Source organism: Montipora capricornis, chromosome 11, assembly GCF_036669925.1.
Source record: "Montipora capricornis isolate CH-2021 chromosome 11, ASM3666992v2, whole genome shotgun sequence".
Lineage (NCBI taxonomy): Eukaryota > Metazoa > Cnidaria > Anthozoa > Scleractinia > Acroporidae > Montipora > Montipora capricornis.
In genome coordinates, this window is record NC_090893.1 from 7,666,180 (window position 1) to 7,736,399 (window position 70,220).

The window sequence follows — 70,220 nt, forward strand, 5'->3', positions numbered from 1 at the left end:
GTTCAAAGATCAATTCTACAAAATGAACAGATTTATTTTCACGAATTGCTTTTCTCCCAGGACTTTGAGAACAGGCCCTGGAGTGGGCAGGTACAAAAGACAGGTCACAGGTCACAGGTCACAGGTCACAAGTCACCAGGGAGTTTAAGAAACAGGACGGCTACGGCAACGGCAATGTCAAAAGGCAGTAATATTATTGGTTAAAAGAAGAAAAGTGATCGTGCTTCACGTGCGGCACGCATTTTTGTACATTTCTCTCCCGTACTCGTTAAAACAACAACGTAAAATGACCAATTTTTCAGGTTTTGACGACAACGTGGACAAACAACAGTGAATCTTTCCTTCTCTCTCCGTACTTCAAATCCGTACGTACCAGTCTGGTTATAGGATACTTCTCCCATACTGTACCATGTAAAAAGGATGGAAACATCGCGAAACATTTAGGATGGCTCAAACTTATAGTTTGATGTGACGTTTTCGTCGCCGTAGCCGTCGTGGTTTCTTAAACTCCCTAGTGTTTTACCACTGACGGAAACAACCCTGTCCGATTACCAATGCTAAATGTACCTAATTAGGCCTAAAAGCTTCTGCTTACGAGCCAGAAGGCCCATCAGGCCGGCACTTACCTCCGGTTTCTGTAGCATGAAGCGATTAGGAGTATTTTTACTCCCCTCCTGGATGGGATGCTAGTCCATCGCGGGGTTACTCCCAGCATTAAATTCACCGGTACCCATACACCTGGGTGGAGATAGGCACTGTGAGAGTAAAGTGTCTTGCCCAAGAACACAACACAATGTCCCCGGCCAGGACCCGAACCCAGAACACTAGATCAGGAGTCGAGCACTGTCAATGACTTTTGTACCGTCTGCCGCCCCAGAGCCCAGACTTGAACACCCATGCCGGATCGATTCGCCACATACTTCCCTATCTCTAAGCTATCAAGCAATCTGGGAGCTGGTCATTTACAGAAATACAGTGACAAGGTCTTAATTTGATTGAAGGTAGAATTGTCATTCTTCGACCGCTTGCGTGACTCATACTGGAAGTTTCGTGACTCTGCTCGCCTCCGTCGACCTCAGTCCTGAAGTAACTGGTCAGCGGATGACTTATACAGCACGCCTTCAGCACGCCAATATGGCGGACAATTGTAATAATTCGAGCGTAGTCAAAGAAGTCAACAACAAGACCACTGCTATTCTCGAAAGCGATGCTAATTCAAACTTCCTAGTCGATATTATAGAGCTATCAGAAAGCCAGGAAGAAGAAGTGTTGCTCGCATTCATTCGATCAGTGTACAAAATCTTCTCAACGTTTTGTTCACGTGGCAAACTGTATCTCTCACTGCAACAAAGGAAAGCAGTGAAAGGAAGCGAAGATCCTGGAGATGTTTTCAATCTGTGGCTCCACGAGAAGTACTTGCTGACCTTAAGACGGCTCTTACATTTGTTAAGTGTTGGATCGCAGAACATAAAGGAATTTTCGTTGTGCACTTTGATGAAATTTGTTGCTGAAGAAGGAAAGCAGAAGTCATCGGATGGATTCCCAAATAAACTGTTTAAACAAATTTGCGATGTATTTTTTAATGGAAAGAACAGCTCGAAGGCTTGTATTGAAAGATTCTCAGAGTTTTTAGACTATGATGATGTCAGGTTTTTTGTACTGAAAAATCTAGCAGGCAGGCTGGGAAATGTACCAGTGTCCGAGGAAGAAAAAGAGCCTTATCTTGTCGAAAATGTGTTTACCATGTTAAGCCAGGTGAAAATGAAAGAAAATGATGAAGATCTCAATAACTTTCTTATTAATGATATGAAGAGCGCAAAGGGAAAGGATGGCAGTGTGAGTAAGCAACCCCGTTTTACATTGGTAAAATATCACAAGCGGTTCTTCAGCTCTGCGTGGATTGGCTTCCTTGCAATCCCACTGACGTCAGAGATTCTCAAGAAGATCCTTCTCAATCTTCACACTGATGTATTGCCTCACATGACAGATCCAAAGCTATTGATGGATTTTTTAACTGATTCCTACAATGCTGGGGGAGTAACAAGCCTTCTCGCTCTCAACAGTCTCTTTTTTCTCATCCACAAGCACAACCTGGACTACCCAGACTTTTTCAAGAAGCTTTATGCTTTGTTTGAGCCTAACATCTTTTATGTCAAGTACCAGGCAAGGTTTTTCCATTTGGCTGATCTGTTCTTGACATCAACCCACCTTCCTGCATACCTGATTGGTGCATTTGTCAAGAGGCTGTCACGTCTTGCTCTGACAGCTCCCCCGCATGGTGCCATGTTAGCTACTGCTTTTGTCTGTAATCTGATTAAACGACACCCAAGTGTGCAGGCCCTTATTCATCGAAAACAAGTAAGAAAATATTTCCAAATAAAAATAAATTCCAGTACTGTATGAAAGGTGTGTTAGAGATAAAATGAAGGAGTGATTCTTCTGATCGTAGAGAATGGCTTGCTTAAAATTTTGGGGGTCAAACCTGTGACCCGTGAGCTGTGCAGTACCACTGCAATGATCTAGCAGCTGAGCTATGAAGCTTCAATTATCAGTAGTACACATGTAGGTTTTGAGCTTCAGTGTTAGCAGTATGCAACATGAAAATGTGAATTCCTGGCAAGATACCTCAGAGTCCCAGATTTTGGTTGTTTACAAGTTCAAATTTTCTACTGGACCAATGCTCAACTGAGGAGAAAGCGCTGCCTTTGTAATGATCTTGACTAAAGTTTAGTTAGCTTGGATAAACTATCTCCCACCCCTTGCTAGTACGAAAATTGTGTGAGATGGTTAAGAACCCACTCAAAGTCCCCATCATTGTGATCAAGTCTTGTTCCAAACTGACAGGGACACAAAAGCACCAAATCAGCAAAGGGAACCTTGCATAACTTCACTAACACCATCATGTCAACTTCCTTGTTGCAAAAAGTAAAGTAATTTGGGCTCTGCATCAAATGCTATGCATTGGCCACACCTCCCATTGTAGGCTTGCTAACATTTGTATCAAATAAATTGTCACTGTTTGCAATTTTAGTCTGGAAAGCTGTTGCTTGATGGAGAGAGTAGTGAAGATTTTCAAGATAGCTGCATTGGTGATCCTTTCATTGTGGATGAACCCGATCCAGCCAAATGCAATGCACTGAAGAGCTCTCTGTGGGAGCTAAAGACCCTTCAGCATCATTACTATCCTGGTGTTTCGACTTTGGTGGAGATGCTGGAGAAACCACTTGATTCCAAGGAGACCGACATCTCAGATTATTTTGATGTCAGCTATGATCAGCTTTTCCAAAAGGAATGTAGAAAGGTCACACAGAAAAATGCTTTCTTGGAATTTCAAGTCCCTAAGGGGATTATCGGTAAAGGCATGGTGGAGAACTGGGTGCTGAGTTAGGATTTTGCTGTCTTAGCAGATCAATATTATACCAGTTTTGCACTTTGTAGGAGCAGGGTACATGTAATTCTTTGCATAAATGTTGCAAACCCCTGATAACACTTGGTAGAAATTTAACCCCGTAACCACATGTTAAGAAGAGAAAACTTGCACTCCCAGTCTTACCTGTTCCCCAATAAAAAGGTCCCCTTTCTAACTTTTGAGAGGGTTAAAATGGCCATGGTATTGATAGGCTTGTGACCTGAATGAAAGCAGGGCTGCCATTGACTTTGTTTGGAGACAAACTACTCTTTTTTAATCATATGAATGCAAACTTGTCAGAACACACTGACTACATGCACTTACTCAAAAAACTGGCTTGAAGTGTGCAAGGTCTTAGGTGTGCAGTAAGGTGAAAATTTTGTCAGTTGGAAAGGAGAGTCTCTGATGATTATTTCCTACAATCATTCCCTTTTCTGGTGTTTCTATCATTTAAAACATTGTTCCAGATTTTGCACTGTTTTCGCCAAAATATAATCTTCTTTGTTTTTTCAAGCAAAATCAAAAACATTTTTTTGATTATTCATTACAGACATTACAAACTTATTTTTGCTGTATCGAAAAAATATTCTAACGAGAGTGTTCATTTTACTTGATGACATAATGCTGTTTTTGTTAGCCCGACAGGAATATAGCCGTCTATTTTCTTGTCATTCCGTTCCGAGACGAAGTTTGGCACATTACAAGCAATCGCCTAAAACGAAATTGCAGCGTTGACAGTGATTAAAGATGTTTAAAAAAAAAAAAACGTTTCGATCACTTCGGTGATCTTCATCAGTAAAGTATGCAAATACTGCCGGTAATCGCGGTCATAACTGCGAGAATCATAGCTTCACTTGATTTCATATCTACAGTTTAATTTATGATTCATTTTATGTATCATTTTGTTCACTGATCTTTGATATAATTGAGTTCAAAATGACTTAGAGGGCCGTTTTGTTTTAGTCACTGCCCAAGTAATCACCCTATTGTGTTTTGGGTGACCATTGGGTGGAACAAAGCAACCTTATAATGAGGCAGCCCTTATTCGCTAATTTTGAGTTCTACTAGACTTTGGTTGACTTCCTGTTAAAACTGTTTCAAAGTTAATTTGAAAAAAAAATTGTACTGGTAAGAGTTTCCTTTACTTTAGTGATTTCTGCAAGGCACGAATATACGCAAACGTTTTTGTTATTTTCTATTATGAGCACAGGTTATTATTGTTCTGTACGACACCCCTGGTGTTTGAATAATCACTCAAACTGACACACTGACGACGAGTGTTGTTGAATTAAACCGCTCTTTCGGCTGGGTAGTAACCTCCTTTTTCTGTGGCTCTTTGTAACCTCACATCGGCAAATTCAAACAGAGCGACCGAAACCGAGGGCAACTTAATTTTTGAGGTAAACATCTATCGTTTTTGCGGCAACATTTCATGGTTTGCTTAACTCGAAAGTCTTGTTTCCTTGTGGGAAATGTTTAGACTTCCCTGCGAGCGAACCTGTTCAGGTTAAGGTTCGAGAGTGGAAAGCATTTGACAGAGAAATGATTGGAGCAGTGTCGATTTACGTATCAGGTTAAGCAGCTGACTCGTGCAATTGCGAAAACAAGGTGGAATGGCGAACAACATTATACCCGGTTCATTATGTTAAGGCCGTGCAGTCTCGTTCGTCATCCTTGGAGGACCTTGCGTAACTCAAAGTGATAAATACCGATTTTCTGGATTCTGTAAGTCAAGAAGCAAAACCGAGTGATGGGTTCTTCGTATAGCTCATGGAAAAAGCTAACCAAGCGGCCCCGAGCCAATAGCGATTTACCGCCGAAAAAGACATCAGTGGAAAGCTCGAGACGACCGAAAAGGTCAAAAACGCTCAATAATAGAATCGACAGGAATGCATTGGAGGAAATGGAGGGCCGACTGGTGCGTAGAAATCCTCTATATAGACAGGAAGAAATATTGGACAATGGCATACTTTTCGACGAGATTGTGGCTAAAATTGAACAGCAAGCCGCAGCTAAGCCGTCGAGCCCACGGCAAACGTACGAAGAAGCTCCAAAAGGATTCGATTCGTTTGTGATGTACTAGAGGGAGTATTATCAAAAAACCGTCTGGGACAAGAAACCACGACACTGGCGCTGCTTTAAAAGAGCTTTGCTTCGTTAATCAATGACCAGCTGAGCTCAATCGGTCAGCAACGAAGTACGAAAAAAAATAATTACTTTTCGAGGAGAGTTTTATCCTCCCTTGGTCAAATGCAGTTTTTGCGGTTGTAAACTCTTAATCGAAAGAAAGTTCTGGTGAACCAGAGAATCGTAAACAGAGATTTTCTTGCGTCAGAAGTTTAAAAGTGTGACGTTCAAAGTACCCAAAAATGCCGTTCGTAGTTAGCGTTCCTTGGGTAGTGTTTGTTCTTTAGAGGGGGCTAACCCCTCTATGGTCCACTGAAACTTGTTGAAGTTTGTGATTTGAAATTTCGGATGGAGTGAATATATATATGGCGACTGGAGCTCTCTTGTTACACCTTACGATGCTCGAAAAGTTAACAGTAAATTTAAAGTTCTAATCTTGTGAAGATTTTTCAGTCGAAATTGCGAAAGGTTTTGTGATAAGAAAAATATTTCTCACGGTACTTTAAATAAGATTTCTTTTCTGCGTGATTACGTTCTCTGCTTGATGTCTCCATTGTTGGTGTGTTGTCGCTATGCTTTGCCGACGAATAAGTTTTATTCTTGATTGAATTAAGTAGTGCAACGTATAATTGAAGGAACTTGCCATTGCACTACATTATAACAACCAAAGCGATTAATCCGTAGTATTTCTGGGTTGCCTTCTTGTTGTTAGCGTTATCGAGATGGAACGGCTGTCAAAAGACGCGGTGTGAAAGTCATTATATATATTTTAAATTAACAAAACGAAGCAATAAAGCGGGAAACACTAAATGACAAGAAAATGGTTTGAATGTCCCCGCTTAATCATTCGCAAGGTTTAGCATTGTTCGTAGTGCTGCGAACGCTTCCAATATATCCCGACCAAGCAAAAACATCAAAAACGATCGATGGCTTATCTTTCAATTCTAGTTCACCTGTTCTAGAAATTATGCAAACTTGGATTCTCTTTATGAACTTTAGTATATCCGAATTGTTGCATTTAAATAACAAAGAAAACTCTTTAATTTTTAGTTTGTTTGTCCTTTTGTTGATGTGTTTTTCGTCCAATACAATTGATTGAAGAATCTACTACACCATACAACACATTTTTTGTTCCCCTTCGATTACTAAGGTTAAGGTGATATTAAAGGTTGAACGGTAAGATGGCAACAAGATGATTTTTAAATCTCACTCTGACTTCTCAAACTGTCTCTAGGAAAAGTAGGTCTTTCTGGCGTTCATTATAGTGGTCGCTAGCCTGCGAACGAAGATGTACTCCCGGGCGGTCGTTTGTCTCCCCCGAAAAGGAACGTCGACCGCCGGAAATACAACTGCGTTCGCAGGCTAAGTGGTCACTCTCTTGAACTCCTTCTAAACTGTGTAAACGGTACAAGAAACAATACCAACCGTAAATACTGTCACTTTCGTTTGAATGGTTACATTTAATCATTTCATCCACGGACTAATTTAGGGCCTCTTCATATGAGCCCGGTCCCGAGATTTCGTCTTACCTCTAAATCTTTTGTAAAAATGTCCACGTGTTCATATGAGAGGGCGGGTTGGCTCAGTTGCCGAGATCTCGGTTTTTCCAACCGGGATCTCGGAAATCAAGCTAGAAGTTTTGCAATGACACTTCAGCACGGTTACCGGGAGGAAGATAAAACAATTCATTTTCGTGATAGAACGGACATTACCGAATTCTTACTTCTCTTTTCTTCGATATTGACGCTCGCCATAGTTTTATTTGATAGTTAAGGTAAAGTCAAAAGAAATTTGAAGTTGCTTAAACAAAGAAAATTCGAAAAATTCTCGCCAGGCTTGTTCGTTAGATTTCACGCCTGAATGGTGGCGTCACCACTTTTTCAAATTTTTCATCTCGGAAAGCGGGCTGAAACTCGCCATATGAACATAAACCAATTTCATCTCGGTAACCGAGTCAGCCCGGTCAACCGGGATCATGTGAAAAGCCCCTTAGAACCATCTTGTACAGCATAATAAACAGCACCACAGGAAAGAGCTGCTCAGTAGCTTTCAATTGAATGGTCACACTTTAGGATTTCACCCACAGACTAAAAGTTGAAACCACCTTGTACAGCATAACAAACAGCACCACATAGCCTGCGAGCAAGCTCTCTTTGCCCACCCACCCCGAAAGAGAGCTTGCTCGCTGGCTAAGCACCACAGGAAAGTACTGCTCGGTAGCTTTCACACGTTAGGATTTCACCCGCAGACTTAAAAAGTTGAAACCACCTTGTAGACCTTGTACAGCATAATAAACAGCACCACAGGAAAGTATTGTTCACTCATGCAGTAGCTTTTATTTGATTGGTCACACTTTATGCTTTCAGCAATATACTGAAAACCACCTTAAACAATATAATAAGGGGCAGGCAACAAAAAAGTACTGCTCTGTAGCTTTCATTTTAATGGTCACATGTTAGGATCTCACCGGAGGTGACTGAAAAGCCTAGAACCACCTTGTTGTAACTGATCTAAACAGCACCACAGGAGAGTATTGCCTAGGAGCTTCAGTTATCTCATAGTTAAACTATTGTTATCCCTATAGTCTCGCGCTTTTTAAACTGACTACACCCACAACCTGAAAAGCTCAAATACTTGTCAAGAAGTGAACTTTATTTCCAACCTGCACCTATAATATTATTTAATTGGCGAGTGAAAAGAAAAAAAAATATTCCGTGCGGTATTTGATGCGTTGATTTTGGTTATCCGGTCTTGTAAGGACAACCTAGTTTTACACTAAGGGAGCTTTCCTTTTGTCAGCACTAACCGGCCAGACTCGTCAGTTTGCGAAGAAAATGCAACAATTTGAAGAACACTTGAATGCAGAGGTGATAATTCCTCGCATTCTTCTGGAGCAGTATATATCATCCTCGAAGTGTGTTAATTTGAAGGCATTGTAGAGTTAATTTTTCCAAATGCCCGGTCTGGTCGGTCAGTTCTGTCAAATGGAAAGGGTCCTAAGCAGACATTAGGCGCTTATTCATAGTTTCCTAAATCTCTCATTGTATGCTCTGGTTTAATGAATCGCTGGAAAACATATATTTTGCAAAACATGCTCTGGTTTGTTGAATCGCTGCAAAACATGTTTCGAGAACATTTTACTCGCAATGTAAATAATAATAATAATAATAATGATAATGATAATGATAATAACAATAATAACAATAATAATAATAATAATAATAATAAACTAAATACATTAGCAGCGCGACATGTAATGACACGAGTGAAGTGATTCTCAAAATCTTTCATTTGATAGCTCATTTTCCAAAACTGTCAGATGGACATAAGATTTCCAATATGATAAACAAACGTACAGCGTTAATATGGACCAATAAAGTCAACTTTATCTCATGGAAGATGATTTGAACTATGGAGATATACATCCACCATTGGTTTACAATATGGCCCGGTATTTTCTGTTTATACAGCAAAAGGAATAAACACTGTACTTTCTCCGTCTTGAAGTTGTTTTAATTTCAGGCCGGTGCCAGAGTTTTTTCCTTAAGAGTTATTCGAGTTGTTAAGTATCACTGAAATCCGGAAGGAGCGATAACCCTCCACGGACGGTTTTAATTGGCTGTCTTTCTTGTGTTTGTACATTCCTGTTGAAGATGCCAGCTCTGATGAGTGGCTAATGGTGTGTGCTTGCCTTTTCCTGTCAACGCCTCTGGATTCCTCGACTTTGAATTAAAGAGTGTAAGTACGATATTCAGAAATGACAATTTTTGTTGTCAAATTACCTCGTCCTTTGATTCTCATTAAACGGCTCCACTTTATCTTCTGAAAGTTTGCTTCGAGAAGGAAGGGGTAATGATCTTATCTCTTCGCGTGACAAGGAGTGCGTCATCCACTCCTCTGCGTTTATTTTTCCCACTTTTGGGGGCGGAAATTGTTTATGCACTTGTATGGAAGAGCTATGTTGGTCAAAATCAAGGACAGCATGTTTACCAGTTACTGGATGAGTAGACATTTGCATCGTCCCTTCAATTTCGTGGGGAACAAACTGTAACTTGTCTGTGGATACAATGTGCGTTTGTTTCGGCTGGACTCTATTTTGTGAAAACCATTGCTGGGTTTCATGCTCTTTGTGGTCATCCATTGAAAAACTGTGAGAACGATACTCTGGTAATGTATATTCGTCTTGAGCAAACTGCAAATCCCCTGCTGTAAACCTGGTAATTGGACGAATTGGTCTGAATTCTTCATGTTGATCATCCCCAAAGACCAACCGAAGAGAGTCGCTTTTTTTCAGTATGGAAGGCCCAGGAGCACGTCTCTCTTGAACAGAGAAACCCGTCTGTGCATCTTGGTAAAATTGTTTTTTCTCTGCTGAAAGCCTGTTTATCACGGGGTTCTTTTCAGGTCTGACTTCTTGTTGATTGGATTCAAAAACCAGCTTAAGAGAATTGCGCTTTTCCATGTTGGAAGCCCGAGAAAAATGTATGTCGTCCACGGGAGCATTTAGAGATCTCTCTTGGGGAAACTGCAATCTCTCTGTTGAAAGTCTGTTAATTGGACGGGTCACTTGAGGTTTCTCTTCCCGCTCATCAGCCTCAAAAACAAGTTTCAGGGAATTGCGTTTCTTTACTTTAGAAGGCCGCGGAAGGTCTTTCTCTTCTCCAGGGCAACTTGAGTAAGAAGTCTGAGGAAACTGTAATCTCTCTGCTGAAAGCTTGTTTATTGAGCGAGTCACATCAGGTTTTATTTCTCGCCCATCGGCCTCAAAGACTAGCTTCAGTGAATTACGTTTCTCCAGCTTTGTTGGCTGAGGAACTTCTCTCTCTTCCACAGAAAAACGTGCTTGAGCATCCCCAGAAAACTTCAGTCTCTCTGCTGAGAGTTGTTTTATTGGGCGAGTCACCTCTGGTCTAACTTCTCGCCCATCGGCCTCAAAAACAAGTTTAAGTGAATTACGTTTGACCAGTTTTGTTGGCTGAGGAACTTCTCTCTCTTCCACATGGTTACTTGGAAGTACATTTTGAGAAGTCTCTCCTCTCTCTGATGACGGCTTGTTTATTGAACCAGTCGCCTCATGTGCCACTTCCTGACCATTATCCTCGAAAACCAGCTTCACGGAATCACGCTTCTTCATTTGTGAAAAGTTAGGGATGTCTCCACTTTGTGCAGAGAAACCTGTCTGTACATCTTGGCCTTGGCCAAATAATGGGCTAATCTCTTCACCTCTTAAATCTTGACCATTTGCTTCAAAAATTAATTTCAATGAATTGCCTTTGTTCAGTTTAGAAGGTCGCAAAGCTTCCTGCTCTTCCTTAGAGAAGTCTCTCTGACTGTTGTCTGAAAGTACAATTTTGCCAGGGAAAGAAACATCTACGTTATCACCTGTGTACACAGGCTTGTGTTGAAACAACTGCATTTTGTCTTCAGAGAGCTTGTTCCTCACGGGGAGTGGAATAGTTCTAAGCTCTTGGAGAGTCATAGAGTGTGTTAACCAATCCTCCGTCTGACGTATCTTCCCTTTTGGAGGAGATGAGTTTCCATGGACGTGAGTGTAGGAACTGTTCTGGTTGAAATCTGGGATTACAATTTTTCCTGGTCTTGAATCGTGGACTGCATCGACTGAATGAGCATCTTGTGTGTTAATAAAGTGCAACTTCAGTGCTGATAATTTATTTGTTGGAGAAGACGATGTTTCGGCACCATTTTCTGCCTTCCCTAGACTCTGTGCTGTCTGTTGTTCAACATAACGACTGTCCTCCTCAGAACGCGAGGTCAATTCAAGCCTATTAGTTTGACAGTCGTCCTGATCGAAATCTGGTACAAGAAATGTTCCAGGTTCTGACATTTGGGACATTGTAGCTGTCTCCGCGCCCTGGACAAAAATGAGCTTCATCTTTTCAACATTACTGTGTTCCCTTTCGCTGACATTTAAAGGTTCTAAAGATCTGCGTTTGTCATTTCCTACAACCTGAGTTATCCACTGCTCAGTATTGAGTTTGTTCACTGGTTTTTCAGGTACTTTAATAGAAGACTCCCCCTTATCAAAATTTGGGATGACAACCTTACCAGGTATGGAGGTAATGGTTTTCCTGGCTGTTTGTGCATCTTGTACCTGAAAACACTGAAATTTCTCCGCTGGTAACTTTCCCGTCTCGGGCACGTCTCCCGTTGTCCAATCTCCACAAGATGTTAAATTTGTTTCCCCCTGTTCAGGATGCCGTTCCCCTCCACTGTGAGGTGGTACAACGTTCTTAACTTCAACTGAAAAGCTATGAACACCAAAGTTAGGAATGACAAGCTTTCGGGGAGATGGATTTGTAGATTTTCTTAAAGTATGCGATTCTTGGAGCTCTACTTCTTTGATAGTATGTGGTATCTCTTGTACTTGTGTGAAAGAGCTACGTTGATTAACGTCTGGCATTCTTTGCGTACCAACAGGAGCATTTTCAACATTCTGTCCATTTTCGTTTTGTACAAATTGAATCTTTTCTGTCGATAACTCAGTCGCTAAGCGCACAGGTTCCAACTGTACACCTTCTTGTTTACTTATTGGAAATATTCTCTGATTCGTAATTCTGGAGATGCTTTCTGGAGGCGGTGATGAAGATTTAACCTCTACAACAGCGATTTCCTGAGTAAAATTGGAAATAACAAGCTTCCCAGGACTTGACACGCGAACGTTGTCATCACTCTGTACTTCCTGGCCTTTAAGAAATTGCATCTTTTCTATTGATAGCTTTTTTGTTGGTGATGGCAGGTCCGACCTTTGGTCAGCTTGTTTTATCGTTGTTGTTATCCATTGTTCTGCATTAAGCTTGGCTGGTATTTTAAGTGGTGGCTGTTCTTTTGTACATGAGCTGTCCTGATTGAAGTCTGGGATAACTATTTTTCCAGGAGGAGACCTATAAGGCCTGTCATTCTTGTCGTCTTCGTGCTTATCTGGAAACTGGATGTTCTCCACCGAGAACTTAGTACTTGGAACCGCTGGTTCCAGTTGCACCTCCTCTTGCTTTGTGACTAGCGTTATCCATTCTTCTGTATTGTTTGACTTAGGTTGTGAAGCAGGTAGAATCTCTTCATCCTTATCACAAGAGCCTTTCAGGTTGTAGTCCGGTATAAGAACCTTACCAGGGCTTGAAACATAAGCTGTTTCCATCTTCTCTGTTTCCTTATTTTGTAGAAATTGCATTTTCTCCACCGATAGCTTGTTCGTTAGCAGCAGCTGTTCTGTTTTGGGAACTTCATGTTGGATGGTCTGTGTTTTCCACTGTTCCGCGTTAATCTTGTTTACTTTTAGAGATTGCGGTTGTTCTTGTGTTGCTGTAGAATGGTTCTTTTCGCTAAAGTCTGGAATGACTAGCTTACCAGGAAATGCAATTTTCCCGTAGTCAACTTTGTCTGATTGTTGATCTTGAGTACTTTCTACTTTTTCGAAGGACACCTTTTCTACAGAAAACAGCAAATCCGATTCTACTTCTTGTTTGGTGGTTTGAGTTATGCATTCTTCGGCAATACGTTGTTTTGGAGGTGGTGATGCAGTTTTTACCTGTACAACAGAGCTTTCCTGAGTCAAATCGGGAATAACAAGCTTGCCTGGTCTTGACACGCCAACGTTGTCATCCCTCTGTACTTCCTGGCCTTGAAGAAATTGCATCTTTTCTATTGACAGCTTTTTTGTCGGTGATGGCAGGTCCGACCTTTGGTCAGCTTGTTTTATCGTTGTTGTTATCCACTGTTCTGCATTAAGCTTGGCTGGTATTTTAAGTGGTGGCTGTTCCTTTTTAGATGAGCTTTCCTGATTGAAGTCTGGGATAACTATTTTTCCAGGAGGAGATTTATGAGGCCTGTCATTCCCTTCTTCTTCGTGCTTGTCTGGAAACTGGATCTTCTCCACCGAGAACTTAGGACTTGCAAGCGCTGGTTCCTGTTGCACCTCTTCTTGCTTTGTGACTGGCGTTATCCATTCTTCTGTATTGTTTGACTTAGGCTGTGAAGGAGGCAGAATCTCTTCATCCTTATTACAAGAGCCTTTCAGGTTGAAGTCCGGTATAAGAACCTTACCAGGGCTTGAAACATAAGCTGTTTCCATCTTCTCTGTTTCCTTATTTTGTAGAAATTGCATTTTCTCCGCCGATAGCTTGTTGGTTTGCGGCAGCTCTTCTGTTTTGGGAACTTCATGTTGGATGGTCTGTGTTATCCATTGTTCCGCGTTAATCTTGTTTACTTTTAGAGATTGCGGTTGTTCTTGTGTTGCTGTAGAATGGTTTTTTTCGCTAAAGTCTGGAATGACTAGCTTACCAGGAAATGCAATTTTCCCGTAGTCAACTTTGTCTGATTCTTGATCTTGAGTACTTTCTACTTTTTCGAAGGACACCTTTTCTACAGAAAACGGCAAATCCGATTCTACTTCTTGTTTGGTGGTTTGAGTTATGCATTCTTCGGCAATACGTTGTTTTGGAGGTGGTGATGCAGTTTTTACCTGTACAACAGAGCTTTCCTGAGTCAAATCGGGAATAACAAGCTTGCCTGGTCTTGACACGCCAACGTTGTCATCCCTCTGTACTTCCTGGCCTTGAAGAAATTGCATCTTTTCTATTGACAGCTTTTTTGTCGGTGATGGCAGGTCCGACCTTTGGTCAGCTTGTTTTATCGTTGTTGTTATCCACTGTTCTGCATTAAGCTTGGCTGGTATTTTAAGTGGTGGCTGTTCCTTTTTAGATGAGCTTTCCTGATTGAAGTCTGGGATAACTATTTTTCCAGGAGGAGATTTAAGAGGCCTGTCATTCCCTTCTTCTTCGTGCTTGTCTGGAAACTGGATCTTCTCCACCGAGAACTTAGGACTTGCAAGCGCTGGTTCCTGTTGCACCTCTTCTTGCTTTGTGACTGGCGTTATCCATTCTTCTGTATTGTTTGACTTAGGCTGTGAAGGAGGCAGAATCTCTTCATCCTTATTACAAGAGCCTTTCAGGTTGAAGTCCGGTATACGAACTTAACCAGGGCTTGAAACATAAGCTGTTTCCATCTTCTCTGTTTCCTTATTTTGTAGAAATTGCATTTTCTCCACCGATAGTTTGTTGGTTTGCGGCAACTCCTCTGTTTTGGGAACTTCATGTTGGATGGTCTGTGTTATCCATTGTTCCGCGTTAATCTTGTTTACTTTTAGAGATTGCGGTTGTTCTTGTGTTGCTTTAGAGCGGTTGTTTTCGCTGAAGTCTGGAATGATTAGCTTACCAGGAAATGCAATTTTCCCGTAGTCAACTTTGTCTGATTGTTGATCTTGAGTACTTTCTATTTTTTCCAAGGACACCTTTTCTACAGAAAACGGCAAATCCGATTCTACTTCTTGTTTGGTGGTTTGAGTTATGCATTCTTCGGTAATACGTTGTTTTGGAGGTGGTGATGCAGATTTTACCTGGACAACAGAGCTTTCCTGAGTCAAATCGGGAATAACAAGCTTGCCTGGTCTTGACACGCCAACGTTGTCATCCCTCTGTACTTCCTGGCCTTGAAGAAATTGCATCTTTTCTATTGACAGCTTTTTTGTCGGTGATGGCAGGTCCGACCTTTGGTCAGCTTGTTTTATCGTTGTTGTTATCCACTGTTCTGCATTAAGCTTGGCTGGTATTTTAAGTGGTGGCTGTTCCTTTTTAGATGAGCTTTCCTGATTGAAGTCTGGGATAACTATTTTTCCAGGAGGAGATTTATGAGGCCTGTCATTCCCTTCTTCTTCGTGCTTGTCTGGAAACTGGATCTTCTCCACCGAGAACTTAGGACTTGCAAGCGCTGGTTCCTGTTGCACCTCTTCTTGCTTTGTGACTGGCGTTATCCATTCTTCTGTATTGTTTGACTTAGGCTGTGAAGGAGGCAGAATCTCTTCATCCTTATTACAAGAGCCTTTCAGGTTGAAGTCCGGTATAAGAACCTTACCAGGGCTTGAAACATAAGCTGTTTCCATCTTCTCTGTTTCCTTATTTTGTAGAAATTGCATTTTCTCCACCGATAGTTTGTTGGTTTGCGGCAACTCCTCTGTTTTGGGAACTTCATGTTGGATGGTCTGTGTTATCCATTGTTCCGCGTTAATCTTGTTTACTTTTAGAGATTGCGGTTGTTCTTGTGTTGCTGGAGAACGGTTCTTTTCGCTGAAGTCTGGAATGATTAGCTTACCAGGAAATGCAATTTTCCCGTAGTCAACTTTGTCTGATTGTTGATCTTGAGTACTTTCTATTTTTTCCAAGGACACCTTTTCTACAGAAAACGGCAAATCCGATTCTACTTCTTGTTTGGTGGTTTGAGTTATGCATTGTTCGGCAATACGTTGTTTTGGAGGTGGTGATGCAGATTTTACCTGGACAACAGAGCTTTCCTGAGTCAAATCGGGAATAACAAGCTTGCCTGGTCTTGACACGCCAACGTTGTCATCCCTCTGTACTTCCTGGCCTTGAAGAAATTGCATCTTTTCTATTGACAGCTTTTTTGTCGGTGATGGCAGGTCCGACCTTTGGTCAGCTTGTTTTATCGTTGTTGTTATCCACTGTTCTGCATTAAGCTTGGCTGGTATTTTAAGTGGTGGCTGTTCCTTTTTAGATGAGCTTTCCTGATTGAAGTCTGGGATAACTATTTTTCCAGGAGGAGATTTATGAGGCCTGTCATTCCCTTCTTCTTCGTGCTTGTCTGGAAACTGGATCTTCTCCACTGAGAACTTAGGACTTGCAAGCGCTGGTTCCTGTTGCACCTCTTCTTGCTTTGTGACTGGCGTTATCCATTCTTCTGTATTGTTTGACTTAGGCTGTGAAGGAGGCAGAATCTCTTCATCCTTATTACAAGAGCCTTTCAGGTTGAAGTCCGGTATACGAACTTTACCAGGGCTTGAAACATAAGCTGTTTCCATCTTCTCTGCTTCCTTATTTTGTAGAAATTGCATTTTCTCCACCGATAGCTTGTTGGTTTGCGGCAGCTCTTCTGTTTTGGGAACTTCATGTTGGATGGTCTGTGTTATCCATTGTTCCGCGTTAATCTTGTTTACTTTTAGAGATTGCGGTTGTTCTTGTGTTGCTGGAGAACGGTTCTTTTCGCTGAAGTCTGGAATGATTAGCTTACCAGGAAATGCAATTTTCCCGTAGTCAACTTTGTCTGATTGTTGATCTTGAGTACTTTCTATTTTTTCCAAGGACACCTTTTCTACAGAAAACGGCAAATCCGATTCTACTTCTTGTTTGGTGGTTTGAGTTATGCATTCTTCGGTAATACGTTGTTTTGGAGGTGGTGATGCAGTTTTTACCTGTACAACAGAGCTTTCCTGAGTCAAATCGGGAATAACAAGCTTGCCTGGTCTTGACACGCCAACGTTGTCATCCCTCTGTACTTCCTGGCCTTGAAGAAATTGCATCTTTTCTATTGACAGCTTTTTTGTCGGTGATGGCAGGTCCGACCTTTGGTCAGCTTGTTTTATCGTTGTTGTTATCCACTGTTCTGCATTAAGCTTGGCTGGTATTTTAAGTGGTGGCTGTTCCTTTTTAGATGAGCTTTCCTGATTGAAGTCTGGGATAACTATTTTTCCAGCAGGAGATTTATGAGGCCTGTCATTCCCTTCTTCGTGCTTGTCTGGAAACTGGATCTTCTCCACCGAGAACTTAGGACTTGCAAGCGCTGGTTCCTGTTGCACCTCTTCTTGCTTTGTGACTGGCGTTATCCATTCTTCTGTATTGTTTGACTTAGGCTGTGAAGGAGGCAGAATCTCTTCATCCTTATTACAAGAGCCTTTCAGGTTGAAGTCCGGTATAAGAACCTTACCAGGGCTTGAAACATAAGCTGTTTCCATCTTCTCTGTTTCCTTATTTTGTAGAAATTGCATTTTCTCCACCGATAGCTTGTTGGTTTGCGGCAGCTCTTCTGTTTTGGGAACTTCATGTTGGATGGTCTGTGTTATCCATTGTTCCGCGTTAATCTTGTTTACTTTTAGAGATTGCGGTTGTTCTTGTGTTGCTGTAGAGCGGTTCTTTTCGCTGAAGTCTGGAATGACTAGCTTACCAGGAAATGCAATTTTCCCGTAGTCAACTTTGTCTGATTGTTGATCTTGAGTACTTTCTATTTTTTCCAAGGACACCTTTTCTACAGAAAACGGCAAATCCGATTCTACTTCTTGTTTGGTGGTTTGAGTTATGCATTCTTCGGTAATACGTTGTTTTGGAGGTGGTGATGCAGTTTTTACCTGTACAACAGAGCTTTCCTGAGTCAAATCGGGAATAACAAGCTTGCCTGGTCTTGACACGCCAACGTTGTCATCCCTCTGTACTTCCTGGCCTTGAAGAAATTGCATCTTTTCTATTGACAGCTTTTTTGTCGGTGATGGCAGGTCCGACCTTTGGTCAGCTTGTTTTATCGTTGTTGTTATCCACTGTTCTGCATTAAGCTTGGCTGGTATTTTAAGTGGTGGCTGTTCCTTTTTAGATGAGCTTTCCTGATTGAAGTCTGGGATAACTATTTTTCCAGCAGGAGATTTATGAGGCCTGTCATTCCCTTCTTCGTGCTTGTCTGGAAACTGGATCTTCTCCACCGAGAACTTAGGACTTGCAAGCGCTGGTTCCTGTTGCACCTCTTCTTGCTTTGTGACTGGCGTTATCCATTCTTCTGTATTGTTTGACTTAGGCTGTGAAGGAGGCAGAATCTCTTCATCCTTATTACAAGAGCCTTTCAGGTTGAAGTCCGGTATAAGAACCTTACCAGGGCTTGAAACATAAGCTGTTTCCATCTTCTCTGCTTCCTTATTTTGTAGAAATTGCATTTTCTCCACCGATAGCTTGTTGGTTTGCGGCAGCTCTTCTGTTTTGGGAACTTCATGTTGGATGGTCTGTGTTATCCATTGTTCCGCGTTAATCTTGTTTACTTTTAGAGATTGCGGTTGTTCTTGTGTTGCTTTAGAGCGGTTGTTTTCGCTGAAGTCTGGAATGATTAGCTTACCAGGAAATGCAATTTTCCCGTAGTCAACTTTGTCTGATTGTTGATCTTGAGTACTTTCTATTTTTTCCAAGGACACCTTTTCTACAGAAAACGGCAAATCCGATTCTACTTCTTGTTTGGTGGTTTGAGTTATGCATTCTTCGGTAATACGTTGTTTTGGAGGTGGTGATGTAGTTTTTACCTGTACAACAGAGCTTTCCTGAGGCAAATCGGGAATAACAAGCTTGCCTGGTCTTGACACGCCAACGTTGTCATCCCTCTGTACTTCCTGGCCTTGAAGAAATTGCATCTTTTCTATTGACAGCTTTTTTGTCGGTGATGGCAGGTCCGACCTTTGGTCAGCTTGTTTTATCGTTGTTGTTATCCACTGTTCTGCATTAAGCTTGGCTGGTATTTTAAGTGGTGGCTGTTCCTTTTTAGATGAGCTTTCCTGATTGAAGTCTGGGATAACTATTTTTCCAGGAGGAGACCTATGAGGTCTGTCATTCTCTTCTTCGTCGTGCTTGTCTGGAAACTGGATCTTCTCCACTGAGAACTTAGGACTTGCAAGCGCTGGTTCCTGTTGCACCTCTTCTTGCTTTGTGACTGGCGTTATCCATTCTTCTGTATTGTTTGACTTAGGCTGTGAAGGAGGCAGAATCTCTTCATCCTTATTACAAGAGCCTTTCAGGTTGAAGTCCGGTATAAGAACCTTACCAGGGCTTGAAACATAAGCTGTTTCCATCTTCTCTGTTTCCTTATTTTGTAGAAATTGCATTTTCTCCGCCGATAGCTTGTTGGTTTGCGGCAGCTCTTCTGTTTTGGGAACTTCATGTTGGATGGTCTGTGTTATCCATTGTTCCGCGTTAATCTTGTTAACTTTTAGAGATTGCGGTTGTTCTTGTGTTGCTGTAGAGCGGTTCTTTTCGCTGAAGTCTGGAATTACTCGCTTACCAGTTAATGCAATTTGGTCGTTGTCAACTTTGTCTGATTGTTGATCTTGAGTACTTTTGAAGGTTGGAATAAGAAGCTTGCGAGGTTTTTGTGCCGTTTCCATTACGTTTAGAGTTGGTTTTTTACCGTGTGCGTCCTCTCCCTCTGAAGTCCAGTTTTGGGTTTTAGGGTGTTCAGAATCTTCTTTTGCTGACACTACTCCATAGTCTGCGGAGGAGGTATCTGATGAGTTTCCAGGAACGGTTGTTCTTCTACTCTTGGAGTGGATATGAAGTGTAATATTTGGCAGAGAATCGTGTTTTTGATAGTACCGAATTTTCTCGATTGACAGTTTACTTGATGGACCTTCCTCTTTCCATGATTTGATAGCCTCTTCTTTGGATGTGGTGTATGTAATCCATTCACTGGAGTTTCTTATCTTAGCCCTCGGAGGCAGAATAAATGGTACAGTAGAATCCGTTTTAGCTATGCTGGCGGATAAATGCTTGCCATTGGGCGATGCCTCGAACGTTTTTATTTTTTGATTTGAAAGCTTCCTGAATGAAAGCTCTGGTTTGAGAGCTGCCTCAGGTGAGGAGTATGTTGTAGTAGCTTTGGTGTGCCCTTCCCTCTGAATTCTTTTCGTTTGTTCTTGAAAATGAGCACCATCTGGCCCATTTATAGGATTTTTGTCCAATGTTGTCGATTCTACTCCAGTAGACGAGCCTGGAATGTCATCCTTAACAATGTCTTCTACTTTATTTATTGTTCTTTTTCTTTCGTATTTGTGTTCACTTTCACTTGTTTCTGAAATAGGTTTATCGTCGACTTTAGGTTTTTTTTCAACATGTTGCAGGATGGCCACACCTTCCTGGATTTTGTAGGTGTAGCTTGTTTTGTGCCCACTCTTAGCAGCGTTTTCTGGTGCATGGATCGAACTATTACCATCCTCTTGGTTTTTACCTTGTTTCTTTGGTTTATACGCCGGATTTTCAAACTGAATAGCAGAATATTTTGCTTTCTTCATTTCACCAAGCGTTGGTGTTTGTGAGATGTTTTCTCTCTGGTAAACCATAAAGCTTCTTTTGCTACGAGAGGTTTCTCCAACATCTCCATCTATTTTCTTATTGTGTCGTCTTCTACTGTTTTCCTCAATTTCAGTCTCTGCTGTGTCAAGTGGTTTTGATGTAACTGCTACCTCTGTGGAAGCTCCTGACAATGTGTGGTATGTCCAGATAACTTGAGTGGACTCTCTTGGTGAACTCCCTCCTGAATCGTCTAAACTCTCATTGCATGAAACTTTGAAAGAAATTTCGGTCCTTGGAGTGTCGCTCCCTGAATCAAGTGCTGACTGTAGCACGTTTCTGTTTTCAATAGAATAGCTCTGTGTGATTTCTCCATCGGCCTTTTCAACCATTTTGTGAGGTGAAGAAAACAGCACAACTCTTTGGGTTCCTAGCTCAGCCATTTTGCTTGTTTGCGAATTGCTGCGCTGGAGAGGCTGCCGTCAAGGGCTTGTGACCAGTTGAGCTTGTATGGCTGCAAAATATAATGCATTTATATGAGAATGCGTTCAAAGACATTCTGATAAAGCAAACTGAATCTCCTGAAATGGTTCTAGGGAATTCGTTTTCTTACAGTGTGATCCAAAGTACATGATTTAAGGCGGCCTTTCGTTTTTCTGAACTCAAAAAATTATGTGCTGATAGATGGCGTCCACCAACAAAATATTTGGTACTTAGAGACCTTCGACAAAATTTTGTCAAAATACTAGTTAAGTACCCTTTTGGAGTATCTTAAAAGCTTTCAGTGGTATACAATCCATATGAAAACCAGAAACAACTTTATTCTTTTCTGTGCAGATGATGTAAAACTTCACGATGTGATTGCGTGGGGTTTGATTGGTTTAAATTAAGAAAATAATACTTGACAAACATTTATCAGCTTATGAGAAGTGTGAACTCAAGTGTTGTTAAAAACGTCGCCGAAAGTAGAGATTAATTGAAAACTTGCCAACAGTTGAAGATTTGTTTTGAAGAAAATTATCGCTTGAAATTATAGCTCTAATTAGAGCTCATCGACCCCCTCCAGCCGATGATCTTGTCACGTTAGAAGATAGAAACGTTTGGTGTGTTACTCCGCAAAACGATGCACCTCAATTTTCTTGCGGACCTACTTCGTGGTAACATGTTTGTTTCAAGATCCTTCACTGCACAATATCAGAAAACCAAGAAATCTTGAGAATGAAATATGTCGAGTTGTCTCAATATCCGCATGAAATATTTGGCATGTTCGTTCCCACCTTTTGGCATCGAATCTGACTCAAAAATGGAAAGCTATTTGAAAGTGAACTAGCCCACTGTATCTTGAAGCAGAGGCCGGGATTTGAGAAAATACTCTCAAACTTTGTAACGCAGATATCACGAATTACTTCATCTTGGGGTTGATCCGATAGTGCTCTTAGTTCAGTGCAGAGCATTTGACAAAATTCTTGGGAATTATTTGAGGAACTACAAACTTAATTTCATTTCTTTCCTACTCATCAACAGCAAACTGAAATATTCTGAATTCGAGGGATATTGTATCACTATTTATTGAAATACGGCATCGATACAGTTTTTTGTGATATTGCCTCTATCAGTTCTTCATCGTGATATGCCGGAACCACTAAGACATTTTACTCTTCACAATATTAATGGCTTTATTGTTTAACACTGTTGAAAATCTTCAATGCATGTGGTTTTGCAAAGAATAAAAACCAGTGACCAAGATTATTTAAAGACAAAACGATCAAAATCGCGTTTCAGCTGACGGCGGTTTGCTCCTTTCCGTCATGAGAGTTCCTTCACATTGAAATACTTCTCGGTTCGCAGGCTACACAAACACTTGAAAGTTCTTAGTATTTTCGGGCTTCCACACACACATCTCTATCGGCAAGGGTCGACCTGAGCTGTCATCTACTTTGTTCTGAATATCCGCTATAATGGAAAGTAGCATTCAATACTTTCCAATTGAATGACCACACTTTAGGATTTCACTCACAGTCTCAAAAGTCAAAATCACCTTGTGCAGCAGAATAAACAGCACCACATCAACGTACTGCTCAGTAGCTTTCATTTGAATGGTCACACTACGCACTTCATTTTTACACTCGTAGCTCAATAGATATAGTTATGTCTTCTCTCCTGTACCTCGCATTTCATGGAAACAGCATTATTCGATTCAAAAAGTAGCACGTAAGTCATAGTAAGTCATGACAAAATTGAGTTGTCTTCTTGAAAGGAAGGAATTTTAAAAGGTTGTTAAACGTGCGATAAATTGACAGACGGCAGATAAACAAATACATGTAAGCTGTTAGTCGTGCTTCTTTCCAGGTTGATCAACGATCGAACCCGAGTTATGCACCATGCTAAGTGCACGTACATCGTGGGGGGTGTTAAATTTTATAAATAGTTTTAATTCAGAAATGACCAACCTGGATTGAGATAAATCTTTTGAACGCATTCCAAACTAAAATGGGTTTTTTTTTCAGTTACCTGCCACAGTCCCTCTTAGAACTGCGCTTCTTTGGACCAACTGTCTTTCAAAAAAAGTAGAATAAGAAAATATTGTAAAATACGATTGGTAATTAATATTTAATTGAAGGCAAGATGATGCAAGGCTTTTCTTCTGAAAGTTGGTTAAAAGTAGTTTCTTGAGGTTCTTTAGTTTTGTTGCGGTCTGCGAGATATGGCCCAAACGTTCGAGTTTGTGAATGAACTCCTAATGTGAAGGCTACTGAGCAGTACTTTCCCGTAGAGCGTTAATTCCGACGTACCAGACTAAGTCTGTATTATAATCCCTTGGAACATTTGACTCTTAAAAGTCAAGCAATACCATCATTGCATTAATTTTCCGTAGGTATTTTATTTATACCTGATTGTTTCTTGATTTGTTTCTAGACTTTCACGGTTCCTTTGTTTTCAATAATGCTTAGCTGCACAAAAAATATGGGAGTGATTTATCACGCACCATGCTACAGATAAGTATATTTAAATCACAACTAAGACACCCTGTTGGATTATTTCTGATGCAGTTATTTTTCTCACAAGAAAAGTCGAAATTGCTTCTTGATTAAAGAGGCACTCGTTGAATTTTATTCCAGGCAAGGTTCGTCAAGTGAGAATCTACGTTAGGTGAACCGAATGCAAGAAAAAGCGAATCGCTGATCGGAAATTACATAATGACTTACCTTTCTCTAGAAACTGAGAGGCATAACTTGGAAACTTACGCCTGTTTCGCTATATCAGTGGTTCATCGAACGGACGAAGCAAAGTTTAACACAGTTCTCACCAACTCAGACAATCAAGTTTGAAGGGACCTAGAACTGTCGACGAACTTATGTAATTGAAATGAACAATGAATGTTCTAATCGATTCAGTCTGGAAGAAAACAACTCCGTGAGGCTTACTCATGAGTAACTTCTCCTAAAGATATTTAACGCTGCTAGAATCTTCTGCATGAAGCTCAAGTACCGCTAGCTAGAACATTTCCGATTTGTGATCGTCAATATTGGCCGTATCATATCATCTCATACTACAAAGTCCCGCGGGAGATAAATACTTATAATCGAGCATAACATATAACGAAAACATTCTTTTCAACTATGCATTTTTCTTGATGAAACAATACATTCTCCTTAACCCTTTTATTCCCAAGATCGAAACTTCAACAACAACAAATAGTTTATTCGCTCATTTGCACTTTGTTTCGTTAATAATTATTATAAATTAAAAAAGAAAAGTTAAAAGGGTGTATATTTGTGCAGGAATAAGAGAGCTTGGAGACTAAAATAACCGAAAGGTTTTCGAGTTAGTCTCCAGGTTTTTTGATGTTTGAGAAATATGCAAGAAATCAAAAGTTAAAACTTAAAAAGAGAGGAGTATTACCGTACTATAGAGAAGTAAATGTTTAAGTGGTATACCATAGATTTCTTTGTTGGGTAGTCATGAGAATTTGGTGTTATATCAAGATCACACCTCTTAAGCTGATGATAGTCTTCATTTTCAATACCTATCTGACTGACATTTCATTGAAATTGTGAGGAGAATTTACATGATGATTACTCCTGGGAGTCAGAGAGTTAATTAAAGAGATTGCTTAAACAATTGAGACGCGTTTACGTCTTTGGTTTTCCCACGCCGTTTTGGGGGTTGTGAATTACTGTGGAATGTCTTTAATGCAAAGCCTATAGTAAAAAAAATACACATTGAGACGTCAAGTCACTCGACTATCTGTTCATCTAGTCAGTACGTAACAGTATGTAAACAACAAGACGTATAATTCTCGTGATCTCACTGGATGGTGACAAGGAAAAGAGACAAACCAAATGGGAGGACGTTCGCCCACTGATTAGCAGTCGAATATGTGACCATCCCAACTGTCCTTCCACAATAAATAGGACAGTGAAGACTATTTTAAAATGTGTGCTGGGATATCGGGACAGGAGGATCACAGTCTTCATTTGAAAGAGAGAGAGAAAGAGGGAGGGAGGGAGGGAGGCGTGTGGAGTAACGGAATCAGAGTGGGTTCTTAACCTCTTTCCACTTTCTCTTTACACTTGATCTGCGTTTATCTCTATATACCCACTAATAGTATACTTGTGTAAACAACAAGACGTGTTGTGGTCTAACCTAAAGCTGGACGGGGGCATCTTTCACTTCCATAAAAATTAATTGTAACTGTGACTGCGTAACAAGCAGTCTGGCTAAAGTCCCCCCACAAAAGTATTGTAAAATTAGTCCTGAAAAGCCCCGTGGGGAGAGACTAATAGCAAATCATTGTATGGTCATTGTGTCCATGGTAATTTTGAGTCATTTTCCTAAGGGAGTAACTAGTTTCAATTGAACCAAATTCATGAGCAACTTTCAATACAAAGAGCTGGAAAAAGGGGTGGAGGAAAAAGAACCAGAATGGGCTCTTAGTTTCTCCACCTTTCTCTTATTAAACTTGTTCTGCGTTTATCCATACCAATATTTTTAACCACAGTAGTTTCAAGCCATTAGCATAGGAGAGTAGTGTAAATTGAACCAAATTTATCAGTAACATTCAATACACAAAAAAAGCCAAACTTAAGTTGGGGACTATCAACTCAAGTTAACTCATCTGAATACGCCAGACATGTGACAAATACATTAGTTTGCTCCATTTGGGGAATTCAAAGCATGAACAACTGTAGTCACTGGAAAAGTATGAGACCATGACAAGAATAAACGAATTGACAATTTAATCCAAAATTCAAAACTGACTTACAAATAAATAAGTCCTACAAAATGAATATTGAATATTCGTTTTTGAGACACTGCAATAGGTTATAAAAAGTCGTGACTGAATAGAATGGATTGTTGACATTTTTGCAATTTAACACGAAACCTTTATCTGTGCCCTGATTTTGTTCCACTAACCCGCGTTTTGCCTTGCAAAAGAAGAAACAAATGTTGTATCACTGTCTCTCTGGCTAATAATCCACACAGGTCAAGGAAATAGCTACAAGACGTATTTTCATACATTACATATTGTAAAAACGCCAAACCACTCCGCCAAAACCATCGTAACATCGAAACATGTCTTCGAAATTAAAAAATGTCGTAACTTTCTTAAAGACAACTTCAAGCAGTTCTGAATTAAGCATTACAAGGTTTAAATCAAATACGGTAGGCCAGTTCGAGTTCATGTCTGCCTCCTTTTCAAAGCGAGTCTACGTGCGAAGTTTTGTGATGGTAATTAGTTTACTTTACATATGAATGAAAACTAATTTTCATAAGAAAAACTTCGCACTTGGACTCGCTTTGAAGAGGAGGCAGACATGAACTCGGAAATGGCCTCTTCGTTCCCAAGGCGGACAGATGGAAGTCAATGGGAATCAAATCATAATGCGACCAATCCTAACAACAGAAACACCCACAACGAGGCAATGAAACCCGCTGGAAAATGCGAAAATGCCCGCAATTCGAAAGTCAAAGAACGCAGATGGCAAAACAGACCAATCATAGATCATTGCAAAGATACGCAACCGGAGACAGACGCGCTTGAAAGCGTTGTTCAAGGGCGAGGGTGTCCGGTTCTAACCAAGACCGGAATTGGTCACTTAAGGCCATCAGCGTTGTGAACAAAATGTGGAGTAAATGATTTGTTAGTTTGTTTTAATTTTTATCAAACATGTGCCCATGCAGCAAGAATCAAATAATTATTGCTCTTAAGATTGCCGACACTGGGCAAAACACTAGGAAGCACTATCTTCTATGGGTCAATATGAGAAAGGACAACAACCCGATCATAACGAGTCACTTCAATTATGACTAAGATTAAGCACAACTTTTTTTTTAATTCTTGTTTTCAACGCGAGTTAGGGAAAACTCGTTCAGGTGGCAAGTAGGAAAGAAATCTAATTTTGCGGTGACACGTCACACCAAGCCTCGCCTTGAAGGTTGAAGATGGCCTTTTTCCCTTGCTATCTGACGAACGCAATTTTCATGTGCAAACCAGCAATCCCTGGAATGCCACAGACAAAATGTTGGTAGTTTTTAACCTGTCGAAGAGGAAGGAATCACGAGATCCCGACGACTTCCTTCAAAACTACACATATAACAAAGTTTCTCTTTACTAAACAAGCTTTTGCCTGTTACGGATTGCGCAGTTCGTGTCTTTGCTTGACTCAAATTACCATTAACTACTTGTGAAAATACTCTTTATTGCATTAACCAAAAGTGTAACTGCACGTAGCTTAAGCACGTGCGTTTTTGAGACGCCGACGACAACCAGAAGAGAACATTTCGCGTGCCAGGACAGTGGTGTTTCCCCGATTTTTACACCAGTCATCTCTAATAGAGAAACGATACTCAGCAATGAAAATGTGGTTGTGTGAAGACAAGTTAAAAGGGAAAACAACTTCTGGTTGCCGTCCGCGTCTTAAAAACGCGCGTGCTTTATCTCCCTAATAACGGAAACGAGCAACGCTGCGTCTTGACGATTGAAAAGTCCTCTTAACAAGATGCAGATGACGATAAAAAGCATAAGGGTACAGAAAGAGATACTATCAAACTGACTTTGAATGTCTCAGCAACTGGCTGCTTAAGGGCATATCTCTATGTTTCAGGTCGGACAAAACGGGCAGTGGATGATTGAAAACTCTCAAGAACGCAAAAAAAAGACGTTACGAGGAAGCACCTGAATCTCAAGATAGGACACAAGTTTCTGTTAATATGCCCAGCGTAAGTTTATCAGTACATATGACGAGCTAACTATTTAACAACTGAATTAGGCACCAAAAACGAAGTGAATATCGTCGAATTATACCCGAGGTGAAGTTTTAGCATAATTATTCAGGTGAATATCAGAACTACCGCATTTTCTACTTCAAGTATTTCAAGAAAATGCGGAACAATTACTTTGAATTAAGTGTTTCAGTTTTATTTTCAGATTGCAAGAGTTCATTACGACAGAGTAGGAAGCACGCGACGTACTTTACAACACCTGACCAATTATACTAAAAAATTAAAGCAATGAAATTTCCTTTTGGCTTAACCCTTTCAATCCTGAGAATGAGATTTTACTCTGTCCAACGCCAGACGATTTTACTCGTCAATGGTGGCCACTTCAGAGATGAACGGGTTAATGACCGTTTATGTATATTTAGACACTAGACAGCAACATTTGAAAAAAATGTTACTGGGTCGACTGCAAATCGTGATACTCTGGAAATTACATTGAAATGTGTGTTTATAATACTATATACTAGATATATTCCTTTCTAAACGTACGTTTATTAAGCCTAGAATGCAATGCTCTTGGGTCTTGGCAAGCTTCCTGTCTTCTTCTCCTTTTTCGACGACCCGGATGAAGAGGGAATGATTCCATCATCTTTCCACAAAAGCAGATCCACATTGCCAACACTCTTTGGCCTGACTTTTTTTTCGCTTTTTGCACGGCGTAGCTTGACGTCCGACGTAAGGTCGCTCTTTTCAAACGCAGCGAACATGGTTAAACCGAGTTTCTTGGGGACTGGCTTTTCCTCTGTGGCAGAAGACTTAAAAACACAAAATACAACTATGTTTGGCACGAAGAATGTACAATGTGTCATTTGACGTATACGATAGTAGTGAAAGGACACGCAACAAATGAACTGCAATACGTGTATTTCCAAACGCTTTCCAGATTCAAAAACAAAATAACACCTGATGCGAACCTTATTTCACTTGCGCATGCTTCCACCGTCATAGTTGATGGTAGAAACCACCATTAGTTAAAGTAAATATCCTTCAAATGACAACGGCGATTGTTTCCTTTGTCTTAAGGGTGAAAACGCAACAATGTATAAAAGGTCGCGTAAAAGCTGTTTCGTTATTCTGAGAATGGTTATTTGGACTACAGAAAAACACACTTCACACGGTTACCAAATTATCTTCGTCCTGGCCAAAAAGAGGGCCTATGTAGGCTCAAGCTGTATGATTGGAGAACTCGAAAACTATCTTGGTCTTCCCATCAAACGTCCGTTAAAGAGATAGATATGGTTCTAACAAATACATCCCCACACTTACCTCGATTGGTCGATCTTTGAGCTGTGCATCCTTGTTTGAATCGCTCCTAAAGGAAACAAGAAGTTTAAATCTCTTCTGATCACAAACCTTAACGCGTGTACAAGGTTTAGCAGAAATACGTCTTCGAGATATCTTGACTCTGTAGAAACTGTCGAAGTGATTGATTTCTGCATTGTCTCTTTCATTAACGCAGGCTGTATTAAAGGAGAATTTTAGAGTTTCGAATATCGAAAAGTGTCAAAACGTATCGGGCCGGTATAGTGGTGATCAAATGAAGGGAAACACCTAGTAGTGGAACTAGAGGAATTCACTACAAAGCAACCTCTCAAATTCAGCTTCTGGGTGTATTTTTTTTCAGTAATGGAATATTTTGCACAAGCAATTCTCTCATAGCGATACCTCTAAGTGGCTTGGCTAAACTAACCTGTCCGTGGATGTCTCCTCCAGAGGTTCATTCTCCCTCGGACTGACAGCGCCATTAAGGTCTCTATCGTGACATGCATACGAGAGGCTGTCGTAAGAGGAACTTCGAGAGCTCTTTGACTGCGAATCACTTTGCTGTGATTTGGAATCTTTGTTTTTATCGGATTTCCGACGGGAGCCTGATTTATCTTTTTTACTTGTATCTCCTTCGAAAGTTGAACGAAAGTGATCCGGCAAGCGGCCAACACTCACTCTTTTGTCTGCTTTATCTTCTTCAGGTCTCTCTAAATCAAGTTCTAATTTTTGGTGGTCACCAATATCTTCGTCATCGTACTCTTCATCTACTGGCTCTTGTTTTTTCATAAGGCGCTTTTTCTCTTCGGCTCTCAACTTAGCCAATTCTTCCTGTTCTTGACGCACTCTCTCTTCTGCTAGTTTCTTTTTACGTTTTTCTCCTTCAAGGGCCTCCTGTGATCTCCAGCTGAGGTATTTGTCAACATCAAGCTTCTTCCCTTTGTTTATCTTCAGCTCATATTCAGCGTCTTCTTTTTCCAAAGCCTCGTCAATGTTAACGGGAGCGCTCTCCACATTGCTATGACTTTGGACTTGTACAATCTCTTCAACATTCTCGGATTTTTTGCTTTCTTTAAAGGTAGGTGGCTTCTGTTGAAACATCAAGAACTGTTGCTGATTTAACTTTCCAACACTCTTGGGTTTATCGTCCGTGTACTGCTCCTCTTCTATCGCCAACTGACGTCTCTCTTCTTCCTGGCGAAGAAGTTCTGACTCGTCTCTTTCTCTTTGCAAACGCATTTTCAGATGTGCCGTCTCTTCATCTTGATGAACGGGAACAAAATCACTACCATCTTCGGAGCTCTTTGACTTACTCTTTTTTTCTTTCTTCGATTTGTCTTTCTTTTTTCTTGATTTCTTTTTTTCCACTTTTTCATCTTTCTCACCGCGACCGAAATTATCATTACTAAGTTTGTTCCTTGTTTTCTCAGAGCCACTTTTTTCAAGAGCTTCAGAGTTGGGTTCATGTCCTTCCCCATGGCTTTTCTCTTGTTTGACCCTCAGCATTTCATTTTTCTCTTCTCGCAACCTTTGTTCTTCTAGTTCTCTTGTCCGCAGGTGTTGTTCCTCTGCTTGCCTTTCCTGCTGTTTCATAAACCAATCCTTGTCAAGCTTGCCAACCTTTTTTCGTTTTTCTTCGTACTCCAAGTCTTCCGAGGGACCTATGTCAAAACGTTCGTCATAAGGACTGGTCTCAATGAGGTCAACAGAAGTCACCACTACAGTTTCTGTTTCAGGTTCCGGTATTTTGTTCTCCTTCTTCTCCTTACTTTTTCCCTTCGATTTCTGCTTTGGTTCTTCAGACGAGGTCTTTTGAAATTGCAGGAATATGTTAGAATCTAGTCGCCTCACACTATATATATCTTTCTCTGTGTGGTTTACAGAAACTTCATCGAATACACCAGACTCGAATTTTTTCTTTGCCTCTAGTTTTTGACGACGCATTTCTTCCAATCGCATCTGTTCTTCTTCTTCTTCTCGACGTACTCTCTCTTCCTCCTCCCGTCGTACCCTTTCAGCCTCTTCAATCTTCCGTTTCCTCTCCTCTTCCTTTCGATCCTTTTCCTTTTGCTTCTGTCTCTTTAGCTCCTCCTCTTTAAGGATCTTTTCTTCTTCTTTAGCACGAGCTTCAGCTTCCAATCGCCTTCTTCGCTCCTCCTCTTTTCTTAGCATTTCGCGTTCTTCTCGCTCAGCTTTCAATCTTTCTTTCTCCAAAGACTTTCGCCGCTCGTCCTCTTCTTGCTTCCGAAGGAAACCGAATTGATCTTCACTCAACTTCCTCACTGCCCTCGACTTGACTTTTACTTCGTACTCACCTCCTTCTTGTGGTTCCTGGAACAAAATATCGGGTTCAGACTCCACAACTTTGTCATCCACGACTTGAACAAGTGCTTCTTCTTGGACAATTGGTTCCGGAATTTTAATTTTCGCTTCAAAGCGTCTGTCTATCATTTGTGGTTCTTCCTTAGTTGTCATTTGGTAGAAAGGACTATTATTTAGCACCAACTTCCTAACTTGTCCACTTTTCACCTTTGTTTCATATACATCTTCTTCACCAGCAACAGCTTTCTCCTTGTCATCATCAGCATCGCTTTCTTCACTGGACGACGTAGTTTCATCTTTCACTTGCACAACTTCAACTGCTTCCTTTTCTTCCCTCTTGAAGCTAGACGGGTTTTCTTTCTCACCCGCCTGGCCCATAAACTGGAATAACACGTTTGGATTGATCTTTCGGATCTCCTTCGTTCGAACTTTGGCTTCAAATTCATCGTCAAGTGGCTCCGTATCTTCATTTTCTGATTCCACCGCTTCTCTTTCTCGCCGCCTTTGTTCTTCTAACTTCGCTCGTTCAATTTCTTCCTGTTCTTGTTTCCTTCTCTTTTCCTCGATCTTGCGCCACTCTGGGACGTCATCACCGGAGTCGCTTTCTTCCTCCGAACTACCATCACCTGAGTCGATATCGGGCTGGAAAGGTAATAATAAGAAGAAATGGTTTTAATCGACAATAAGGAAAGCAACGATATTCCATTTATTTTGAAATCCAAAGAGAAAAGAAGTGATTTTTTTCCATGGTCCACAAAACTCGGACAACTTATTTGACGGACTGAAACGTAAAGTAATTCCTGTTTGTCCGTGCAATGTTACAAACGGTTAAAAAAGGCAATGTTAGAAACGGTTAGTTGACAACAAAATTACGTAACAGGTTCCGTTGTGGTTTTTAATCACACCTCTATGCATTCCACCACGGAAAGAGTATGGCCTGAGACCCTTGGTTGCTGTTATGATATGTTTCCAGTACGGTTTTTATCTTGAAAGTTCTCGTTGTTGTCAGCATTTGATAAATGAAAAAAAAAATGATTTGAACGTTCGTTGACATGAATAGTTAGTTATAAGCGGGTGTACTCTTGCATGGTGTCGTGCACTGACTGGTGTGTGTGCTTATGAAATAAGTGCGAAGGATAAAAGATTGGAAATTTAAGAATTTCTAGAATTAGAGAGCATCGAGGTTCTGTATGTGGTGTCCATCAGATAAATACAGTCTCTCCACAGTTTACGTATGACTAAATCGCCAAAACTATACGCACAGCGAAGTCATTTCGTCCTAGCTTGGACTTCGTAGCATGATTAATGTGTAACTCGAGAATCGAATTCCATTCGAGCATGAATTTTTCAGGCTTTCCTTTCATTACTGCTTAAGTAACGTTCATAGCTACGACGATCCACAATCTTAAAATAAGACTAATTTCAATTCCACCATGAAGATCATTTCGATTAGACTAGAGTGAGCACCTGAATAAATCGACAATTATCTGTTTTGGAAATGGATTGGTGAGTACAAACGACAGCAAACGCATGCGTGGTAAAACAAATGAATACCTCATTAGCATAACCTCTCCTCACGTCAAAATCTGCCGGCGGAGCGGACTCGGCAACGCTGCCTGCTACTTTCTGAACTATAGGATCCTTTTGTAGGACAATTTTGGAGCCCTGGGAAACTTCGCTGGTATCTTCCCTCGCTTGAAAGAAAGGGCTGTTATCAATCCTTAACTTTCCTATCTGCCTGCTTTTGACTTTCTCTTCATATTCGTCTTCCACAGGACGAGGCTCCTGGCTCTGCTCTTCCATTTCTTCCCCTTCTTCTTCGTCTTCACTTTCGTCACTAGATGACGACTCGACGCCAGCGTCTTCGGTTTTCAGTTTCACCAACTTTGCTGGCTTTTCTGGTTCTTTCTCGTCGCCTGTCAAGAACTGAACCAGAAGATTTGGATTAATCCTTCGAATCTCTTTTGTGCGAACTTTGGCTTCAAACTCGTCGTCGCTTGAATCGCTTTGATCTTTTTTATCCTCCTCCATGGCCTCTCTCTCCATTCGCAATTTTTCCTCCAGCTTGGCTCTCTCGATCTCTTCCTTCTCTTGCTTTCGCCTCTGTTCCTCGACTTTACGCCATCCGGGAATTTCTTCTTCGCTTTCACTCTCTTCATTAGACACAAATGCTTCTGGCTGCAAGTTATGAATAGAGTTAAGACTCTTATAGTCATAAGGGAATTGGATTGATGTGATTAAAGAAATGTCTGGGACGCAGAAGTAAAAGCTGATTACTGAATTTGCCCAGCAACAGATAGGAATAAGACAAAAAATGTTCGCTAGAAATGAGAAGTGAGCAATCTAGAAAGTGTGTGAATGAAATGTGACACTGACCATGCAGTTTGCACGCCGAACACTTGTGTTATCAATTGCAGTTCAGTGAATCAAGTTTTAAACCGAGATGTGGAATACGCGCCGTGTGCCGTGGGCGTGGAAAAGTACATGGGGCCAGAGGAAGCCAAAAATTGACAGAAACAGGTATACGAACTGTAAGCGAAAAAGTCTTCTTAATAATGCGAAAAAGTTTAAAACTTCGCACTTACATTACCAGACTAAAAAAGCCAGCAAGTGGGAAAAAGCGAATCGGCTAAAAACAAGTAGCTCAGTTATTGGTCTCTGTTTCGTGGCTAAAAAGAAAAATTCATTCTTCATGTACCGGATGTCACACTACAGCACTCATGCACTCTAAATGAAGCACACACTGATATAACAGTGAGTATAAAGGGGAGCGAGATGCTGGGGATTGTGTTGGATTATAGAGTTTCTCAGAATTGTTTGAATAGAAGATTAACCGATGTCTGTATTTCGTATTCAGACCAAGCTAATCGAGGAACAACTGCGTTCAGGAATCAGTGTATTGTTTTATGATGGTCAAAACTAAGTGGCTCTAAGACTTGTAAGACCTTTAGATATTGGTGTGTGTGGGCTCGCATGCCTAATCTATGCATGCGCACTTAACTTGGCCATCCTACCAACTACAACTACCCCACTGAAGAGAGACAATGGAAACATTACGAACTGTGACGGCGACGTCGATGAAAGCGTTAAAAAACTGAGATTTAACGTTTAATGAACGTAATCGCCATTAAATTACAACGTGGCAGACGCAAACGAAAAAACTGCGCTTACCGTGTCCAGAAAAAAACTAATGCTAAGACCGAAAGCACCCGAAGAAATTGAAACGCCGACGAGCATCCCGAACCGTGAAACTCCGCTATTTAGTATAATGCTGCCGTATATATTTAATGTCGCTTCTCGTAGCGACACATTTCTGGATTATTTTACATCGATACATTAATTAAAAATCACATACAATTTTACAAGCGCAACAAAAATGATTATTTTGGCCGCAATTCTCACCTGTGTTTCAGCTTTCACTTCATGAACAGGGCTGAAAGAAACAACGCCTGCTGATTAATTTTCTTTTCATTTAAGTGTCCTGTAAAAATCATCCACAAGAAGTTCTATTTGATAATGCTGCACAAGTAGTTCCAGTTCTTTTCTGATTAAAGCCCTCGAGTGTGAATAAAAGCCTCTGAGCAGTACTTTCCTGTGGTGCTGTTTATTATGCTGTATTAGGTGGTTCTATCTTTTGAGTGTGTGGGTGTAATCCTAAAATGTGACCATTAAAATGAAAGCTGCTGAGCAGTACTTTTCTGTGGTGCTGTTCATTATGCTATTATAAGCTCATACCTAATTTTTTCGACTTCAACCATCTTCCTTTGCGGATCAATCGGTACAGTCACCTGTTCCAAGGGGCTGGCGTCAGGGGCTTTCTTAGGTATAGCGCGAGAACCTTCCTGCGTCTTTCTATGCGCTGGCCTAAAGCCTCCTTCATCTGTTGGGGCTTGTTGAAAACTTGACATTAGAGCAATATTCAGCTTTTTTGGTTGAAAATGTCCAGCACTTTCCCACTGTTTCTCATCTTCCGTCAGTTTGTGATATTCGTCTGTGTCTATGCGTGGTTTTCTCTCCTCTTTGCTTTCGCTCTCGCTTGAGCTTTCACTTCCGCTCTCGCTTTCCTCGCTGCTGCTTTCTGCATCCTGGTCTTCCGTCTTCGTCACCATCTGTACTGGCTACAAAGAAAGCAAAGTGACCGTTGTGCATGAAATAATTCCATTACTTGCGTAACTAGGCCTTTTGCCAAGCCCAAGTCTTCGCCCGTTTATAAATAGATTTAGTATCGCGCTCACGTGAACAGCACTGAAACTGTGCGTCCAGAAAAAAAACTACTCGGAAAATTCGAAGTTCAATTGCTAAGACCGAAAGCACCCGAAGAATTGAAACGCCGATGAACATCGCAAACCGTGAAACTCCACTATTCAATCTAATGCTGCCATATATATCGCAGCGACACGTTTATGAATTATTTTACATCGATACATTAATTAAACATCGCATGCAACTTACAAACGTAACAAAAATGACAATGTTGGCCGCAATTCTCACCTGTGTTTCAGCTTTCACTTCATGAACAGGGCTGAAAGAAACAATTACTGATCAGTTTTCTTTTCATTTAAGCGACCTCTAAAATGCATCCACAAGTAGGTCTATTTGATAATCCTGCACAAGTAGTACTTTTCTGCGGGTCTGCGGGTACAGGGATTGCGCAGTGGTGAGAACATTCGCCTCTCACCAATGTGACTTAACTATTACAGGGTAATGTGAAGTGCTAGTTTTCTACCCATATAAACCATGTGAGCGTTAGCCCTACTAACGGAAATGGGCCCACACAAGGACAGAGAAAAACTCTGACGAGTGTGGGAAATGAACCCACGACCTTCGGGTTAGATCACCGCTGCTCTACCGACTGAGCCACAAGGTCAAAATGGTCACCAATGTGGCCCAGGTTCGATTCCCAGACTCGGCGTCATATGTGGGTTAAGTTTGTTGGTTCTCTACTCTGCACCGAGAGGTTTTCTCCGGGTACTCCGGTTTTCCCCTCTCCTAAAAAACTAACATTTGGCTTTTGCGCTAATTGTTAATTTCAGTTTATAGTGCCCCCATTTAGTGCTCCAGCGCTATAACGACTAGACAAATAAAGTTCCTATCCTTTCCTTTCCTTTTAGTTCCAATTCTCGTCTGAATAAAACCCTTCAGTGTGACCATTCAAATGAAAGCTACTGAGCAGTACTTTCCTGTGGTGCTGTTTATTATGCTGTATTAGGTGGTTCTATCTTTTGAGTGTGTGGGTGTTATCCTAAAGTGTGACCATTAAAATGAAAGCTGCTGAGCAGTACTTTCCTGTGGTTCTGTTTATTAAGCTATTATGAGCTCATACCTAATTTTTTCGACTTCAATCATCTTGCTTTGCGGCTTATTCGGTACAGTCACCTGTTCCAAGGGGCTGGCGTCAGGGGCTTTCTTGGGTACAGCGCGAGAACCTTCCTGCGTCTTTCTAGGCGCTGGCCTAAAGCCTCCTTCATCTGTTGGGGCTTGTTGAAAACTTGACATTAGAGCAATATTCAGCTTTTTTGGTTGAAAATGTCCAGCACTTTCCCACTGTTTCTCATCTTCCGTCAGTTTGTGATATTCGTCTGTGTCTATGCGTGGTTTTCTCTCCTCTTTGCTTTCGCTCTCGCTTGAGCTTTCACTTCCGCTCTCGCTTTCCTCGCAGCTGCTTTCTGCATCCTGGTCTTCCGTCTTCGTCACCATCTGTACTGGCTACAAAGAAATCAAAGTGACCGTTGTGCATGAAATAATTCCATTACTCGCGTAACTAGGCCTTTTGCCGAGCCCAAGTCTTCGCCCGGTTATAAATAGATTTTGTATCGCGCTCACGTGAACAGCACTGAAACTGTGCTTACTGCGTCCAGAAAAAAAACTACTCGGAAAATTCGAAGGTCAATAACCGAAAGAACCCGAAGAATTGAAACGCCGATGAACATCCCAAACCGTGAAACTCCACTATTCAATCTAATGCTGCCATATATATCGCAGCGACACGTTTATGAATTATTTTACATCGATACATTAATTGAACATCACATGCAATTTACAAACGCAACAAAAATGACAATGTTGGCCGCAATTCTCACCTGTGTTTCAGCTTTCACTTCAAGAACAGGGCTGAAAGAAACAACACCTTATCAGTTTTCTTTTCATTTAAGCGACCTCTAAAATGCATCCACAAGTAGGTCTTTTTGATAATCCCGCACAAGTAGTACTTTTCTGCGGGTCTGCGGGTACAGGGATTGCGCAGTGGTGAGAACATTCGCCTCCCACCAATGTGACTTAACTATTAGAGGGTAATGTGAAGTGCTAGTTTTCTACCCATATAAACCATGCGAGCGTTAGCCCTACTAACGGAAATGGGCCCACACAAGGACAGAGAAAAACTCTGACGAGTGTGGGAAATGAACCCACGACCTTCGGGTTAGATCACCGCTGCTCTACCGACTGAGCCACAAGGTCAAAATGGTCACCAATGTGGCCCAGGTTCGATTCCCAGACTCGGCGTCATATGTGGGTTAAGTTTGTTGGTTCTCTACTCTGCACCGAGAGGTTTTCTCCGGGTACTCCGGTTTTCCCCTCTCCTAAAAAACCAACATTTGGCTTTTGCGTTAATTGTTAATTTCAGTTTACAGTGCCCCCATTTAGTGCTCCAGCGCTATAACAACTAGACAAATAAAGTTCCTATCCTTTCCTTTCCTTTTCGTTCCAATTCTCGTCTGAATAAAACCTTTCAGTGTAACCATTCAAATGAAAGCTACTGAGCAGTACTTTCCTGTGGTGCTGTTTATGATGCTGTACAAGGTGGTTTTATCTCTCGACTCTGTGAGTGTAGTCCTAAAGTGTAACCATTCAAACGAAAGCTACTGAGCAGTACTTTCCTGTGGTGCTGTTTATGATGCTGTACAAGGTGGTTTTATCTCTCGACTCTGTGAGTGTAGTCCTAAAGTGTTACCATTCAAACGAAAGCTACTGAGCAGTACTTTCCTGTGGTGCCGTTTATTATGCTATATTGAGCTCATACCTAATTTTTTCGACTTCAATCATCTTGCTTTGCGGCTTATTCGATACAGTCACCTGTTCCAAGGGGCTGGCGTCAGGGGCATTCTTGGGTACAGCGCTATAACCTTCCTGCGTCTTTCTAGGCGCTGGCCTAAAGCCTCCATCATCTGTTGGGGTTTGTTGAAAACTTGACATTAGAGCAATATTCAGCTTTTTTGGTTGAAAATGTCCAGCACTTTCCCACTGTTTCTCTTCTTCCGTCAGTTTGTGATATTCGTCTGTGTCTATGCGTGGTTTTCTCTCCTCTTTGCTTTCGCTCTCGCTTGGGCTTTCACTTCCGCTCTCGCTTTCCTCGCTGCTGCTTTCTGAATCCTGGTCTTCCGTCTTCGTCACCATCTGTACTGGCTACAAAGAAATCAAGGTGACCGTTGTGCATGAAATAATTAGAGCTCTTTAGATTCTAGAACGATAACGACTACGAGTACGAGATCTTCTCATAGAACAAAAGATAGCGCGCGCAAACCAGCGTCACTTTGACTGGAAACACGTGATACCGTCGTCATTTTTGGTGCGAAGTCCGAAGGACGGAAAACTATTAGGTTAAGAATGGGGCAGGATATTTCAAGTAAGCAACATAATATTTCCTGATTAAAATCCCGGTGTGAAATGTCAATATTCCAAAGGGTCGGACACAATATGATGCTTTACTTGACGCAAAATAGGTTGAAAATTCTTCAAATTTTTTGTTAGACCACGCGTAGTGGTGGGTCTCGAAATATTTCATCTAGGGGTAGGTGAGTCTGCTGGTCTTTTGAGAACAAACTGGGAAATGTCGCTGATTTGCTCCCCCAAAGATGATATGTGGTGGATATCCGAAATCGTCGACGGCGAGGGAAGGGTAAATCGCGTGTCTCGTTCTTAGCGGATCAGTCCGGAATTTTGATGTCGCTTTGCTGTGGAAGGTCACCTTGTACGGACGGACGTACGGGCTGCACAACAATTTCGTGAAAGGTAAAGAATTTTCGCTACGTATGAAAGGGAAGTTTTGGTATATTTTGTTGCTTCTATTTCATGTGGAGGGAATCTACCTGCCTACTTTACAACAAGCACGTTTATGGCAATTAAATTACTATGTGAGCCTTTGGTTTACTCAAATGTGCCTTTGTCGCTTTTATTTTCTTTTGCTTTTAAGATTAGCAAATGGTCAAAGTGAAACCACTTCTTGTTTTCCTCTTGTTTGTGCTCGTACGTGCAAGACTTCGCACTAACCGTTCGGTACCGCTCGTAATATGAGGGTTTAAAAATATATCGTCGTGTCAAAACAAGTCAACAACACGGTAGCAGTTTTGGCATTTGTCGATCAACAAAAAGGCTCAGTTACCAGCAATAAAATTAACTGAGCAACCTATACTGCTAACAAAGAGTATGATTAATCGTAACGTTACGGGTGATAGATTTTCTAAGTATTTCCGTTAAAAACAGGTAGTCGAAACTCGTACTCGTTCTCATCCTTGTCTTGGAATCTAAAGGTCCCTAATGCCATTACCCGTGTTACAAGGTCCTTTGCCAAGTCTTTCGCCCATTTATAGATAGATTTAGTACCGCGTACGTGAAACAGAAAACCACAAGCTGCTACTTGTCATAAAGGCAGGAAAATTCCCTTTTTGTAATCTTTCCCTCTTTTACAAATTGCTTGACATCTGTAGATAACAGACAAGAAACGGGCTAAAACAAGATAGACAATTGGCAAAACGCAAATTTTTGCATGACGGTTACCGCTTCCCGTAAACGTAAAGTTAAACCTCCATTATAACACGCAATAATGGCGCATGACCCCGCAAACCGTTAGTGGGGATCGCAAAACATTTTCCCCTTAATTTAACTTGCGCAAGGAAACTTGCGAATGCAAAAAAATCCTACTAAGCATTGTGATCAACTGCTCAAACTCCGAACTATCCGGTTATGAAACGATGATTGAATCTCCACTGATCATGTTATCTCCCATTATGAACTGTCTCTGTGATTTTACATCTCCGTATAGTTATAATCAACAAAACCGAACAAATTACCTGGGGTGAACTTGATTGAACTGGACTTTTCCTGTGTAAAGGCAAAAATTGTAAACTTCATCATCAGTTGCTCCTTACGTCAAAATTAAACTAATGAAACCTTGGAATACATGCAGTGCAGGAGTTTGCGTTCTGGCCTTATAACGGCCGTGATTGTATTCAAAGGGTTAGGGTAGGGAAAATGGGACAGTTTGTAGATTAAGGTCACCTGGCCACCAGTAAAGTCCCCAACAAGAGTCATATTGAAAGCTGTAGCTTTCGAATCGTTCAGTATTTGCTTGGTGAAATATCTCCCTGTGGTGATGAAAGTGATCTCATATTGGTAACGTGTTGGCTGGTGGCGAGATGACTAGTTACCAATGGTTTAGCCGAGTTACACTTATCATCTTGTTGCGTGTATCCATGTTGCACTCAAATCTGCCCCCTCAACTGAGTAAATGTACTACATTATGGTACTAAACTACAGTCGAGGGGTTTCGCATCTTTTCCACTATAGATATCCTTAGGTTGATTAGGTGATGTATATTATCGGCATTTTAAACCAGGTGGTTAATTTAAGTAGTCAATACGCTACACTAGAATTTCACGCGTGAAATTGTATATAGCACTCTGCGATCACTCTGCACCGAGCTCGGAATCTTTAAGTTTGCCCGAGTCACACTATGGATTAAAACATACACAAAAAAGTATAACGGAAACAGGCTCCTTGCGATCTACCGGGATGTTTCAATTTTCAGGCGCTGTTACACTGTGCAATTCATCGTGCAACTTGTCTGGCACGAAACATTGCCAACTGCAACATACCTTGCAAAGACCAAAAAATGTTGCAAGAGAAGTTGCACAAACCGTTGCGGAAAGTAGAATTGAGTTCTCGGTACTTTCCGCAACGATGGTCACTAGTTTCCATCCATCAAACTGGCATTGGACATTTCGTAACAATTACACGACGCAATATCCCATGTCAATATATTGACAAGCTTACCGCTCTAAAAAGAATGAAAACAGGCAGAATTACAGCTTTAGTTCAACAAGAAATAGCGTTTCTAAGCTATGCCGCGCTGATCTACAGTATTTAGGTCTAAAAACCCCGTTGAAGACGGTTAACTTTCAATTGTTTTGCTGGGACTACTATTTCAATACTCTAAAAAGTTCGATTTGTCGGAAGTTTGTCTCGTTAGTCTAGTGGATATCGGAAACTACAAGGTGAAGCCATCGATCCGGGTACAACTCTTTGCCTCGCCTATTGTGAATCTTCTCAGGTTGTTTAAAATCTTTGTTTCGTTGAAGTAGATTTGAAGTCTAAAGTAGACTGTACGTCGTATAAGTTGAATAAAAAGGGAAATGTCAGTTTGAGGGATGGAAAGAAGTGATGAACCGAATTCTTCAAGCATTGCGCAGTGTAACATCTGTTCTGCAACTTGTGTCGCAACGCTTTGCTGCACCAAGCCAATGAAAACCTCATGTGATCACCGAAAAGGAGACAAGTTGCATGAAACGCTGCCTAAAGTGACATCCATAAAGCAACTTTTTTGGCAATATGAGAAATTATGTCGCAATAAAATTGTGAAACAAGTTGGAAGAAAAATTGCCAAGTGTAACAGCACTTACTCCTTTGCAATCTTGAAAACGCCTCTTCGGCATGAGCTAAAAGTCCTTCTTTTCGTATTTTTTTTACTATAATAACTTGGCTGTGTGGTAGGCGTTCGAAGGGGGTGGGAAGGGAGAACGGGGAGCAACCTCCTCGTCCTCCCGCTGGTTTCCTTTCCCTTCCCCTTCGAACGCCTGCCACCAGGCTACATTATAACCGGAAGACATTTTCGTGACTAAGGAATGCGTGACAAAATGACGTTACAGATATTGCATGTAAAATGACCCAACAAGGAAAAAGCACTTAAAGTCACTTGGAATAATTTACCACAAAAAAAGACAAATAGTAGCCAATATCAGTTGTTTTCATGCGTTACAGCGTCATATTTCACAGGATAAATTAAAACATCCACATATCAACGATATATTCCAGAGGGTAATATTATTTTTACCTTTTGAACCAATAAACCATGAACGCAGATCGCTTGCCCATTTGCAGGTTGAGCAGTATTCTTGATATATTAGTCATATTTTTCTTGATACCGTTATTAACGTTCATACATCTTTCGTCAAAAGAATACAATTAATCAAAACTATGTTGAATAATAATCATTCACCTATGACATTAAATATCACAAATCCGTCGACTGGGGAATTAAATGTTAATCCCTAAATTAAAAAGATAAGCCACCTGAAAGAATTAATGATGACAACCTTCATTTTTCGAGATATTGGCTTCGCTGCGCTTTTATTGCAGGTATAACCATTTTAGTTTGCAACTAAAGATAAAAGATAGATAAAGATGGAAGATAGTACTAGCTGGAACATCGCACTAATGACAGCTGCAAATTCAGACTTGATCATCACCTTGTGTACCTCACGTATAGAACCAAATCCAAATGTTCCTCACCTTGGTATCTCCTGGGTTTCTTGGTTACTCTGCAAACCTAGCTTAAGTTTGGTCGGCACCAGCGCTTCTTGGTCCGCGTAACTTTCTCCCTTCATCCAATCATATCGACTTGGTCCTTTGTGAGGTTTTGCATTCGATTCTTCAATCACTGGAGCCGATTCGGTCATGCCATGAAACACAGTTTTCTGCAGTCGTCCTGGTTGAAATTTTTCAGCGCTCTCCCATCTTTGTTCTTCGTCGGTTAGTTTCTCGTTGCTCTCTACAACAACCGGTCGACTCGAGCTCATTGCCTCCGTTATATCGACCTCGCCCCGTTCCTCTCCGTCGTCTTCCCCTGTTGGATCAAACTACAACAACATTATGTTTCAACATTTGGAACTGCGCTTAATTTGCAAACATTCAAATCAAAACATGTTAGGTCAGGGGTCCCAGAGGACATGCGTGTTTCTATGTAAATGAAGTTTGACTCGAAGAAGTCGTGTGTCGATAAACAAGATATTTGATATCGTTTGGGGCAGGTCAACGCCACTTATTGCACTCAACGAACTATTTTTTTTTTGCACAGTTAAGACCAATAATAATTGTTCGACAACACAATAACGTTGTTTAACAACCTTTCTGAGGTTGTAAACATCAATATTCGGATAAAACAACTTGCAATTACAGGTGAAGTAAACTGCTCAGTAAAATATTTTTGAAGATGCAATTTTCCGATCCTGTTTACAAAAATAACAAAAGCTCCGCTAAAAGGTAACAAATCAAAGCTGCTTCAGTCGAGTCAGTTAGTCGAGGGCTGTATGGATGTTTTGTGGCAGATATCTCTAAACCTATGTTTCTAGCCGCGAGTCTTGAGAGATCTAGCATTGCGTTCGCGTGAAACGGGCCAATTGCTGCTTGTTATAGAAGCATGAAAATCGTATTTTTCCCGTAGAAAAAAAAAAACCCACAAAATAAAACACCACTAAAATTAACTCCCTTCAGTCAAATTAAAAAATCCGCTTTTAACCGAGTTGTGCCACTTGCGCGATATGCACTGGAATTAAACAAGAAAATTAACATGATTTTCCATTGGAAAAAGGAACCCGAGCTTAGATACATACGGTAGTCTATATCGCAAACAAAACAATATGTAAAGGACAGAAAATGTCAAGTGTACAGCAATTTTCCATGCAGTAGATTGGCACGAATGGGTCATCTGAAGGAACACCATTTGCTAGGGCGTCTGCATACAGGCAAACCGTATCAAGTTAACGAAACAGTGTTTTGTTGTGCATGGTAGGGGTTGTAGGCTTTTTGTTTTGGTGTGTTTTGTTGTTGTTCAGTTCTTTTTGCAAAGTAAGGTTACTGAAAAATAAAAGTTGAAAATAAAATGTATTGCTTCTCTGCTGTTTGAACAGAGGAATCGCAAAAATTAGTTACCAGCAGAAATTTCGGTCTTCTCGAATCGCAAAAATTTGTCCCACAAACCACAAAAAATCACCAATCCGCAAAATTTTCGTGCTACACTGTAGGCAAGAAATGAGCTAAAATCGGACAAGTTTCTTTGATTTTTAGCAAAAGGCAAATTTCCGCTTGACGTTTACCTTTGCTGAAACGAGATTTTAACCATGAAATTCAGGATCGCATGACCACACTATGGCAAATCGAAGACGGTTTCTGTTACAACATCCTTCCCCTTCCCTCAAATACGTTTTTTTTGGGACGTCAGGAATTTTTCGTAGTAAGCATGCGCACTGAGTTTGTGAAACTGGAAATAGCGGAGTCGCATCTTATTAGCGCGGGAAATGTAAGAAGAGCTACAGGATTCCTGCGCAAATAGGGATCGCCCATAACAACTACCGAGCGTGATTTCACTATAGAACAGCCTTAAAAGTGTGCAGATGAAAGACCTTGGGAGCAAGGTTTAATAAATTCTTGAAAGACAACAAACCTTTGCACGTTAAGGCTGAAATTGAAACGTAATGTTTTAAGTTTGCAGACCAGTAGTTCGATCTAGCCATCTTGAAAATACGCCCACGCTTTGGGTAGCCAACATGCCAGTTGGATTTTTCGATGCTTTGTATTCATTTCAACTCATTAATTTTCCTAAATGGACTGCCACACGAGCTGAAATATACTTTAAATATACTTGAGTCAACTCACCGATATTGTTCTGTTATCTCGTTCTAGTATTTTTCTGCTTCGTTTTTGTGGCACAATCTCATCCTCCTGAAAGGAAGTGACTTGTGTTTGGGCCTCACTGAACGATTCCCACATATCAACCAATGAGCGACGCTTTTCTTTCATCGTCATCTCCGAAAAAGGTTCCTCGCTTCCTTCCTTTTCATTTACCTCAACGCTGGCATGTTTCTTCGCCTTTAGCTCTTGAGCGGCTCTACGCTGGTTTTCTTCTATCCTCCGCTTTCTTTCCTCGTGTTCTTTCTCACGGCGTTTGCGGTCTTCATCCGCAGTGTTGCTTGCGCGCGCTTTGTTGTCCCAAGTCGAGATTGACTCAATGATTTGAGCAGGCAGGTCGGAATCCTAGGAAAGAAGATAACATGCCGGGAAACACTATGTCAAGTGTTGACTAACAGCACGTTTTGCGAGATGAAGCGCAAACAAAATGTCACTCAAAGATCACAAAGAGTTCGCCTATAGTCTGTAGGCAAGAGAGGCTGAGGGAGAGAGAACAAATCCACCGTATATGGGCCTCTATCAAATAGCGCGGCTATTTTAAGGAAGGCACCTGATTGGTTAGTCGTAATGCACCTATCAATGTTAAGAGAGAGAGAGAGAGAGAGAGAGAGGGGGGGGGGGGGGGTCGGGCATGGGGTGGGGATTTTGACATTTTCATTTTAAAAAATTCAAATTCCCCACCCCTGCGACAAAGTAATTGGTCAAAATGTCCACCCGGCGGCAAGTGAAGGTGGTAAAATGTCCTTTGTACAATCAAAATCGCTAGCCTGGGGACATCACATACGATCAAAACTGATCCCTACACTGGGGACAGACCTCACGATCAAACTGCCGTGGTTAACCCGACCCATCCTCCCTGGGCCTTAACATTGATAGGTGCATAAGTACGTCTAAAATTTGAAACCAAAATATCTTCCACAACATGGCTCCTCCCTCGTCTGCGATCACATGGAAACTCACGGATTAACGTGAAATGGAGATTTCCAAGTGCCGAGTTATGCGTTAAATGCATGACCTGTTTAAACACGGTGTTTTCATTTACGATGTAAATTGGATTGCTCAGTTTAGAGCAATATGAGTAATATTGTCACATGAATAAATAGGCTTTTGAAGTCTTAAATGAAAATGATAGCACAAAATATTTAACAATTCTTTGGCGAAGGCTTGTTGGATAATTGTTTTAGTACAAATACACAGGTGTTTATTTGAAAAACATGCATTTTCTTTAAAACAATTAATTTATTCGTCTGTCACCTCGACAAAACAGCTTGCGGCCATTTTGAAAAAAAAAAACGCTTTGGTGATTATTACGATTCAGCCAAAGAATTTTCAAAAATCACCTATGTAATTATACAAGGAATACATGAATATGAGCGCTTAAAGTTGACAACTTACTTCAAATACATGTATAATTATCATCTCTTACCGAAAGGGTACAGAACGACCTACGCCTAGAAACAGATGGTTAAATACGAAGACGTACTATAAGAGGGGTTGCTTCACGCTCTGTTTTTGTTCGAATTCATTCCAGCACAACCGATAATTCAAGATGGTGATCAACAAACAGCAGCACCGAGACAAAGATATTCAAAAGATATTTCCAGAGCGGAAAATTGACTGGGGCTTTTAAAACATGAAGGACAGATAACATTTTGTTATTAAAAACTGAACTAAGGATATCAGATTTCCAGCATTTTCATTGGCTCGCAGGACACAGGCTATCAGTTCATATACTTGCTGTACCTAACATGGTCAAAGAACGCGTCAGCAATAAAGCGAGCTGAAAACACTTTTTGCAGCTCGAAGAAAAAATGGCCTACAAAAGCCGTTTTGGACGGGAAATGACCGAGGAAGAAATCGATGCTTTAGTCAACAATGTTGTTGATCCTGGAGTTTTTAATAAAACAATTATTCTACTCGGGCTTGCTGGATATAAAATGATTAGAACCAACTCGGCGCTATGCGCCTTGTTGGTTATCTATCACCTCATATCCAGCGCGCCCTCGTAGAATAATTGTTAAATAACATATTACGGACATATTCCCGTTAGATGCTATAGTATTCCACAATTATTGCAGAGCTCTGCATGCGTCCAAGGATGATAGACAAATCATGCGCATGAATGCTTCAGGTACCACGCCTTTTAAAGTGCGTCTTCGTATTCAAGTGCACCTTAACTCAAATATTTGTAGTCTACAACATTGATGTCCCCACCGAAAGCAAACATGTTTGACATTTCTCACCTCAAAATTCGATTTTTATCTGCGGGGTAAGACGCGCAAAGTTATCAAAAATAGCAGTAATTTGGGCTACGATCTTGATGTGAGAGACATGGGTCTATTCTGGATTTGACGTCACAAACTGCTTTGCAATCCAAAATTTCGGGTCGTGTGATACCTCACTGAATGGGCTACAGGATTGGCCAAAAGAACAATAGAACGAACAAAGATAACAATGGATTTAGCACAGAAAACAATAGGAAGTACTACAATATACAGCCAATGAAATAAAGTGTTCAACAAGAGGTACGACGCTACCCAAAATTTCTTTGAAACCAAAAATGCAAAGCAGTTTGTGACGTAAAATCGAGAGTAGACCCATGCCTCTCACATCACGATCGTGAGTCCAAATTACTGCTAGTTCTGCGTAGTTTACGTGGCTTGCACGGCACAGAAAAATCGAAATTCTGGGAAACAATGGTGGCATATGTTTAATTTGGATGGGGAGATTTATATTAGGAACAAAAAATACTTGGGTTTAGGCGCACTTTAAAAACACCTGTTAGGGGAACAGCAAGACAAAAAATAATGTCCGTCACGTGTTAACCAAAATCTTTCGCTCGTTTGGCAAATTTCGTTTAAAAAAAAAGCGCAGTGCGACTAGCAAATCACTATACAAAAATTTGGTTTTATCAACGGAGTTGATAATGTAAATTGGCCACCGTACAGAGATTCTAAAAGCTGACGTTTCGAGCGTTAGCCCTTCGTCAGAGCGAATCACTGCATGACCAACGTGCAAAACACAACTTAAACATCATTCTGGGCATCACTTACTTCATCATCATCATTATCGATGTCCATATTGTTTACAGGTGCATTCTGTACTTTCTCTTTCTCGGTAACTGTAATGGGAGCCTCTATCTCCACTAGATTGATCGGCTTTGGAAACGTTTCCCCGTCAGTACTGTCCGCCCTCTTTCTGAACGCCTCGGGCGGATCCTTCTGAGGCGAGGATCGACCATCTGTAGAGTCGTCATCCCAGGTCATTAAGTCTACCAGACCTGCTTCGACCGGTTTTTCCTGTTTTACGAACACTTCATCTGGGTTCTCGGTTTGATTCAACTGTATTGTTAAAGTTTCCTCTTTGTTTTCTATCTTTTTTGAGGTGTTATTTAACTGGATCGTGAAAGTTTCTTCCTTGTTATCTATCTTTGGAGCCTAATGACCAAAATAACCAGGCGTTACAATAGACGCTTGAAAGCTGTAGCGACAGGTTGGCGACAATTCTTGCTTCTCACCCGGTCACGCATTAAACGAACACGTTTATTAACGCACACAACCTCTCATGTCCAGAAATGCAACTAATTAGATTCACGCCTCATAGCACTCTTTTTAACTGATGTCACAAGTTAGTGCCCAAAGCATTATGGGATTAATATGCGGACAAGGATAAAGAAATTTTCGCGATGTTTGTCTGCATTTCAATCCCATAATGCTTTGTAATATAGCGTTACGATGTATTTTTTATTAATCGTGGAAAATGCAATTTTGACACCCATAACGAAGTTTCCCTTCAAGTGTAAAAAATTGCTACCTATTTCCAACAGTAAGGTTACTGTCAGGATTAGTGTTATTTTCAGGCTGCAGGGGTAAATGCAACTGTTTATTTTGAGGCCAAGCCGAATGGGCTATTGACCGGTGCCTTGAGGGGCGAAGGGTCTTATTGCTTTAGCATCACCCAACTAGTCGGACAGAAAAGGCAATAATAAAGTTAGCAAATGCAAGTTACAGAAATATTTATTTGGGAATAAAAGGAAAGAAAGCGTGACGCTTTTCGCTAATCGAGGGTTATTAATAATAGTCCTCTAGCAGTGTAGCCAATCAAAATGCAGGATTTGTAATAGTCCACTAGTTGGGTGATACTAGTTGTTTGTATTTCTACAAGCAAGTGATATTGGAATTGGGGAACAGATCAAGGGAACAGTTCGTCGCGTTTTGAGTGGTTTTCAATTGAGTGCCGAAAGTAATTAGCGAATTGCTTTGGTTCATGATTACTTCACTCAGTGATTTGTTTCAAATTTCTCGCGCCACTTTTTCGCGAATCAGAAGTGACACCAAAACCAATCGTGGCTCGCGCGTGCACATTTTCCCGCGCTTTGTGTCGGCTGCGTGAAATTACTTCGAGTTTTGATTGGTTTACTGGATTGTCTCCGTCCTTTTTGATTGGTCAAAGTAATTACTTTCGTTTTGGTTTTACGACACACGATTGAAACTCGCTCTATTGAAAGCAACGTGCGTCCAATTACTTACATTTCTGGACATATCGTTAGGGACATGAACATAACAACTATGACGTCATTAACAGTTCTTTGCTCAGTGACCTGACCTATGAATGCAAGCAAAGGCCGTCTTCTCATAATTAAGTCCACTTGAACGCCCGCATTGAAATTTCGTCCTGTCAACAAGGTGCCTTCCGCTTTTCCGTGTCAGCTTGAAGACCACAGCGAATCGTTTTTGAATTAGTGAATTATGGAAATGAGGATGTCTAACAAACAAACGTTCTAAGCTTTTTAAAATGTTATATCTCACCTTATCGTTACTTGAGCTGCTCCGGCTTCCATCCAACACATCGTCTTCACTCTTTGTCCGGCTCAACTTTTCGGCCGTTAGTCTCCGTTTATTTCGTTCACTTCGACTTCGTTTCTTCTTCGAACCATCTTCGCCTAAGCTTCGTGGACTGTCGGGCTCACCTCGTGGGGAATCGTCCTCTTTGTCAGGAGATTCTGATGGGCTCTCCTTTGCCTCAAAAGACAGTCCACGAAGTAACAGTCGCTCTCTCCGCTTCTCCATTTCTCGTATCTTTTCTTCCAACGATTCATCTGACATAGCTCGAGTCGTCCTCTTTCTTTCCGATGGTTCCTTTGCAGATTTCTTCTTCTGTTCTTCAGAATTTTCAGTCATAGGATCCCCACCCTTTTTGAGATCATCTTCGCTAATTCCTTCTTGGCCTTTCGATCTGTTTTTACCATTTACCATAATACTGCGCTCTGTTGTCACTGATCCCTGAAACACTGGAATGTCCTCGGATGTTGTTTCGGTTTGTCCAGTCTCGGCCTCGTCAGAGCCAATACGAAACTGATATTCTACTCTGTTGGATTTAATCTCGGGTGCTAAGGCCTCCTCATCTTCAATTTCTGACTTTTTCCTGTAACACCCTGTTTCTGGGTCGAACACCATCATTTTACGGCTCTTGCTCCTTGCGCTTAGCTCTCTCTCGCTAATGACACCTGCCATCTCTGCGTCTGGTTCTACCCGGATCAATTCAACTTCCTTCAAAGGTGATCTACCCTTATTGGTTTCCCCTGCTGGAATAATAACCTCAGTCCTATATTGTTGAGCCAATTCACCGTTTGAAGGCTGGGTTTCCTGTTTTGTCCTCAGGGATCCTAACAACCTCTCCTCCCTTAGCAACCTCTCAGCTTCTTGACGGATATAATCTCGTTTTTCCTTTTCCTCCTGGATACGCTTCTCCGCCTGTCGTCTCAACTCATCTTCTTTTAGTTGCTCTAATTTCAATTTTTCTATCGTTTCCTTTTTCAACTTGTCAGCCCTATTTTGTTCTTCGAAAAGCCTTTCTTCGGCTTCTCTTCGTATTTCGTCCTGACGTTGTCGGTAGTTTTCGAATCTTTGTTCGGCTTGCTGACGAATTAAATCCTCGCGATTTTGGATTTCTTTTATCTTCAATTCGATCTCTCTTCGTATCTCTTCTTCTCGACGACCCTGATAATTGTTAATGGAATCGTCTGAAACAAAAAAAAGCAATTTATTTCATTTCCAGTATTAAAGATCAAGTGGTGTTGTTAAGGCTTAAAGTGCACTTGATCGAACCTTTCAATCTGAGGACAAAGCCCTTATGTATGACGATTCAAGAGAGGGCTACTCTCAGCAGTACTTTCTTGCAGTGCTGTTTATTATGCTGTACGATGTGGTTCTATCTCTTGACTCTGTGCGTGTAATCCTAAAGTGTGACCATTTAAATGAAAGCTACTGAACAGTACTTTCTTGTGGTACTGTTTCTTATGCTGTGCAAGGTGGTTCCAGCAACTTTTGAGTCTGCGGGTCAGTTCCTAAAGTGTGCACAATCAAATGAAAGCTACTGAGTAGTACTTTCCTGTGGAGCTGTTTATTCACTTAAGCAGTTCAAAGTGGTTCTATGTGTAACGCAAAAACAAACGCCACTGAGGAGTAATTCTACTGTTAATTCTTCTGTTATATATTCCGATTATTAATTACAATTACTATTAGTTATATGGATGGATTTCGCTGGTGCGACCATTTGAAATGAAACTTTTGTAGCATGTCTGTCCTGTGACGTAGGGGCACTGTTTTTTCAAGCATGTGAAATGACATTTACGAACTTCGAAAATTAAAAAAAAGTGGACTGGTACGGAGGGCTACAGAGCCATATTACGTCGGATTTATTTGCTTTTAAGTAGGTCATTCTCACTGTAATCAGAGAGGCGTTTGCCCAACAAGTTAAAATTCAAAACGTACAAATGCGCTCCCTGTCAAATGTTATTAATTTTTCATCGACACATATGATTGAAACATCCAACGGACAGTAAACGCCCAAACAATAAAGTGGAATAAATTAAATATAGCTCCTTTATTTCCACAGTTTCAAACTAAGAAAATAGGAGCATTGGCCTTTGAAGCTGATTTTTGAAGGCAAAGCAAAGCAACCTAGTCCTGGAAACGAAAAGCCTGCCTTTTTTATCAACTGATGCATTTGAAAGGTCTTTGTAGTTGTTCCATGACAAGCAAAACTATCTATCACTTTTCGGTGAACGAAGTATGACACAAAGTGGTCCAAACTTTGTTCGAAATTGTTATTGATTCTAGCCGCACACATTACATTCTTAAACTAACCTTACAAATGATGTTCAGTTAACAAGAATCAGATCAACACGGACTTTACATACCGCGCCTGTATCAAAACCATATCATGCACCCAATTTGTACTTTTTGTTTAGTTGAGCGAGAAGCGAGACTGTTATCGACAGAATACTCTGCGCTAAGATCAGTTTAGAATGTTGATTAACTCTCCTACTATGACTGAATGCTTCTGAACTTGGAAACAAATTGTGAATAATTCATCACGAGAAGACCTTGTTATCTTTCCTTCGATTCAGATGATTCTCAAGTTTTGTGTAGGAAATCTAAGAAAACAACTTCAATTTCAAAACTTGGTATATACTTACTGAGAACGGAATGTCTAAAAGAATTTGGAGAACTGCGGAGTTTTTCAAAACCTTCCCGTAAAGTTGATGTAAACCTTTCGAAGTGGCTGGCAAATCGAAAGCATGAATTTAACAGCTGTCAGAATGCTTAACGACTTGAAACAAAGCAACTCGAATTCAACAAATTACGAAGATTTGCCAAACACAAAACGTCAACATATAATTGTCAAGTCGTCAGGATCACAACTATGGCAGGATAAAGACATACGGAGATACATTTGCATATTACAAGATGTTTTGGGACTGCACATGCATACCTTAAACAATTATCAGACTTGAAACTAGCCAATGAGATAAGAATGAAGAGACGAATCATAGATATAAATAATTCATCAGGTTCAGCAAATATGGCGATATTTATTGACGGCCTATTTCTTTTGATATTCAAATTTGCCAACTACGGAACGAAAGAAGTTATTGTTTCAACAGCCAATTAGGTTCTGGTTGGTATATTAATAACAATGGGTGACGACACGAAAAACATTGCTATTGGCAAATTTGGCCAGAAATGATTCCACTCAATTTAAAAAAGAACCCGTCCAACCAAGACAATGTCATCTCAAACAGTCCTTCTCAGGACTACACTCACCCGGACGATCGTACTTTACTTAATTATGATCATTTCCCTCTGTCAATAAAAATTGGAGCAACAGTCTTCCACTGTTAAATCTCGCAAATGTCATTGCTCTGGAAGATACACTTACATGTAAGTGGTTTAAAACAAATTCACGAAAGTGAACGTCACAGTACAGTAGGGTTTTGTTGCAAGTCCGATGTTATGTTAGTCGTTGAAAGAACCAATTTGTCATACATGCCAATAAAGAAAAGAGAAAACTCAGACACATTAGTGAATACGTACGATGCTTTTGAAAACTCAACAACAATTATTATTTAAGAGCTCAGTGAGCCAGTTTCACTGTTTTTTTTAAGAGTTGTGTTCAGTTAGTGGATTTGAGACTGGGCTTTCTGCAGACTGTAAAGAGTTTTACTTCGAAAAAGCTTTTGCGGGAAGAAATGTGTTATCAGGCATTGATGCATAACGGATCTATAGTTAACAGTTTGTTTAGCGCCGTGGTATTACGTACCTCTTCCAATCGGTGTAAGCTTAGACAAATACTGAGTCACAGCAACGAACGACGCAAGGTGCGAGTTGTCACGTAAGAACGATAAAGAACGAGAAGACAAACTTCTGAACCCATTTGTCACGAACAACAAAAAGAGTGTCACGTGCAATAAGAGGAAGTTTATCTTAAAATGTCGCATGATTCGGGTAAGCTAAGGCTTGTGACTTAAATGCGAACAACACATGGAATGAGAACTGATCACTAGGTGTGTAAATAACGAGCCATTGTCACCATTACGCCAAAAGCTCAAGTTTCAGAAGGGTTGGGCGCATGATTTAGGATAATAATGTCACGAGTTTGAGTGGGGGCACACCCTGTTCTTGTGCAGAAAAAAAATTGTGTTATCATCTAAAATTACGGCTCTTGTCTACGATCACGCCAGTAGGAGCTGAGAGCGTTCTTTTCCGTCTCCAGTCCTCCTTCTTCCTTCGTCTGCTGATGATTGTTCCACGCCGTGAGAAAAATAAGTCAAGATCTCTTGCAAAGCGCGAATGAAATCCACGGCTGCCTGATACAGCCAGCTCTGCGCATGTGCTGTCGAAACAATGACACTTTGAAGAGAGGTGTTCGCGAGGGATTGGCGAAGACTTCGTTTTCGACATTCACTGGGCCGCCGTTTTCGTCAACAATCAACGCCCACTGTTGTGAGCTTCGCTTGTCCACTCGATGTTTGAAACGTTCGATACAATGAAAATGTATTTGTGTTATTTATACAATCTGTAAGCAAGTGCTTCATTTTTTTCTACCTTGGAGACAAAAATTCAGTACAAACACGTAATAGTTGTTTCACAAAGAGAAAGCATGAGTGTTGGAAGACAATCAAACAAGCTTCAAAAATTCCTAACCAAAAGATTCGTATTCACCATAAGATAAGACAAATGACCGCCTTACCGCAAACATGACTCATTTCATTTGTAAAGATAAATATAGTCCGTTGATTGCACCACACTTTTTAGCCTCAGTGCGTGAGCACTCACTCTGCCTCCCCCTCCCCCCCCCTCCTCCCCTCCCCCCCTCCCCTCCCCCCCCCCCTCTTAGCGCTTGTTACTCAGGTTATATTTGGGAACTCACATTTCCTTTCAGTGACACCACATTTCCCATAAGCAAAAAAATACAACATTAATCATTTATATATCACGACACTTTCTGCGTTGCGCACTTAACCAAATAAATTAAGAATTTTACACAATGGTTATCTCAACATGGACGATATGTGTCTGGAGCAACAAGTAAATAAGTATTTTCTTTACTATCATTTCACGTCTGAAATTGCGAGTAACAACATAGCGGATCTCAGCTTATATCTAAAGAATTGAATCTATTGAATCTGGTGAATCACTAAATCGCTTATACAAAAAGGCTTTTAAAAATAAAATGATCGTGACATGCCCAGCATAATAGACCAAATTTTTCCCACGTTAATCGACTCTTTTGTTTGCGTTTACGCTTCATTTCGGACATTTTCATTGCTCTTATATTCAAACATTTGCAAGAAAGCTATTGAGTATATCGATGGGTTTGAAAATTGGATCAAATATTGGTAACTCGAAGCCATCATTTTTCTCCATGGCTACGTATATGCATGTCGGTCTGTAAATATCATATCGCATGGTTCATATCCATTGTGAGAGCAATATTTTATCGTCGGGTCTCGGCATTGGGATATAAACAATAGTATCCAGTCGAGATAAAAGTTGGAAGTTTTTCACCTTAGGTTACTAATAATCTCACAAAATCGCCGATATTTTCTCACGAAACAACCAGGATTTGACCATGAATGATTACTTAAAGAAACTCATACCTGTTATAACCTTATACTCGCGTTTTCGAATAGGAATACCACGTCGTTCGTAGCTACTCCACTGTCGAAGAAGATGATGAAAACAAGCTCCACACACAACTGCACGTCCTAGCAAGTCTAATTTGGTATTTGATCCTTGCAATTTGGCCAGGATAGGAAAAAAAGGCCCTTTCGTTTGTTCCTTAGCAAAGAGCTTCTTCTCAAGGCCTTCCGTCGAGTTATTACAAAACGTACACAGAGACAACACACTGTCACTTTTTCCATTTACAATTGATGTCGATTCCATGATTGCAGAATTTGCTATACGTTTAGAGAACAGTCAGATCTACTCTTGACTCATTCGAAACTCTCAGTTCTAGAATCTTCACGGAAATATGCCCTTCTTTGTGCTTTGTTAACACAATTTAGCGATTGACTGTGCATGAAAGACATATCGATCTTGTTTTTCCATTCATCGCATCAAATCATTAGAAGTTGAATATCAAGTCTGTGGTACAATCTTCGCTGAACAATTTGTATTTACACTTAAGAAGCTCTATAAGACCCTGAGAAATAGTATGTGCAAATGATATATTCACAAGCTTACTAATTTATGTCGCTAAACAAAAGAGTAACTTCAATGGCAGGCAAGAAGAAACGAAAGAAAGGTCCCTCATTGGTTGATACAGGCATGTTTGTTTTTCACTCCAAGCAAACACAAGTTAACTGCATGCAGAGGTACCAAAAATTCGAGCCAATCGGTAGCTAGTCATTTTTGATCGAATGGTAATCGAGTCCACTTCGAAGAAAATACGACAATTTAGCTGAAACGATCAACGTAAAATATGCCCTGCTTTCATTTCAGTTCAGGAAATGTTTTCCAGTTTTTATTTTCAAATTGAGCTGCGTCTCCTTCAAATTTTCAACACTCTAGCCTTTTTACCAAATTACTCCAAAATGAATTTTATTTAACGCCGCAAGAAAAGTGAACTCTTTCTGTCGAGATGATTTAAACCAACAATGGAAAAACCGTGCAATATTTATAAGTGAGCAATCAATTGATACCGGTACTTCTGGTTGCACTCTGAACAGCATTATTTTAATATGCCAGTTATAAAAGATAAAATTAGAAACTGAGGATAATCTCGAAAACAGCAGTATTCGCAATCAATTTTCATTCTTGTTACAAGGGAAAGATTCTACTCAGTACTCTTGTATGGAATAATTTGTAATTTTACTCTAAAGGTAGCTTTTGTTTCTGAATGAGGAGTCTACGACAAACATTTTACAGGACTAGGTGAGCTCATCTGGAACTTATCTGGATGTCTGGCAACGTATCAAGCCATGACTCAGTTCATGTCGGAAGACTACGATACGTATGCGAATTCAAATTTTGACAAGTTGTAACTGTTCGGGAAGTTGATTTCCGGGAGCTATGGTGAGATAAGGGTTTTCTGCTGACAAAGTGAGCTTACTGATGATACTGAATGGCTAAACATATGAAATAGTGCACTGATTTCTTAACTCATCGTTGATGCAAAAAAAAAAAAAACGGTCACGCATACCGCGAAAAGAAAAGAGCTCAAACAAGAATCTCAAGAAAGCATAGTCAAGAAAAATAAAAAACAACTCGCCAGGTCCTTATACAATCTCGTTCCTAGGGTCTCTCTTGTCGTTGACAATGGAGGCAGTGAAGAGAGACCCTGGAAACGAGGTTGGTCCTTACACAGAGAAAACCTTGCAAGGAGGAGCATAAAAAAATGCCTTATAAGAAAGGCAAGGTTTTTGGTTTAATATTCCCTCTTAACAAGGTAACGGCTATACCTTACCCACCCCTCCCCCCTTGTTACCTGCATCAGCCATTCCCACTCAACTGCAAGTCACAGCTAGACAAGGTAAACAAAATACTTAGTCACCATTCCATAAAATGGCTTCCACTATTGTATCAAAGCGTCTCTTGTTGACAAGCGACTGTAGCAACAATTTGAAGATTATCAGCAGGATGGTAGAGTAGTTTACTGACAAAACAGCAATTTTCAGGGTAATCTCGAAAATTCTGAAATTTTATACGGGACAAGTATTTTGACCTCTCAGGACTCGAATGGGGCTACAGCACGTAATACTCGATTATTCAAAAGGATATTGCGTTACAGCGGGCCGCAGAGAACAGACATTGCGATCTCTTATCTGAAGACCATCAGGCTCATGAGCGTAGCAAAGGAAAATAACTTGTTGGTGTAAAAATATGTTAATGAACTCTAAAGAAGAATGTTATATGGATCAGAGCATACAAATAATAAATTCAGTAATGACTGGCATTTGCTCAAGGGACTAAACCTTTCGGAGCTTCAAAAAACCGAGGAAACTGCAACTAAGCCTTTGTTTGAGAGCAGGTGGCAAATTTCAAACAAGACGCTTCAATTGGTCATTAAAAAGAGACGTGATCACATGTTCGAGCTATGCTCTAGATACTCAAGTATTTACATTTACATGAAAACATTTGTAGCGCAAACAAATATCTACAGAATTTCTAAGCGAGTAAGATCCCTTACCAAACACACGTAGAGGAACAGTAAAAAGCCCTCCACAAACAAACGAATTTAATAACCTTTCCAGGAATCGACGGCAGTGTTTGTTGCTTGATAAGGGTAACCCGTGAACAAGTTTGATATACACTGCATGAAGGTGCCAATAAATGTTGTTATCGGACTTTTTAAAGACCCGCGGGCAAATACGACTATAAAATACGAATCTCAAGTAAAAATAGATGAAACTGACCTGCGAAGCCGCAAAAGAGTTGCACGAGTCAATAGCCTGCTGTACTTAACGTGTGTACCTTGAACATTTAGTGATGATGAATTCTGCATCGCGCAGGCTCTGTTTCATTCCAGATGTCATGTCACGCCATATCCAGAGACCAACAGTGAAAAAGGAATTAATTCATTAATAACAAACAAAGAAAATCAACAATAATAGAGGCACGCGAATAGTAAACTATTTTGGAAAGAACACAAAACTTTCCGCGAACTAAAAAAGAGAGATATAAACTATTTTATCGTGTTGGCAGTTTGCTATTGACTGAGTCCAAGCAGATTAGTTTCATGTGTAGTTTTTGGCTAGGTCGATTGGCATGACCTAGTAAAAACAAACTCCAGACCGGCGGTTGGAACAAAGTTCTACTCGGTTAAAATTCTACATCTCTTGAGCTGGCTTCCAAAAAAAATTAAGCCTGAGTAGGAAATAACAAATTTTGGCGCTTTTCAGTGCTCGATACTCCCAGCTGAAAAGCCTGTAAAACATGAGATGCAGATGTCAAATTTGCATTTTGACTCGCCGTTAGCGTCATTCACTGTCATTGTATTCCCTCATTGCTCTCCATAAATAACCCGTCAAGGAAAATCGCTTTAAATAATTCTTTAACTGCCAGACGTCTGTTGGCTGGTTATCACCTATCCCATGACAGCAGCCAAACTTTCTTCGAGGAGCAAGGAAATTAAAAATTGTTATCTTTTACTTGAGGGCAAGGAAAAGAATAACATTGCTTGGATCACGACAGCGAATCAAGCTCGCACATTATTATTATTTTTTAATGAAAGTGAATCTTTAGTTATTTTTTTCTTGTGCACCCGACCTGCCAGGCTGTGTAAAGGGAAGAAAGGCATGAAAAATGAAAAATAAAAAATAAAATAAAAACAATAATCCGTGAGAGGCGATATGGTATAACACTCCTATTCTTGCATTTCAATTTTCCCCTTGGTTGCACTTCAGGCTCGATAATTATTCCACCTATGCATATTTTTTCCTTTGAGTTCAGTCTTATCAACGGTTATAGATCCATGCTGATGTAAGTTCTAATTCTCAATTATTGTTATTACATGACAATGAAAGAGAGCTAAAAGCCTCATTCGGATACCACAGCACCCGATTCCCGATTCCCGAATCCCTTCAATGAGGTGAGGCTCTTTAGCCGGCGGCAAAATACAACCTAAAGCGCATTCCTTTCCAATAAATGCTGACGTAGCTTCTATTGGGAAAAAATCGTTTCATGGAAAAGAGCAATTGGAACACAAGAGAATAAGGGATCCACTGCAACGACTTCAAGGCTGACAGGCTACAAGCTGAGGAAAAATGTGCCGTGCCTTTGCAATGAGATTTGCAAATGGTCATAATTTTCAAGTCTTCCCGGATAATACGATAGTATCCCAGAGCATCGAACGTTGTCCTATACACGCAATTCATTTAGGATAAGGTCGACCCGGATGCCCTTCGACTCGAACTTCGACGCTGCGTGCGGCTAGGTTCGAACACACCCGTTTTCGTCTCGATTTTAAGAGAATTAAGGTTTTACCTTACCGTTTGATTGCGGAAGGAGAAAAAGCGATATTGATTCAATGCTCATTTATGGACCTATATATGTAAGCGGTCTGTAAGGTCTGTTTTAAATGTTGAGTATTGTATGACGTCAAAGCAAATTCCAAAAATTCGCATTTGTCCTGGTCACTGAGGTAGTAAGAAGCAGGAACAAGCCACACCTAACTTATACTCTTCGTTTCCATCGATACTTCCTTCCTTTTTTCTGGGAAGACGCAAGGGAAGAAACATCTCTAGCCGCAAGAATATCAATGCGAATTACACATTACTGATGCATCCATGCTGCTAGTGTTTACACAGTTATTCATTTGGTAAAAAACTCGTTAAAATCTTTTATTTTGAAATAATTTCCAGCCGGATTCTCTGGCCCGTAGTGGCCTTCCGAACAAGTTCTCTGTTGTGTTATTCGCAGATGTTTGCCAGTTGAATGGCGAACTGAATGGCGCTCCTTGGACAAAGTTTGGTTGCTGTCATGGGATACGTGGTCACCAGCCAACAGACGTTTGGCAGTTATAGAATTAATTAAATCGATTTTCCTTAACGGGTTATTAATAGGGAGCAAAGGAAGGAAAGCGATATTGATTCAATGCTAATTTATGGACCTATATATGTAATTAAAGCAGTCTGTAAGGTCTGTTTTTATGTTCAGTGTAATGGTCTTTTTTGTATTGTAAGACGTCAAAGCAAATTAGCAGGAACTGGCCACACTTTCTGGGAAGATGCAAGGGAAGAAACCCTGGTGGGGGGGGGGGGGGGGCACTCCCATATGGAACAGACGGGGATTCTCGTCGGAAATTTTGAATTAAACCCCTAAGGAGACCATCTGGGTGTGGCTCAAGCTTTTTGTGACCCCTAAAAGAGACCGCTTAAAAACACACAAATACGACATGCAACGAGTTTTAATGATATAAAGACATAATCATCGAATGCTTTTATCTAAAAATAGTTTTTAAAAGCAAAATTTGACTTCTGTTTCTCTTTGTGTAATTCTGTGTTTCTTCGCGGAACCCTAAACGAGACCTTGGTGGCTTAAAATATTGGCGCTTTGCCCGGAACACCCTAAGCGAGACCAAAATCCAAAATTTACACCCCTGAGCGAGACGACGAGCATCCTCGCCTGTTTCATATGGGACTCCCCCTCGGGGGAAGAAACAACTCTAGCCACAAAAATGTCGATGCGAATTACACATTATGTACCCATGCTGCTACCATTTACACAGTTATTCATTTGGTAAAAAAAAAAAAAAACTCTTTAAAACCTTTTCTTTCGAAATAAGTTCCAGCCGGATTAAGTCTCTGGCGGTGTAGTGGCCTTCCGAACAAGTTTCTGTTGTGTTATTCGCAGCTGTTTGCAAATTTCCCTTGAATGCTGCTCGGTCAAAAGAGGCAAAATAGGCTGGCCGAGCTCGTCTAAAAGGCATGTACTATAACCCAAAACACCGAAACGAAACGGCCGAAACCATCCAAACGCTGGAACGAAACCACCGGAACCGTGATCGAAACACTGAAACGAAACCAGCGAAACAATTGAAACACCGAACGAAGCCACCGGAACGCACGAAACATCCGTAGAAACTTGAACATCGAAACAGACTCATATTAAACACCACCGAGAATCGACGTCCGGGCGGATTGTCGCTTCGTGTTTCCAGTTTCAGTTGTTCTTTACTCGCAATCTTTGCAGATTCCTTTAGCACATATTAAGAGTGAAAACAAAAAATTGTTATATTTTTTTCATTATTTTTCCTTCTGCATCTCAAATTAACTATGTCACGCATGTGAAGTGTCTGCCCATGATCACACAAAGACCAAACGCAACAGCACCGTTTCGAGCACCGATTGCTCAGTCACGGTTGAGCAACGTGCTGTGCACGTGACGCGGGAGGTCGCGGATTCGAACCCCGGCTGGATCAACACTCAGGATCTTAAAATAATGAGGAGAAAGTACTGCCTTTGGGATTTCATCTGCAAATGGTTAAACTTTCAAAGGATAAGGACTATAAACCGAAGACCCCGTCTCACAATGTCTTCTGGTATTTTCATAAGTTCCCTGTGGTACGTTAGAGGACCCACCTATGAGGCCACCCAAGCAGAAACAGCCATACTTTGCAGAGTGCTGGAATGTGTAGACGTAGTCGTCACTGAAGCGTTTAGCGTAAAAACGACGTTGGAAAGAGTGCAAGGACCAAGGCAACAAACAAAAACACAAGGCGACAAAGTTATAATGAAAGAATGTTAACGCATTTTTAAATTATTGTATTATTGAAACGTATTTGCATTTCGAAGAGATAGTTCAAGGGCACCCAACCGAGCGAATTAAGCCAAAAGCCTTTGAGGAACATTTCTAGGATCCTTAATGTATAAAGACTGTCCAGAAAGATTTTTTATCACCTAAAAGAATTTAAACTGTTCGGATATCTTAGCTGAAAATTGAAGTGTCCGAAACTTTTAGGGAATGAAATCTTCATTTCAGAAATTGCTAGCGGAACGTTTTTGGCTTTCCAGGAAACTATTTGCTCATCCGAAACTGCTAGGTGCATGACCTTTTTAAAGCCAAAAATTGCAAAAATATCTCTTCCGAAAACGTAAGGGACTATTTTTTCCGGGTTGCCGAATCTTTTAGGTGATGTTTTAATAAAGAAATCTATAGCTTTTTGCAACGTAAAACCGAAATTCTTAAAACAGTTCGGCTCTCCCGAACACATATTTCACCGAAGATTAACACTGATTGGGTGCCCCTGATAGTTTATGGTGGAAACTGAATTTGTGGCTGTTTCGATTGTTTCGTTGGTTTCGTTTTGGTGTTTCAGGTTTTAGTACATGCCTTATAAGGCAAAAATCTGTTCTATATCACTAGCTTCTGTCTGCCAGTCTGCGGAGTATATATTTGTCCCTATAGTCTGCAAGTTTTCGCTCAGTATTTTTGCACATGTGCATGCATGTGCAGTATGACAGAGCAGATTGTTATATGATAGCTAGACTTTGCGCATCACCTAAGCATTTATCAATACATTTTTTAGTCGATTTATATTTGTCAACAAAACTGGCCAGCTTCCAAACAGTCAAGGTTTACACGAGTGTCGTGGGTAACCCTGATTCAGGACGAAAGCAGGGTGTCATCTGAGGACTATGGTAATTTAGGGATTTTAATCTTGAGCGAACGGCGATGTAAAACGGCTCGGCAAAACATGCAAAGAGTGACTATCTTTGTTCTGACCACAATGTGCGAATATCTGACACAGCCGACCGACTTAGACGTAAATAATTCTAATGGTATAATCGAAGGTTGTGTTCTTAATAATAACCTAATATAATATTCTTATATTAGAGAACCGTCAGGGGCACCCAACGATAATCTTCCCTGAAATGTGTCTCTGGAGAGTCAAACTGCTCTAAGAATTTCGGTTCTACGTTGCCAAACAGCTGCAGATTTCTTTACTAAAACATCGCCCAAAAGATTCGTGACCAGGAAAAAGTAGGTCCTCACGTTTTCGGAAGGAATTTTTGCAATTTTTAGCATGCACTTAAAAAGTCTCGGATGAGCAAATAGTTCGGCTAGGAAGTTCTTATATGGTCAGTAACGTTCAGCAGCAGTCTGAAACGAAGATATCCTTCCCAAAAATTCTCGGCCCGACATGCGAACAGATCAAATTCGTCTAGGTGATGAAAACATCTCTCTAGACAGTTTTTAGACATTGCAAGGCGCCTAGAAATGTCTTTCAAAAGGCTTTTGGCTTAATTTGCTCGTCATGGCTCGTTGGGTGCCCTTGAGACGTAGGAAGTTTAAGAACACAACTTTCGATTATTCCGTTCTTCATAGACACACTTTGAGGTATTCAATCGAAAGTAAGAAAACAGTAAGAAGTAAATAAATAAATAAAAATTATAGGTGATTAAAAGGATCCGGCGTGTAGATTGGAAACATGACTATCACGGGAGATGACGAGGCATGTCACAGAAGCTGATTCATAAAACCAGGGAATATTCCTTTTTAAAGCCTTCTTTTACGAACTAATGTTAAAGATTCAGGGTTTTTGTCACTTAATGATGGATTCTTGCTTTGATCATGGCAGCAGCTAAGTGAACACAGTAAAAACATGCGCAGTGGTTTCCGTCTAAAAGTAAAGATAGAATATATAAATACTCCTATTATATGGAAGCAAATATTATCTCGTAATTATCTGAAAATCCAACGGGATTAAAATTAAGATGGGCCGCATAGATTTTATATCTTTTGAGCAAAATGCAAAATCTTACAACGGCCGTAATCCGGAATCACGTCATCCCAAAGTGAAACTCCATTCAGTTTAATAAGATTGTGCGTCTTCGATTACGGAAAATCAGAAGATCCGTGTTTTAACTTCCAAAAACAAGCTGTTTCAATATCGTTGCCTTTTTTCCAAACACCAATATACCATCTGCAATGATCTTTTGACTTTTGTCTCAACATTCCATCAAAAACGAGCCATCAAAAAGCTTTAACTTCATTTCAATAGTCGCCGAATAGCTTATCATAATGAAGCTATAATACTATTTACAAATCTATTGTGTTGCTTCTTCATGTTTCTCCAAATGAAATTTGCCGGAAATTATTCGAAGGTAAAAATGACCCCACACACGAATCTGCGTCAGAGATCCTAATTTTCCGTACAATTGCCACTTTAAGTGTCAAGAAACTGTCCAATGAATGACATGAGGTAATTATTCACCAGAAACCAACACAAACAGATCTCCTTTGTGTCACGACCCAATGCAAATATTCAGCGGTACCCCGAAAGGTTATAAGTTTTCTCAACTGAGTCGTGTTTAGATGCAAAATAAGGAAGTCACTGTGGCAGACATCCCCAGCTGAAATACAACAAGTTAAAGCAATTATGAAACGCCAGATGTCTCTCTGCGTTTTCTTCTTTAGCGTCGTAACGATTGTAAGGATTTCAGCAGTCTCCTTAAATGCGATAGAACGGGTTTACAAACATGGTGATATCATTCTTGGAGGTTTATTTCCACTTCATCTTGCTAACGAGAATGGATCGTGCACCAGTCTTCGTCCGAACGTTCTAATGTACTCCGAAGCGATGGTTTTCACGGTCGAAGAGATAAACAAAAATGATCCCATTTTACGTAATATTACTCTTGGGTATGATATCCGCGATACGTGCGGAACCGATCAACTCGGGGTTGAAGTCGCTTCCGATTTTGTCTTCAGAAACACACTGCACTTTGACTCACGATTTCAAGCCACAAATTCATGTATTGCACGGTTCACGTCACAGAAACAAGGTCCTATCTTAGCAGTCATCGGTGGACTTGACTCTCGAGTGTCGGTTAACGTGGCAAACGTGCTCCAAGTGGTGGATCTTCCGCAAGTTAGTTATGGCGCGAGTGCCGACCTTGCAAATTCTGCGTATACGTCATTTTTTCGAACGGTTCCAGTGGATAAATTTCAGTCGCGTGCGATGGCAGAGCTAGTGACCCATTATAAGTGGAGTTGTGTTGCCGTAATTGGCGTCGATGATTGGTATGGCCGCAGTGGAGTGGATGCATTCGTAACTGCGGCGAACGAAAGTTCAATTTGTATTGCAATGAGACAACAATTCCCAGTGGTAGATTCGGATGTTTTCATCGAGGAAATGGTTACCAGACTAAAAAGCATGGAGCATGTCCAAATAATTGTCTTGTACTGCCTCGTGCCACAGGCGACTAAGGTATTCGAGGAAGCTTTGCGTCAAGGGTTGACAGGTAAAACATGGATTGCAAGCGATGGTTGGGCAGAGTCTTCGTTGATTCACGAAATGCGATTCAAACCCATCATTCATGGCGCCATCGGGTTTGGCTTCCACGCATTTGAATTCGATAGTTTTAAAAAGCACATAGAAAATGTGAATCCTCACATGAACAAAGGTTCATGGTGGAATGAACTGTGGGAGAGCGATTTCAATTGCTCTGCGGCAAATTACTCAAGTCCACTGCTGACACCTTGTTCTGGTTCTGAAAGAATTTCACCAGAGAGATATGACAGGGATTTTAGTCAAGGTGCTTCGCCATATGTGAGGGACGCAGTGTATTCTGTGGCGAATGGATTGAAAGCGTTACTCAAGAATTGCACTAATGAACAAGGAAAGTTGTGTTCTGAGCGACTTCGACCTGAGGATGTGTCGTCAAGTCTGAAGAAACTTTCATTTGAGGGACTGACTGGTCACATCAACTTGGAGAAAGGCGAAGTCCAGGCAATGTATGACATTTACAACTATCAACAGGCATCTGACGGTGGATTAAATCTTGTTAAGATAGGAGTTTGGAACGCCGGCGAAAAACCCAAATTGCAGGTCCAGGATGACCTTGTGGAATGGCATAACAATGTTAAGCCTCATTCCAGATGTGGAGAAACTTGCAGAGCTGGGACATATAAGAGCGCTCTAAACCTGTGTTCGTGGGAATGTGTTCCTTGCGACTTGGACACTGTCAGCGAAAAACCAGACAGCTTTGAATGTACTCGCTGTATTGCAGGGTATATATCCAACCATGACAACTCCAAATGCGAGGAAGTTCCCCTTAAATTTATTCAATGGAGTGATTCCTGGGGAAGTGCTCTAGGCGCACTTACAATCTCATGTATACTATGCGTATTAGTAGTTATGGTGATAACTATGCGACACTTTAAGACACCGATAATTCAAGACACCGGAGGCATTCTCAACCTCATATTATTGGTTCTGGTGGCTTTGGGCTACGGGTTTAATTTTATGCATCTCATCAAACTATCCGATGCAATATGCCGTACATTGCCGCCTGTATTCTACTTTGTCTACACCGGTGGTGCATTTGTACAATTTGTCAAAGTTTGCCGAATCCGTTATTTAGTGCAAACACTTACTCCTCCTTCGTCCAAATCGAGGTGTAAGCAGGTGCTATTTTCTTCATTCGCGCTGTGCCTCGCGCCAGTCTTCATCTCCCTTATCTGGGTGCTGACAGATCCCCCAGAGTTTCGAAGACATGTTGTATCGAGGCTGGAAGTCGAGGCTATTTGTTTAGCTTACAGAACGACGACTGGGCATGTTTTGCGGTATTTCTGTGCGGCTCTTTTCAGTTTTATTTTAATCGCCGTCGTCGTCGTTGCGTACAGCACTAAAAATCTTCCTCATGGCCATAGGTTCGATGAAGCCAAACATTTAGCTTTCTCACTAACAGTATTTTTAGTGTCTTTCGCAACATTTTATCCAGGATGGGCAGTTTTGAAAGGGCCAAGTTTATCAATATTTGCAGTTTTAACCAACACAGTTGCCGCTACAGGTACCTTGGGTTGCAATTTCGCTCCAAAACTATGGCTTATTTATCGCTTTTCGAGGCATAATACAGAAAATTACGTTCGACCAGCCCCACTGGAGGTTCGAAACGAAAGGTCATCAACTCTGCTGTCCATTGGAGGGGTTGCTATTGCGTTGGGCACCGGTGGGTACCACTCATTCCAACGTGGGTCCCCTGGGGCTTCTCCGGCTTCTTCACGACGGGGTACTCCTGGAGTCTCTCCAGCTGCCACTCCTAAACGAGGTTCTCCTAGAGCCACCCTCGTTGTCCCTCATAGAAAATCCCAAGGAGTCTCTTATTGAAAACATGTTTGTAACAGCACAAGAGACTGTTTTCGCTGACCAGGGTAAGTTTCTTGTGAATCCTGGTTAGTTTCAACCCTTTCTGGGGGAAAACGGTCATTTTGGCGGTTCTTTCGAAATTACGGTTTTGTCTGTTACTCCGCACAAAGGACTCAAACTAATCGGGATTCACTATGAACTCACCATTGGCTAAATAGTCGATTAGAGTCCCATGAAAACTATTGAGCAGTACTTTCCCGTGGTGCTTTTTATTAGAGCGGTTTTCAATTGAGTGTCGAAAGTAATTAGCGAATTGCTTTGGTTTTGCATTTACTTCACTCAGTGATTGGTTCAAAGTTCTGGCGCCACTTTTTCAACGAATCAGAAGTGAAACCTAAACCAATCGTGGTTTGCGCGTGCACATTTTCCCGCGCTTTGTGTCGGCTATGTGTAATTACTTCGAGTTTTGATTGGTCTACTGGATTGTCTCCGTCCTTTTTGATTGGCCAAAGTAATTACTTTGGTTTTGGTTTTACGACACTCGATTGAAACTCGCTCTATTGTGTACAATTGAAGTGGTTGTAGGTTATACGCCGACAGGTAAAATCTAAAGGTGTGACATTCCAAGTACTAATTATGACAAAATCCATTATTTATACTTTGATTCTAAGACTATATTTAAGATTCACTTTATATAATAACGTACAAGGAAAGTGTGGAGATGAGCGTTCGCGACAGATTTGGGACACAACTAGCGCGAATTGCTAACTTTCTATTTCAAATATCTCCGAACTGCTCAAGAGCTTTCAGGTTTATAAAGATGTTAGAACTTTCTTCTTCCTGTTTGCTAAGGTCCTGTTGCTAAGGTCCCGTGCGGCTATTGGGTCTGTTTACAGAAGCGTAAGGATGAACATTAGCAGCCGATTTTGTGTCGACTTTCACAGAGCTTGGAGCTTTACTGGTTGATTTTTCGTTTGTCCATGCGCTTTGCGGCCCTAAAATTATTAAAATAGAGATTAGAATGGTGCCAGATACGAAATGAATTTTAGCCGGATTTGCATCACAGCTGTATAAGGAGCCTCTAACTTTTGAGTCTATGGACGAAATCCTAAAATGTGTTCATTCTAATAGGAGCTATGGAGCAATACTACCCTGTGGGGTGGTTTCGTATGCCGTACAAAGTGGTTCTAACTTTTAAGTCTGTGGGTGAAATCCAAAAGTGTGATCATTTAAATGAAAGCTACTGAGCAGTACTTTCCTGTGGTGCTGTTTATGATGCTGTACAAGGTGGTTCTAACTTTTAAGTCTGTGGGTGAAAACCTTATAGGCCTACCTTCAGCCGACAGGTTTTTCGACCGTTTGTTTTTGTTATGGAAATTCGCATTGCTTATCGTAGCGATTTGATGGGATGAATTTCAGCTTTGACAGGATTTTCATATATGAAAATTGTTCTACGGCAGGCAATGCCTGTCGGTTGAAGGTGGGCCTTTAAGTGTGACCATTCAAACGAAAGCTACTGAGCAGTATTTTCATGTTGTGATGTTTATTATCGCGGCCGTACAAAGTGGTTCTATCTTTTGAATCTGTGAGTGAAATCCTAAAGTGTGACCATTAAAATGAAAGCTGCTGAGCAGTACTTTCCTGTGGTGCTGTTTATTATGCTGTACAAGGTGGTTCTATCTTTTGAGTCTGTGGGTGAAATCCTAAAGTGTGACCATTCAAATGAAAGCTACTGAGCAGTACTTTCCTGTGATGCTGTTTATTATGCTGTACAAGGTGGTTCTATCTTTTGAGTGTCTGTGGGTGTAATCCTAAAGTGTGACTATTCAAATGAAAGCTACTGAGCAGTACTTTCCTGTGGCGCCGTTCAAGGTTGTTCGAACTTTTGAGTCCGTGGATTATACAGAACTGGTCAGTTACCTTTATCTGATTTAGAACCCCTTCCTTTTGTAACTTTGGCCGGCTTAAGTCCTAGAACGATAACACAAAAAAATTAATTGTTTTTGAAACTATATTGTAAACCACCGAAGGCTTCGACTTGCCATGCCTAGTATAATAGCCTTGTTTTAGTCTGTCAACTGGCTGTCTATGTTTATCCAAGAAAAACTCTTTAAAATTGACTGAGTAAAAAAGAAAATGCCTTTTCCAAATGTAACAGCTGCCACTAAAGTGTTAAGATCAGGATTTACTGCAGATGAGCTTCTCCCCGCTAAAAAAACATGAAAGAAAGAGAGCAGTTAGTATACCGTTATTGCAAGGACCTCTTTCCAAAAAATGTTGTAGCAGTACTGTTTTTCGCTTAATGTCAGACCAGGGTTTGCCCCGAGAGCAGTGGATTCTGGTGTCTTATCCGCTATGGTAGGGAAACAAGCGACAGAAATCACTGCGAGCAAGCGACCCGTTTCTTCTTGACTCAGGGAAGAATACAAGAAAACTTGAAAAACTAGTTTGCAAACCAGTTTTTGCTTTGAACACTTGCGCGCTGGTTTCTGCGAGTGAGGAGTTCATCTGACTCGATAAGCGTGCTCAGCAGAAAACGAATCCACTGCTCGCATGGAAGACCAGGCGTTGAAACTTTAATAAAAGCGAGCAAAGACCTGAAAAAATAAACTAACTTCAATCCGAATAAACTGAGTGTTTCAATATATAATACCTGCACTCTGCTCTCCCTCCCAGTCCTCTCTCGCATTTTTGATGAGTTCATCGAGAGTCGATGCCAGGTCGTTTAATGTGTCAATCTGCTTCTGTAACACAAATGTTAAAATCGTTATCTAAACGAGCACAAATTTACTGTCTTTGTCTCG

The 70,220-nt window shown here is 40.8% G+C and overlaps 6 protein-coding genes across 11 annotated transcripts in view; 2 read left to right on the top strand and 4 right to left on the bottom strand.

Moving 5' to 3' along the window:
* The first annotated feature begins 1,118 nt into the window (after positions 1 to 1,118).
* On the top strand, positions 1,119 to 4,697 carry LOC138022759 (nucleolar complex protein 4 homolog). The gene is made up of 2 exons (XM_068869700.1): positions 1,119 to 2,358; positions 3,032 to 4,697. The coding sequence occupies exons 1-2, from the start codon at positions 1,135 to 1,137 to the stop codon at positions 3,386 to 3,388; spliced, it is 1,581 nt and encodes a 526-aa protein (XP_068725801.1). The 5' UTR covers positions 1,119 to 1,134; the 3' UTR covers positions 3,389 to 4,697.
* Positions 4,698 to 7,847: 3,150 nt separating this feature from the next.
* LOC138022756 (titin homolog) lies at positions 7,848 to 14,519 on the bottom strand. Its single transcript, XM_068869696.1, has one exon. It carries the CDS (start codon positions 14,121 to 14,123, stop codon positions 9,315 to 9,317), a length of 4,809 nt encoding a protein of 1,602 aa, XP_068725797.1. The 5' UTR covers positions 14,124 to 14,519; the 3' UTR covers positions 7,848 to 9,314.
* On the bottom strand, positions 14,388 to 23,945 carry LOC138022755 (titin homolog). 3 transcript variants are annotated; one of them, XM_068869694.1, is made up of 2 exons: positions 23,637 to 23,945; positions 14,388 to 20,944 (listed from the first exon to the last, which is right to left on the bottom strand). In XM_068869694.1, the coding sequence occupies exon 2, from the start codon at positions 20,871 to 20,873 to the stop codon at positions 14,526 to 14,528; it is 6,348 nt and encodes a 2,115-aa protein (XP_068725795.1). In that variant the 5' UTR covers positions 20,874 to 20,944; positions 23,637 to 23,945; the 3' UTR covers positions 14,388 to 14,525. The 3 variants fall into 3 exon arrangements, 2 of the variants coding, with proteins under 2 accessions (XP_068725795.1, XP_068725796.1); XM_068869695.1 differs by lacking the exon at positions 23,637 to 23,945 and adding an exon at positions 21,044 to 21,151; XR_011126629.1 differs by lacking the exon at positions 14,388 to 20,944 and adding an exon at positions 22,252 to 22,383 and having other exon boundaries at positions 23,637 to 23,777.
* A 1,710-nt stretch (positions 23,946 to 25,655) lies between these two features.
* Positions 25,656 to 58,341, bottom strand: LOC138022754 (trichohyalin-like). 3 transcript variants are annotated; one of them, XM_068869693.1, is made up of 16 exons: positions 58,238 to 58,341; positions 49,845 to 51,058; positions 48,090 to 48,473; positions 45,004 to 45,381; positions 42,862 to 43,208; positions 40,365 to 40,395; positions 38,318 to 38,700; positions 37,380 to 37,410; positions 36,623 to 37,005; positions 35,791 to 35,821; positions 35,035 to 35,417; positions 34,702 to 34,732; positions 32,854 to 33,477; positions 29,405 to 31,941; positions 28,981 to 29,026; positions 25,656 to 28,469 (listed from the first exon to the last, which is right to left on the bottom strand). In XM_068869693.1, the coding sequence occupies exons 2-16, from the start codon at positions 50,547 to 50,549 to the stop codon at positions 28,215 to 28,217; spliced, it is 6,549 nt and encodes a 2,182-aa protein (XP_068725794.1). In that variant the 5' UTR covers positions 50,550 to 51,058; positions 58,238 to 58,341; the 3' UTR covers positions 25,656 to 28,214. The 3 variants fall into 3 exon arrangements, with proteins under 3 accessions (XP_068725794.1, XP_068725792.1, XP_068725793.1); XM_068869691.1 differs by lacking the exon at positions 58,238 to 58,341 and adding an exon at positions 55,481 to 55,812; XM_068869692.1 differs by lacking the exon at positions 58,238 to 58,341 and adding an exon at positions 53,641 to 53,833.
* Positions 58,342 to 63,944: 5,603 nt separating this feature from the next.
* On the top strand, positions 63,945 to 67,580 carry LOC138022758 (extracellular calcium-sensing receptor-like). The gene has a single exon (XM_068869699.1). The coding sequence runs from the start codon at positions 64,705 to 64,707 to the stop codon at positions 67,435 to 67,437; it is 2,733 nt and encodes a 910-aa protein (XP_068725800.1). The 5' UTR covers positions 63,945 to 64,704; the 3' UTR covers positions 67,438 to 67,580.
* Positions 67,581 to 68,068: 488 nt separating this feature from the next.
* LOC138022761 (mediator of RNA polymerase II transcription subunit 8-like) overlaps positions 68,069 to 70,220 on the bottom strand; it is a 10,454-nt gene continuing 8,302 nt past the window's right edge. Inside the window, exons 7-10 of one of the 2 annotated variants that reach the window (XM_068869702.1) lie at positions 70,070 to 70,160; positions 69,557 to 69,625; positions 69,337 to 69,387; positions 68,069 to 68,411 (exon numbers count right to left, since the gene is read on the bottom strand). In XM_068869702.1, the coding sequence (XP_068725803.1) occupies positions 68,278 to 68,411; positions 69,337 to 69,387; positions 69,557 to 69,625; positions 70,070 to 70,160 (345 nt within the window). In that variant the 3' untranslated portion in view covers positions 68,069 to 68,277. The remainder of the gene's footprint in view (positions 68,412 to 69,336; positions 69,388 to 69,556; positions 69,626 to 70,069; positions 70,161 to 70,220) is intronic. The other variant, XM_068869703.1, reaches the window with a different exon arrangement.

Coding starts and splice junctions, on each gene's coding strand:
- LOC138022756 (XM_068869696.1), bottom strand. CDS start 14,123: ATGCAATTTCTTCAAGGCCAGGAAGTACAGAGGGATGACAACGTTGGC.
- LOC138022759 (XM_068869700.1), top strand. CDS start 1,135: ATGGCGGACAATTGTAATAATTCGAGCGTAGTCAAAGAAGTCAACAAC. Junction 2,359..3,031: donor CCCTTATTCATCGAAAACAA/GTAAGAAAATAT, acceptor TTGCAATTTTAG/TCTGGAAAGCTGTTGCTTGA.
- LOC138022755 (XM_068869694.1), bottom strand. CDS start 20,873: ATGGCTGAGCTAGGAACCCAAAGAGTTGTGCTGTTTTCTTCACCTCAC.
- LOC138022754 (XM_068869691.1), bottom strand. CDS start 55,766: ATGGAATCGACATCAATTGTAAATGGAAAAAGTGACAGTGTGTTGTCT. Junction 29,027..29,404: donor GAGGAGACATCCACGGACAG/GTTAGTTTAGCC, acceptor TGTTTCCTTTAG/GAGCGATTCAAACAAGGATG. Junction 28,470..28,980: donor TCAAAGATCGACCAATCGAG/GTAAGTGTGGGG, acceptor TGTGTTTTTAAG/TCTTCTGCCACAGAGGAAAA.
- LOC138022758 (XM_068869699.1), top strand. CDS start 64,705: ATGAAACGCCAGATGTCTCTCTGCGTTTTCTTCTTTAGCGTCGTAACG.